Raw genomic sequence first — 70,841 nt, 5'->3', positions numbered from 1 at the left:
AAAATCTTTTGAAATTCATGCATAGTTTTTTTCATAATATGCATTTTCTATGAAATTTTTGACAACCTTTCATGTATGTGGACACTGAAAATTATCATTGTGAAGACAATGTAAACATAGGGAAATATGAAGGCTATAATATTAGCTGAAAAAAATCACAGTAAATGTGTTTGTTACCATGAGTTTGCCAAAGTGCTAGAGTACATGTGTAATTTTTGTGGACAAAGACTAGAAAATATGCGAATATAAAATAGAGTCATTAGGGGTGGGCTTTTGGCTTGGTGGTGAAGAGGCCACTTGGGCTGCCTGCTCCCACATCACAGTGCCTGGGTTCCAGGCCTGGCTCTGCTCTAGGTTCCAGCTCTCTGATAATGTGCACCCTGGGAGGCAGCAGTTCAGGGCCTAAGTATTTGAGTTCCTGCCACCTACATGGGAAACCCAGACTGAGTTACAGGCTCCTGGCTTCAGCCTGGCCCAGCCCTGCCTGTTGCAGGCATGTGAGGGGACGAATCAGCAGATGGAAGACCTCTCCTTTTCTACCTCTCGCTCACCCTCTCTCTCTCTGCTTTTCAAATGAATAAATACATATACATATTTTTAATGCTGTGATCAAATTAGAACAGCAGCATAATTGTTTTCAAAAATTTTTGGTGTCTTTTTTTTTTAAAGATTTATTTATTTATTTGAAAGTCAGAGTTACACAGAGAGAGGAGAGGCAGAGAGAGAGAGAGGTGTTCCATCCAATGGTTTGCCCCCCAGTTGGCCGCAACAACCAGAGCTGTGCTGATCCGAAGCCAGGAGCCAGGAGCTTCCCCCGGGTCCCCCACACAGGTGCTTTCCCAGGTCATAGCAGAGAGCTGGATCAGAAGAGGAGCAGCCGGGCCTTGAACCGGCACCCATATGGGATGCAGGCGCTTCAGGCCAGGGCGTTAACCTGCTGCGCCACAGCATCGGGCCCCTAGTGTCCTTTTTGTATCCGTCTTCCGCAGTTTAGAAAATCTTTGAAGCTTAGCGACCTCAAAAAATGGAGACATCCTTCCCATTATTGACCAAAAGGAAGAAGATGGAAAGGAGCTGTTCTCCCTGTTAAAGACCCACCACGGCTGGTGCCATGGCTCACTAGGCTAATTCTCCGCCTGCGGCGCCAGCACACCAGGTTCTAGTCCCGGTTGCCCCTCTTCCAAGCCAGCTCTCTGCTATGGCCCGGGAAGGCAGTGAAGGATGGCACAAGTCCTTGGGCCCTGCACCCGCATGGGAGACCAGGAGAAGCACCTGGCTCCTGGATTCGGATCAGTGCGGTGTGCTGGCCACAGTGGCCATTGGAGGGTGAATCAACGGCAAAAGGAAGACCTTTCTCTCTGTCTCTCTCTCTCACTGTCCACTCTGCCTGTCAAAAAAAAAAAAAAAAAAAAAAAAAAAAAAAAAGACCCACCAGTAGTACTGACTGCCTTAACATGACAGAGGGGTGCTAAACAGCAAATTCTCACATTTGCTAATGAATAGCCACTGGGTGGGGGTGGGGCAACTGCTGGAGGTGTGGAACAGAGGTCACTTGGGGAACCCAGAAGTGAGTTATTTGCTTGCAATAGAAGCTGTGAAAAACAGACACTAAAGAGGTCCTTAGGCCATTTGCCTGAAATTCTGCTCACCCACTTTACCAGCCAAGGTCATGGCTCACTGGGGACATGGTGGTCTCACCAGGTTTCCTCATTTCTCAGACAAGAATTGAGCTTGGCATTGCAATACTAAGCCCAATCATTTCACTCAGACTTATCTGCCCAGATATTTTTTTCCTAAAACTTAACACCATAGGTAAAAGTTAAAAAGGCTTATTCAGGGAGCTCAGCTGAAACAGGAAAGCCCAGTACAATAAAAATAGCCCTTTAAAGGGTAGCTTTGCCAAGGGCCAGCGCTGTGGCATATTGGGTAAAGTCATCGCCTGCAGTGCTGGGATCCCAGGTGAGTGTCAGTTCGAGTCCCGGCTGCTCCTCTTCCAATCCAGCTCTCTGCTATGGCCTGGGAGAGCAGTAGAAGATGGCCCTAGTCCTTGGGTCCCTGGACCCACATGGGAGACCTGGAAGAAGCTCCTGGCTCCTGGCTTCAGATCAGCGCAGCTCCAGCCATTGTGGCCATTTGGGGAGTGAACCAGTGCATGGAAGACCCCTTTTTCTCTGCATGTAACTCTACCTCTCAAATAACTAAACAAATAAATCTTTTTAGAAAATAAATAAAAGAAGAGTCGCTTTGCCGTAGTGATTTCTTGCCTGATGCTAAACCCTGGGGAAAGTGCTGACGATGGATAGGTCCCAGAAGTGCAAACACAGAGTTAATGTTCTCCCTCTGGGGCTAACAAGTGAAGCATCACCTGTTCGGCCGCCCCAGCCAGGGCTGAAACAGCACAGGTGAGACACCAGGGCAGAGAAGGCCAAGTCCTTGAGGGAGCACCCTGGAGACTTGGTGTGACGGCCGCCAGCTGTGTGACCTCAAGCAAGTCACTTCACTCCTTGCAGCTGTTTCTGCCTGCCTCACACTGCTACCCACCCATCATTGAGAATCCAGTGAGATAACAGGAATCAAAAGTAACGCATATGTATAGATGTGTATGTGCATACACACACGTAAATACATACATACGTTCACATGATTGCAAACAATAATAATCGTAAACCCACAAAATACAGAATCAGGCGCAATAACGGGCCCTGCTACTGACAGCCAGGACACAGAGCCGCTGTAAACCAATGTCCTGGGACCGCCCAGACTGTGAGAGAGCCACCAGTGGTCACGGCCATCCACACAGGGACAAAGGGACCACACAACCCAGAAACCCGAGGGTCTGCAGGTGAGCACTGCCGCGGCCAGAGGCTCTGCCACCCGGTGCCCAGGCCATGGAGCCCCGCACTCCTGCCGGTTCCAGCCCCGCCCGCTCACCGTCAGCAGCACTGGCAGCTTGAGTCACCCACATGTCAACACCTTGGGTTTCCCTTGGCTGTCTCTCCCACAGGTGCTTCCAAATGATGAGCTCATAGCACTTGACAAAACCCTCTCTTTCAAAGGCGCCTTTTATCCAAATGATACAAACGGAATCTCACGGGCGTTATCTGAGCGGCCGAGCCATCTCCGGAAAGGCCCGGAGCTCACACGTTCAGTTTTGAGCAGACTTTCTCTTCCAGAGTGGCTTTCAGGTCACAGCAAAACTGGGCAGCAAGTCCGAGAGTCCTCACCCCCCGCCCAGGCACAGCCGCCCCCACTGACCGCAGTCTCACTTCCCCACCCGGAGGGACCTGCACCTCTGTAGACACGTCATTCTCACCCAAAGTCCAGAGTCTACATTAGGGCTCTCGCTCGCTGTCCCACGTTCTATGACACATTCTGCCTTCAAGGAAGGGAACAGGCAGCAGAGGGATCAGAAATTCACAAAGAGTGAGGACTTTACCGCCCCACCGCGCACGTCCCTCTTTCTGTCCCTGATGTGACACTTCTTCAGCCACCAAGCAAGCCATGCATGCTAGGTTTTACCACGTGGACACGTTAAATCAACAGAGTTATCTGAACCCGTGCATGAATGGGAGTCCCTTGAGAGCGCTGTGAAGTCCAGATTTGGCTGTGATAGGTCTGGGGTGGACCCCGAGGGGCTCCAATACGCTCCTAGGCGCTGCTGGCACGGCCGGGCCTCAGACCACACCTTGACAAACAGGGCTGTGTTTCAAAGATGCAGCCACAAGAACAGAAGTTCTCAAGGAAGTGGATTTGGATCCCACCATAGCTCTGCAGGGAGTGGATCTGAAAAACGAGATGATCAAAGTCGCCTTCCAGATGATTCCACAGGACCACATCGGCAACGTTCAATCAGGGCTGGCGCTCAGCGACCTGGGCCGTGACAACTCCTGTTGTTCTGTGTTGCTGCCATGCTCACTGTTGTTATATCTGATTTTGATCACTTTCTCCTTTGCCCAATTTTGTATAAGAAGTGCATGATCTACTTTTGGATGAAAGCCATACATTTTTGCAAAAATTTCACATTCAATCTCCCTCAGAACACCTCATAAAACCAGGCTAGCCTACGAGTGCCATGAGTCATACAGCCCAGAACTTTAAATACTGCACATTCCAAAGATGTTTCCTTCGTTCTAGCTTTTGGGACTCATCAAGAGACAGGGTTCTCTGCCCTTGGCCGTCTCGCTCAAAGCCCTTGTCTGCACTTGGGCCGTTCCGTCTGGCCTCACATGTGTGCCCTTCAATTACACAAAGATGGACAGAACCTGCGGCGGTCTCAGCCCAACTCCCCAGTCTTAATGAGAAAAGGAAGACCCAGGAAGATGAGGTGATTTGCCCCAAGTGACACTTATGTTTTCCAGGAGCCTGGGGAAGTTGGGTTTACATCACGAACTTTAAGAGCGCTCACAGCACATAATAAAAGACAACTCTGGCCTGCAGGACAGTGGGGGGAGGGACGAGGCACAACAGCACCCTCCTAAGTCCAGACTCAAACCTTCTGCACGAGTGGGGTTCAGAGTCTGCGGAGAAGACGGAAACCGTCATTGGAGGCGCTTCCAGCTTCTGATTTGTCAGCAAAGGGCCCTGGTCCGTAATTACTGTCTGTAGCATAGTCATCCCAGAAAAGGAAAGACTATTTTAATACAAAAAAAAATAAAATAGAAAGGACATAACCCCGAAATAAAGGGCATTCCTACAACCTTCGGTTTATGAAAAACTCCTTATTTTAGTCATTTTATTACAAGCCAGCATTCAGAAGCAATCCTTGGGTCTTAATCTACTTTGGGTCGTAAGTGCCTTTGAGAATCTGACAAAAGCAGTGGGCCTTTGCCCAGAAAAATGCAAGGAACTCCATCCATACGCACTTTCTCAAGTAAGTCCAGAGACTCGCAGGCCCTGGGTCAAGGTCGCCTGCTGTGAGTGGATGTCTGTGCCTCCCTGATGGTGACTTCACCCCCAAGTCATCCCCCACGGCTCTGAGCTCCTCTACCAGACGTCGGAGACGCAGGAGCAGGTCCCACGGCCATGCTCAGGGCGCTCGGGACTCAGTCTGCAGAGAGGCTGCAATGTCATGAAAATATCGGTGAGCTGCTTCTCCTTCTGCCCCAGCCCTGGCTGCCATCAGTGACACTGCCAGATCCCAAAAGATACGAAAACAGCCCCAAGCCCAGAAGTTCGTCTGGGCCAGTATGAAAAGGCCCCATATGGCGGTATCGGAGCACAGAGATTCTGGGGGAAAGACTGGGAGGAGGGGAGACCAAGGAAAGCGGTTCTTCTCCATCTCACACTGTCACTCTCTTAAGGCCCAGCTGAAGAAGCAGCAAGAACAGGAGAGCAGCAAGCAGGCCCAGGTTCAGCCAGCTTCGCAGTGACAAACAAGGGTAAGCGCTTCTGATTGCCAGCTACAGGTAGACGTGCGGACTGCTCCGAAAGGCTTCTCACAGCACCTGTCCTAAGGTGGCCCTGATGGACCCAACCTGCACCACCTGACCAGCTGGTGGATCCCAAGGTCATCCACGGAGGACATACAAAATCATTCCTCAGCATCCCTTGGGAAGAGGCCAGATGGGGAAAAAGAAAGATCTTTATTGCAACGTCATTGCCTGACTATAAAAGAGGAAAATTGTACTTGGGACCGCCCTGTCCCTTCCCCATCCCATCCTTAAAATATGGACTAACTTATCTGTACTGCAAATAGAGGCAGTTGGTACTTCCTTAAGTATAGAAAGATTCCTGGCTCTAACATACGCAAAATTCAAAAAGACATTATTAATAGCTAAAGGTCAGAGGTCTCCTTGTGTGGATTACCAACAGGTTGTGTTTTTTTTTTTTTTTCCAGATGAAAGTTGGGGGAAAGGATAAGCGTTGTAGCACAGCGCAGTAAACTTCTGTTTAACCATGTCGGCATACCAGGTCCAGTCCCAGCTTCCCAGCTGTTCTGCTCTGCTTCTGATACAGCTTCCCGTTATGCACCGGGGAAGGCAGCGGGTGACAGCCCAAGTACTTGGGTCCCTGCCACCCATGTGCAGAGACCCAGATGGGGTTCCAGCCATTTGGGCAGTGAGACAGCGGACAGATGATCTCTCTCTCTCTCTCCTCCCCCTACCATACACCCCAACGTTCTGCCTTTAAAATAAATAGGCAAAATGAATCTTTTTTTTTTAATGTTGAGAGAAATCCTTAAAGGTGACTGGGGTAGAAGCAGCTAATGAAAAGGCTTTGTGGAAGGAAGAAGCCCTGCAGATCCCTGAAAAAGATGTGAGAATCTGACAGCTCTCAAAGCAAATTCTGGTGGGTTCAGCCACTTGGCAGTGGATTAAATAGGCATGGGTACCTAAGAACCATCCCACAGCTCCACAATGAGTTTCGAGGCTCTCCTGCTTTAGCTGGGTGCTGAGGACCTGCGTATTCACATTATTATTATTTTTCCCTAAATTATACATAAGAAGGGACCTTCAGAAAGTTCACGGAAAATGGAATTAAAGACAAGTTTATTTGGATGTAAAAATGGTTGCAATCCATGCATGGGTTTCTCATAATACGTAGCCTTTTCATGAACTTTTCAGACTTGTCATATACCTGGATTTTCTTTCTTTCTTTCTTTCTTTCTTTCTTTCTTTCTTTCTTTCTTTCTTTCTTCTTTCTTTCTTTCTTTCTTTCTTTCTTTCTTTCTTTCTTTCTTTCTTACAGGCAGAGTGGACAGTGAGAGAGAGAGAGTCAGAAAGGTCTTCCTTTTGCCGTTGGTTCACCCTCCAATGGCCACCGCGGCCAGCGTACCACGCTGATGTGAATCCAGGAGCCAGGTGCTTCTCCTGGTCTCCCATGCGGGTGCAGGGCCCAAGCACTTGGGCCATCCTCCACTGCCTTCCCGGGCCATAGCAGAGAGCTGGCCTGGAAGAGGGGCAACCGGGATAGAATCCGGTGCCCCAACCGGGACTAGAACCCAGTGTGCCGGCGCCGCAAGGCAGAGGATTAGCCTGTTAAGCCACGGCACCGGCCCATATAACCTGGATTTCAAAAGTCTTTGCCCCAGAATGAATTTATCTTTTAATTCCATTTTCCACTAACTTTTTGACATGCATGTGAATGTAAGACATATATATGAATAAAAATGTAAGGGGCAGGTGTTTGGCCCAGCAGTTAAGATACCACTTAGGATGACCACATCTCATATCTGGAGTGCCTGGTTCGAGCCCTGGCTCCTCCACCTTTGACCCAACTCCTTGCTAATGCACACCCTTTAAGGCAGGAGATGGTGGTTCAAGCACTTGGGTCCTTGCCACCCACATGGGAGACTCAGGTTGAGTTTCAGGCTCCTAGCTTTGGCTTGGTCCAGCCCTGGCTATTTGGAAGACTTGGGAAGTGAACTATGGATTAAAGATCTCTCTCTCTCTCTCTTTCTCTGCCCCCCCCCCCCCGCCTTTCAAATAAAAGGAAGATAAATAAGTAAAAAAGTAACATTTGAAAGTCTCCTGGTTCCTGTTATCTGTGCCACTCACAGTCGGGAGGATGAGCCTCCTCCATCAGATCTAAGTGTCTTCCCTGGCCCCTGCCTCTGTGCCTCTTCCCTTTGTTTGGCTCCCTGTTTCCGGGCCCAGCAGGAATGCGAGCAGCAAGGCTCCAAGAGGGGAATGTGTTAAGAGCTCCGGTCTGCCACGGAAGGTGCCTGTTCAGGAGCCAGGCTGGCCACAGAGGCTGCCTTTCCACAGCCCCTTGGAAGGAGGGCGGACCCGAGGTGCAGAACAGAGCCATCCCCCTGGGGCCTCACTCCAGCAGCCTCAGCCCCAGCCCGGAGACGAGAAGGTGTCTTGCTAGGTTTAAAGAATCCAGGGGCAGGAAACAAATTGGCCCTCCACGTCTGCAGGTTCCACAAAACGGATTCAACTAACCCCAAGTCGAAACTAGCTGGCGAAAACCGTGTCTACACTGCACGCGTGCAAAAGTTTTCCTTGTTACTATTCCCAAACCAGCACAGTGTGACCCTCTACACAGCATTTTCATTGCATTGGGTACTATAAATCACAGATGACTTAGGTATCCAGGAGGATATGCGTAGTACACAGACAAGTACTACGCCGTTTCATACAAGGGACTTGAGCAGATGGCGTTCCTAGGACCTATCCCCCAGAAATACAGGGGATAGCTGGGCGGCAGGGAGGGGGGCCGCTCAGGCTTCAGGGAAGGGAGGAGTCCCGTGGCATAGCAGATAATGCCACCGCCTTAGTGCCGGCATCCCATATGGGTGCCAGTTCAAGTCCTGGCTGCTGCACTTCTGATCCAGCTCCCTGCTATGGCCTGGGAAAACAGTGGAGGATGGCACAAGTCCTTGGGCCCCTGTACCCATGGGGGAGACCTGGGAGAAGCTCCTAGCTCCTGGCTTTGGATCAGCCCAGCTCTGGCCATTGCGGCCATTTGTGGAGTGAACCAGCGGATTGAAGACCGCTCTCTCTGCCTCTCTTTCTCTCTCTGTGTAACTCTGACTTTCAAATAAATAAATAAATCTTTAAAAAAGGAAGGAAGGAAGGAAGGAAGGAAGGAAGGAAGGAAGGACAGACATCCGGGGCTTGAACAAGTGCCCATATGGGATGCTGATACTACAGGCAGCAGCTTTACTCATTACGCCGCAGTGCCAGCCCCTCTGATATGTTTTTTTTTTAAATAGGCAGAACAGGAATGCGTATTTGGCACAATGATAAAGTCATTGCTCAGGATGCCCGCATCCCACATCTGAGTACCTAGTTCCAATCCTGGCTCCGCCACTACCCAGGTTCTTGCTAATGAACACTCTGAGAGGAAGCAGGTGATGGCTCAAGTACTTGAGTCCCTGCCACCCATGTGAGAGACTCTGAGAGTCAGGCTCCTGACATTGGCCTGGCCCAGTACTGTCTGTTGTGGGTGCTTGAGAAGTAAACCAGCAGATGGAGGATATCTCTGTGTGTCTCTGTTTCTTTGTCTCTTTACCTTTCAAATGAACAACAACAAAAAAAAAGAAAATGAAAATAATTTTAAAAGGATGATAAACTCTTTACCCCCTGCCTCAAACTTCCTAGTGGTGCTACAGGGCTCCTGAAACAATGAAAGGAAGAAAATGGAACCCATTTTTCTTTCAGGTTCACTCTGGGCCATGCACTAGGCTTGGCAGTCCTCATTGAGCATTTCCTTTAGGTTCACAATTACCCTGTGAGATATCCCATCACTCTCATGTTACAGATGAGTGAGCTGAGGCTCAGAGGAATTAACTATTCCCACCAAGGCCAAGTCAAAACTGTAATACATGGAAAAGCCTAGATGCAAGTCCAGCTCTGTCTTATTGCAAAGCCTGGGCTGAGAGGTCCTGGAGTAGAACTCTCAAAGTCCCTGAATGAAACCATGAGCAACAGCTTGTGTCTTGGCAGAAGCTGGCAACTTACTCTTGTGAGCAAGGCTTCATCAATCGGTTTAGGCATTAACAAGATGCAGAGGCTTGGGCCAGCACGGTTCTACAGAGATTGTATATGTCTCCAAACACAGCCCTGAGTTACCTCCAGGGAGTGAAACGTCCGCCGCTCTCCAGTGAGTCACCAGGCTGCATTTGCTGGAATAAATGAAAGCATTGTGAAAGCAGGAAATCAAGACAAACACCTACACTTGCTAAATCAAACAGCTTCCCTTTCGGAGTCCCTGGAGGTCAGTTCTCACCAAACGGACAGACACACTCTGCAAAGTCTCTAAAGGCTTCCCAGCTTGTAAATGGGAGGCCACATTCTTCACGCTCCCCTCTCACTAAATCTGGCATGGGGAAGACCTCTGGCTCCCATCCGCTGCGTGATGACCAGTAGCCTGGTTGGCTGGGAGAGACAGATGATTCCATTTGAATGAACTTTGTAAACCCACTATACTTAATTCAGAGCACTCCATATAACGAAAATATCTTATTCACAGAAAAGCATGTTGGGAGCATTTTTTACATGTAAGCTATCATTTATAGAGCCACACCAAATACAAATTGTCTCTGTGGAATACACTAGCATAGAGTACACAATATTTAATGCCTTCACTACATCTATTTATTTATTTGAAAGAGAGAGAGAGAGAGAAAGCGAAACACACACACACACACAGAGAGAGAGAGAGAGAGAGAGAGAGAGAGGTCTTCCACCCACTGGTTCATTTTCTAAATGCTGGCAACAGCCAGGGCTGGGCCAGGCCAAACCCAGGAGTCCAGAACTCAATCCGGGTTTCCCACATGGGTGGTAAGGGCCCAAGTACTTGAGCCATCATCTGCTACCCGAGCACTGTGGCATGGCAGGTAAAGCTGCCACCTGCAGTGCCAGCATCCCATATGGGCACCAGTTTGAGTCCCAGCTGCTCCACTTTCAATCCAGCTCTCTGCTATGGCCTGGGAAAGCAGTAGAAGATGGCCCAAGTCCTTGGGCCCCTGCACTCATGTGGGAGACCCAGAAGAAGCTCCTGGTTCCTGGCTTTGGATCAGCACAGCTCTGGCCATTGCAGCCATCTAGGGAGTGAACCAGGGGATGGAAGACTTCCTCACCACCGGGCCAAACATCACATCTATGCTTGGCTGTTCTCTTTACTCACCAGGACTTCCTTTGGTGACTGTGTAGTCTTCTCTTCCATTTGCACATCGTCAATTGCTTGAAGTCTACAATAAAAAGCTCTGACTCTGATTCCACTGGATCCAGTAGTAGAATTTCCAGTTGAGTCCTCCCAGGAGAAATTCCAGAAGGTGCCTCCTTTCCTCCATGAATGGATTCGAGGTGCTTTTATTCTGAAACTGACCAAGCCTCTGGGTGGTGTTTATCTCTGCGGCGGGGGCAGCAGGCAGGGCTCTCCTCCGATTCCACCTTCTTCCCTTGGCCTCTCTGAATTCCAGCTCCCAATTCCAGCTTTTGCAAATCCGACACCGTGGCCCACTCCATCTTCCCCAAAAACTCTCTCCTCTCCTGACCTCCCAGACATTAGAAATAAATCAAGGATGTGTTCATTAAATAAAAGTTTAAAAAAAAAAAGAAAGAAAGAAATCAAGGATGTGGTGAAGTGGAAAGACAGCGACTTTGGAGTCAGACAAATGTGACTTTGTGTCTTGGCTCCAGACACCAGCTCTGAGGCTTGAACCAGTGATCTAACGTGCCTCCTCAGGTCGCAGTGTTCTTACCTCAAAAAGAAGAGCAACATGACCCACTCCACCGCCTTCAACCTTGAAAGCTTACTCAGCTGCATTTGTAACCCTGGGCATGAAGCTAGCACAATGCCTTCCAGGAGACAGACACTAAGCTGCTTTCTGCTTCCCGTGTGCATCCTACAATGACATCATTATCCAGGGCTCTCCATAGAAACAGAGCCACTAGGATACACACACACACACACACACAATAAACATATGTGTATTATATATGTGCATATATACATATAAATAGATAACAGGTAGAAGATGATTGATAGATAGATAGCAGACAGATAATGCTAAAGACTTGGCTTAGGTGATTGTGGGGGTGGCGACTGTGAAACCAGCAGGGCAGGCCAGCAGCCTGGCAGCTCGGCTAAGGCTTGAGGTTGGAGTCTTGGGTCTGAATCTGCAGAGCAGCAGGCTGGAAACTCGGGGAGTGGTGAGGAGAATTCCTTCACGGAGAACCCTCAACCTTTACTCCAAAGGCTTTCCATTGACTGGATGAGGCCCACTCACACTCACACAGGCAATCAATCTTCTTGACTCAAAGGCTACTATGTAAATGCTATTCTCATATTATCAAAAATAAAATACCTTCACAGCCATGTCCACATGGCTGCTTCATCAAACACCTGGAGGCCATGGCCTAGCCTGGCCGACATAAAACAAAGCACCCCACTCCACAGGACTGGTCACTCTTCCCAGCAACTGGGCCTCAGTTCAATGTAGGAGGGCTTAGCAGAAGACCCTAGAAAGACACAGCCTACCTCAGAAGTCTGTCAAGCCCACTCAGGGCCAGAACCCTGGGCTATTCCCTGAGGCCTCTCTTAGGGCTCTTCCATTAGGAAAGCTATGTTAAAGCTGCCCGCTCCCATCAGCTCAAGTGTGGAGGACCTTGGCCCTCACTTGGCTCCTCTGGGCCCAGTGTAATGTCTATAAGGGGAACATGTAGACTTGATGCACCTGAAGTGCCCTTCTTCTTAACTACTGCGATCCTCTGCTTGTTTTAGAACTAGATTTGCAGAAACTTGTTAGGAATTTCCAGTTTGTGATTGCTTCACATTTTTGGAAATGGCTCTACATTTTCAAACAGCCTTAAGAGTGACTTTAGAGGCTGGCATTTAGCACAGTAGTTAAGACACACTTGGGATGCCTGGGTTCAAATCTCAGCTCTGCTCCCAATTCCAGCTTCTGCAAATACACACTCTGGGAGGCAGCGGTGATGGCTCTGGTATTTGGATCTGCACCACACCTATGGAGACCTGCATTGAGTTCTGGGCTCCTGGCTCAGCCTCCAGCTGTTGCAGGCAGATGGAAGATCTCTCTCTCTCTCTCTCTCTCTCTCTCTTTCAAATAAATTATTTAAAAAAAAGAATCAACATCAGGAAAGTTCTCCAGAATTGAGTGGCCAGAAGAGCCATCTCCCGGTGCTGGATCAAGACGACAGCCTCTGCAAATCGCCCAGACTTCATGACAGAGCTCGTGAGAGAAGCCAGTGGGGAGCCTGGCCAGGACTGGTGAGGTCCTGGGCAAGATGCTGGAGGAGAGGGCCTTTGACAAGGTCTGTGTGCTCCCTGGCCCGTTCTGGTGCAATCCAAAGAGGAAGCTGTCATCCGGGAGTGGCCGAAGGAGGCCCGTGGCACTGTGGTGCCTCTGGGAGTGACGACTTCCTGTGATGCTCCAGAGCCTGCAGCCGTGTGGGGCCACTGCCCTGTCCCCTGCAGAGGCAAAGGCTGCTGGGGTGGGACACACCTCCCAGGCACGCCAGAATCCCATGGGAGCTCGCTGCTCTTGCGACGCTTGCTCTTGGCCATGCTGTACTTCCTTCAAGCTCCGTGACCAGCTCCATGGTAACAGTTACCAGCTTTGCTGAGTGCAGCCCTGACCCTTTCCTCCACCCCATCCCCACCTTGGGTCTGATTGATGCCATTTAGCTTCCTTTTTAGCAAGACAGTCACTGTCCTTGTATAGTTTTTTTAAGATTTTTATTTAGAGCCGGCGCCGCGGCTCACTAGGCTAATCCTCCGCCTTGCGGCGCCGGCACACCGGGTTCTAGTCCCGGTCAGGGCACTGATCCTGTCCCGGTTGCCCCCCTTCCAGGCCAGCTCTCTGCTGTGGCCAGGGAGTGCAGTGGAGGATGGCCCAAAACCTTGGACCCTGCATCCCATGGGAGACCAGGAGAAGCACCTGGCTCCTGCCCTCGGATCAGCGCGGTGCGCCGGCCGCAGCGCGCCTACTGCAGCAGCCATTGGAGGGTGAACCAACAGCAAAAAAAGGAAGACCTTTCTCTCTATCTCTCTCTCTCACTGTCCACTCTGCCTGTCAAAAAAAAAAAAAAAAAGATTTAAGATTTTTATTTATTTATTTGAGAGCCAGAACTACAGATAGAGAGAAAGACAGAGAGAAAGGTCTTCCTTCCATTAGTTCACTCCCCAAATGATCACAGCAGCCAGAGCTGGGCCAATCCAAAGCCAGGAGCCAGGAGCTTCTTCCAGGTCTCCCACACAGGTGCAGAGGCTCAAGGACTTGGGTCATCTTCTGCTTTCCCAGGCCATAGCAGAGAGCTGGATCGGAAGTAGAGCAATGGGGACTTGAACCAGTGCCCATATGGGATGCCAGTACTACAGGTGGAGACTTAGCCTACTGCACCACAGTGCCGGCCTTCCTTGTGTAGTTTTTTGGATCAATAAACTCAGTGACCTACCAACAAAGGGAGAGAATTGATGCTGTTTGTGAATCAGAATGCTGATCTCTTCATCACCATGATGTGACGTCATTCATCTAGTGAGTGCTCCATTCATTTTTATTGATTAAAAAACAGTTCAAGAAGGTGATATTTTATTTAAGGTTTTTTTGTTTTGTTTTTAAATTTGAAAAGCAGAGCTACAGAGAGAGAGATCTTCCATTCCCTGGTTCACTACCCAAATGGCTGCAATGGCTGGGGCTGGGCCAGGCTGAAGCCAGGAGCCAGGAACTTCTTTCGGATCTCCCACGTGGGTGCAGGGGCCCAAGCACCTGGACCATCTTCTGCTTTCCCAGGCACATTAGCAGAGCTGGACCAGAAGTGGAGCAGCCTATATGGGATATGGGCGCCCATATGGGATGCCAACAGGTGTCGTAGGTGGCGGCTTAACCTGCCATACCACAGTGCCCTTTTAGGTTTGTCTTATTTAAAAGAAACACACACTGTGGGCATTTAAGACACTCACATCTCAGAGTACCTGGCTGATCCCTTGCTCCACTCCTGACTTGTTTCTTGCTAATTAATGCAGATCCTGGGAGGCAGCAACAATGATGGCTCAAGTAATTGGGTTGCTGCCACCCATGTTGGGGACCAGGATTGAGTTCCCTGCTCCTGACTTTGGGCCTAGTTAGGAGCTGTTATGGGCATTTGGGGAGTGAGCCAATGGGCAGGAGTGCTCTCTCTTTTATAGTGTCTGTCTGCCTTTCAAATGAATAAATAAATAAATTTTTAATGAATTTTTTAAAGACACAGATACAAGGTGGGGGGAGGACAGTGGCATTAGGGCATGCAGGGTAAAGTCACTGCCTTTGGCGCCAGCAACCCCTATGGGCACCCATTCATGTCCTAGCTGCTTCACTTCCAATCCAGTTCCCTGCTAATAGTCTGAGAAAGCAGCAGAAGGTGGCCCAAGTGCTTGGGCTCCTGCCATACACACACACACAGGAGACCCCGATGAAGCTCCTGGCCTGGCCCAGTCCTGGCCATTGCAGCCATCTGATGAGTGAGCTAGCAGATAGAAGGTCTCGATCTCTCTCTCTCTCTCTTCTCTCCCCCCCCCCGCCCATAACTCTTTCAATAAATAAATAAATCTTTAAAAAAAATTCCTCACTTCAAAAAAAAAAAGACACAGATAACAGAAACCCCAAATAATGAGAGACAGACCCATATTCTGCCTGCACCATCTTGTAGTTTAGGGAACTTCTCAGTGTATTGGGAAGAGTCAGGGCTCAAGTTTCACGGGGGATCTCTTGGCCTAGCCCAGAGCCAAGGTCGTCAAGCCAGCCATCTGGAAATCAAGTTCCATGGGGACCAGTCGGGACATCACCGCTGAGACCCAGGTTCGCCAGCTGGACGCAGCAAGCTCCCTTCCACCTCCCAGGTCACCTGAAGCCGTAATTTACCTGAATAAGCACATTATGAGGAATACATATTCCCCTGACCTGACACCACCCAGAGCAGGGCTTCCATCAACACCTCAGCCACCAGCAGTGCGAACAGAAACTGCATATTCCTTTAGAAAACACTTGGAAAAAAAGACATGCAAACTCACAATGATTCTGGGAACGAAACTTAATACACTCCTAATAAACAATGACAACCAATTAAGGTTTAACATCGGAAAGTACTGAACACTTACAAATAAGCTTAATGACATGCATGCACAAGATTTATATGATAAAAATGTTTAAATTCTAACAAGGGACACAGAAAATATTTTTAAATAAAGACTACTTCATCCTGGACAATAAGATTTAACAAAAATAAATATATTAATTCCCCTTATACTAATCTAAAATTTTATTATTAAACCAATAAATAAAACTAACAGGATTTTTTTTTTAAACCAAACAAGCTAATGCTAGCATTTGTATGGAAAATCTGGCATGGTAGTACAATGGTTAAGTCACCGCCTGCAGCACCAACATCCCATCTGAGGGTCAGTTCGAGTTCTGGCTGCTCCACTTCCAATCCAGCGCCCTGCTAATGTGCCTGGAAAAGCAGCAGAGGATGCTCCAAGTGCTTGGGTCCCTGCACCCACATGGGAGACCTGGATGGCCTGGTCTGGTCCTGGCCATTGTGGCTGCTTGGGGAATGAACCAACAAATGGAAGATCTCTTTCACTGTCTCCCTCTCTTTCTGTCATTATGCCTTTCACATAAATAAAATAAACCTTTTTTAAAAACTAAAATTTGTACAGAAAATAAGAACAGTGATCAGGGCCAGCGCTGTGGCACAACAGGTTAAAGCCTGGCCTGAAACGCCGGCATCCCATATGGGCTCCGGTTCGAGTCCCAGCTGCTCCACTTCTGATCCAGCTCTCTGCTATGGCTTGGGAAAGCAGTAGAAGATGGCCCAAGTCCTTGGGCCCCTGCACCCATGTTGGAGACCTGGAAGAAGCTCCTGGCTCCTAGCTCCTGGCTTCAGATAGGAACAGCTCCAGCCGTTGCAGCCAACTAGGGAATGAACCAGCAGATGGAAGACCTCTCTCTCTCTCTCTCTGCCTCTCCTCTCTCTGTGTAACTCTTTCAAATAAATAATCTTTTTCTTTTAATTTGACAGGTAGAATTACAGACAGTGAGAGAAAGAGAGAAAGAAAGGTCTTCGTTCCGTTGGATCACCCCCCAAATGGCTGCTCCGGCCGGCACTGCACCGGTCTGAAGCCAGGAGCCAGGTGCTTCCTCCTGGTCTCCCACGCGGGTGCAGGGGCCCAAGCACTTGGGCCATCCTCCACTGCCCTCCCGGGCCACAACAAAGAGTTGGGCTGGAAGAGGAGCAACCGAGACTAGAACCTGGTACCCATATGGGATGCTGGCACAGCAGGTGGAGGATTAACCTAGTGAGCCACGGCGCAGGCCAAATAAATAAATTTGTTTAAAAAAAAAAAAAGAAGAAAAATCAGAAAGAAATAGTAAATGAATATTTAAAAAAAAAACAGTGATCAAATTCTTTCAAAATAAGATCAATGAAATATAGTTAACTCTCCAAATACGGAAATATATTGTAGGGGCTGGCACTGTGGCATAGCAGGTAAAGCCACCTCTTGCAGTGCTGGCATCCCATATGGGCACTGGTTCTAGCCCTGGCTGCTTCACTTCTGATCCAGCTCTCTGCTATGGCCTGGGAAAGCAGTAGAAGATGGCCCAAGTCCTTGGGTTTCTGCGCCAGCATGGGAGACCCAGATGAAGCTCCTGCCTCCTGGCTTCAGATCGGCTCAGCTCCAGCAGTTGTGGCCATCTGGGGAGTGAACCAGTGGATGGAAAGACCTCTCTCTGCCTCTGCCTCTCTGTAACTCTGCCTTTCAAATAAACAAATCTTTAAACAAAAGAAAAGAAAATACATTGCAAAGCATAATAAAGCAATATAGTATTGAAGCATAAACACATCACTGGTACAGAAGAGACTCAAATATATATAAATAAATGTATATTAAACAGACATCCACATAGGGATTATACAAGAACACATATACATAAGCAAATTGCTACCTTTTTTTAATTCTCATTTTGAATCAGTATGAGGGAATGGATTGTTCAGAAAATGATGCTGGGACAATTAGGTTGCCATTAGGGAAAATATAAGTCTGAATATATACCCAATATGTGACAATGATCAATCACAAAAATTCCAGATTAAAAAAAAAAAATTCAAGCCTCAAAAAAACAGAAAAAAAAAGTAGGATAAAACATGCGATTTTTTTCAATATTAAATGAAACGCCAAAGGCATAACAGAAAAGATTAATAAAAGGAACTGCCTTAAGAAAAAGAAAAGATCACAATTTAAAAAATACAAAGAAAGTCAAATAATATACATATCATTTTCAAGATATATATGTATATGTATGTATCTTTAAAGTACATATAAAACAAAGGGTTACTTTCCTTGGTATGCAAATCAATGAGACCAACAAGCCAATAGAAAACAACCTGTAAAGACTGTGAACAGAAACGGGCGAAGAGTTCAAAGAACAACCCATGACTCTCCATCACGGGGGAGACACGAGCCTGAGAAATCAGATCTGACAGCAGACTCATCCGACCAGGAGAAAAGCAACTCTGGAACGCCAGCAGTGGGAGCACTAATTAGGGCGACGCTGTGAGAGCAGTTTGGCAGTACTTCTCGAAATGAAGAGTAGACACCTGCGACTCAATGACGGATGCCCTTCTAGCCACTGGCTTTAGAGGGACATTTGCGTAGGTGTGAAATGACACGAGACGGGACCCTGACAGCAGCATTACTTGAATAGCCACAGACTGGAAAGAAGCACCCTGCAACAGGGCACCGATTCGATTCTGAACCCGGATATGTGAAGGGAAAAAAGCAAAATGCAGGCAGGGCGATGTAGCGTGCTACCCCTGTGAAAGATAAACAGCACACAGATAATGTTTCTGAGCTTGTGTGCACCTCGCCGCCTGAGGCACGCCGTCCATGCAAGAAACTAGAAATTGCATCCGGGAGAGGAGCTGAATGACTGGGGCACAGGGCAGAAGGACCCTGGTGAATAACAGTCCAGTTCATGACTTTGGGATTTCATACGAGTCAAGAAAGTTTCCCTCCTTCTGCTAAGCCTTTGTCAGCCTCAGGAGCTGCAGAGCCAGGTTCCCTGCAGACGGGCAGGCCTCTGCTGTTGCAGCGAGGGTGGGTGTGACTCCCGGGCACATAGGAGCTGTAGGATCCCTGACACAGGCCAGCACTGCTAATGCACACTTATCAAAATAATAATAGCAACAGTGATGTCAGCAGCAACGCACACGTACTGAAGAAGATAGAGTCCAAGGCATCACTGCCAAACTTGCGCAAGCTCTTTTCACCAAAAATTCCTTGGCAACCAAAGCAGAGAGATTGTACGCTGCACGAGGCATTCTTCTTTCTCTCTGCTGCGCAGTTGTAGCCTCTATGAATAATTTCACCAGCATATTTTGCAAAATGCTTTCCCCTGATCTTGTGGCCTAGGTAAGGGGATAAGAAGCCTGAATTTGGAGTTATGGGAAAAGAAGAGAATTGCTGCGAAAAAGAGTTCAATACCTCCAAACTCACCACCCTCCGTCTCACAGCCAGGCAGCAGCTGTCCTAAAGAAAGCACATGCATGCCCACGTTCCTTCAATCTGGGTGCATCGGTGTTACAAGCCACAGCTGCATCTCCGGACCACTAGGAGAGGGAGAGCAGAGCCTCCAGCGTCAGACAGTGCCGGCTTCCCTTCTGTATTCTTCGATTTCCTCCCTTTAAGTCAAGATGAGAAGACAATACGGCATCGTGAATAAGAGCACGCGTCAGGAGCCTGAGTGTGGGGACCCAAGTCCCCACTCTGCCACCACGGGACCTTGGCCGAGTGATCTCACTCCTCTGCACCGCATCAGGTGCAGCTATAAAACAGGGCAGAGTATCACCTCACTCCCATGGGATAAGGATGCGATAAATAGGCGTATGTGAAACATCTGGTGTAGAAACTGGCAGATAGGAAGTGCTACGCAACCAGTTTTTACTGCCATGATCTCAGACCAGCCCTAGAGTGTTGAAGGAATAGAATACACAGAAATCCAGGTAAAATCCTGGGACGTAGGCAGAGAGACAGAGAGGAAACTCCATGGTGGCTAAAAAGGCTCAGAGGACAAACAGTAACGAAAGTGGCTTCTTTCCAAGATAAGAAAAAAGCCACTCAAGACAGTGAGCCAAGGGGCCCAGCAAAGCAGTTTCTTCCTTGTTCTGTAGACTGCTCAGCCGCCAGTTGCCACCTTCCGGTCTGGGTGCGTGTCTCTGCAGAGGTATTATATCAGGGGTGCCAGGCTGAGCCGGTTCTGTGTTAGGAAATGGTGACACCACTTACCAAGCCCCAGGGTTCAAGAGTCTCACTGTCTGTGGCCTAGGGTTACGGGGAGACTTGACCTCCTAGACCAACTCCTGAGGAAGTGAGGCTGCCGGAAGAGGGATGGAAGGAGGCTTCAGGTCCAGCCTCTCTCACTGTAGGGCTCCTGCACACCCAGGGAACACAGAACAGGCCACGACCCACCGCCAGCTCACACAGGTTCTGCCACTGAATGGAGAGGCAAACGCAGACAGAAGGGGCCTTCCAGAACACACGGGAGGATTTTTCTGTCTTATGGTAATCGAGATGCAGGGAGAAGAAACAATTTTCCCCCAAAATTGTAGGGTGTATTCAAAATGATCTTAACAAACAGGATTGCTGATAACTGAATATAAGCACTTCTACTAAGTAAACATTATTGCATTTTTAATTGCTATATTTTAGCCATTTTAAAAATGGTCCTTCTTTAACTGAAAAAAAAAAAAAAATCTCCCAGCAAAATAAGTATCTCTGTAACTAAAATGGTGACAACCGTTGAACAGTCACTTTGCAGTGCCGGATACAGAACAAGATGAACAGGGACACACCAGAATTTGTCACCCAAGTTCCCCAGTGCAGACTTGGAGGACGTCATGGGACACTTAGGAGAGGCTCATTTGGACACGGGTCTAGGAGGGGCTGCACACACCTGCAACTTCCCACCTTGGCTGAGAACAGTTTGCAACGATCACCCACAATTTATCCAAAGTCCCTAGGAAACTGCTCCGGCTCTCAGCCTGCCTCTACCTTGCAGTTGTACTGGAACCCTTTGCTTTCCTCTCCTCTGCACGCCGTGTGGCATCTGTCACCCTCTTGCGCCTGGCCTCCCCACACCCCAGCCCACAGGTCTCAAGCAAAGCAACTTACTCAGACTCCAGCTGCTGAGGGTGCAGCCACACAGAATCCATCCCAAGGCCTTGAGTGGCCAGAACTGTAGGGAACAAATTTTTATCCACAGATCTTGTTCCAAAAGATTTGTTCTACAGATTCATTGATATTTTTTCCCATTTAAAATAATTAAACTCTCATCTGACAGCCAATCAGAGCTTCCGTGCAGCAGCAGATAACTAGTATTGCAAAGTGACTTACTATTATTTCAACAACATGCATTTTAGTTAGCCAGAGCTACTGATTCTGAATCAATGTTTGCTCTCTGCCTCGTCTATTCCCTGACCACACATTTATTATTTCCTTCCCAGAGTCACAGGGGCCACAGAACCCATGGACAACGCCAGGACACAGCTTAAAGCCCCAAAGCCAGCACACTTGCCAAGACGGGGTCTGGCGCAGCCACCAGTGATGGGCTCTGTGTCCCTCCCCCACCCTACCCCAGCAGCTACTTTCTGAAGTCTCGCCACATTTCCAAGGACCAGTGAAAAACATTTCCTATGAGCAAGAAGTTAATTTATTTGCAGGGGGAAATGAACGGCTCCTTTTGCTTTCCTGATCCTCCCCTGGGCACCAGAAACAATACTGAGTGACCCCGAAGAGAGCCCAGACAGAGCCTTTGCTTATGTAAGGCGGCCTGGAGTCAGCAGAGGGTGATGGAGGACGCAAACCCCATACATCTTGCGGTAGTGGGTGCGAGGATGGGTTCTTTAAGCTAAGGCGCATGATCTAACTGAATGCACTCCTTGTTGAGAAATGACTTGGTGGTTTCTGTCTCTGTGCATCACACTTTAGAGCAAGAGTGCTGAGACGGGCGCACTTGGAACAAATTATCAGGCTCTGCACCGCACAAAGCCAGGTAAGAGAGGACTCGCTGACAGGGCCAGGATTAGTGGGGTTGGTGGTTAAGACAGGCTACAAAAGGCCCTCCTCTCCTTCTGTCTCCAGTACTTTAATCCCCAAACACTAAAATTCTTTCCCCTTTGTATTAAAAAAAAAAAAATAGAAGAGGGAGGCTTTAGCCACTTAGGGCATCTTAGGACTGAAAGGAACAATATCTGAGACCATGCTCCAAAAATAGGCCATCTGGAGGCCCCAGCAAGAACCCATAACCCAGGGCCAGCACCATGGAGTAGCGGATAAAGCCGCAGTCTAGGACGCCAGCATCCCACATAGGCGCTGATCGGAGTCCCAGCTGCTCCACGTCCCATCCAGCTCCCTACTAATGGCCTGGGAGAAGCAGCAGAAGATGGCCCAAGTGTCTGGGCCCCTGCCACCCATGTGGGAGACCTGGAAGAATCTCCTGGCTCCTGGTTTCAATCTGGCTCAGCCCTGGTCATGGTGGCCATCTGGGGAGTGAACCAGTGGACAGAAGATCTCTCTCTGTCTCTTTGACTCTCCCCTTTTCTCTCTGTCACTCTTTCAAATAAATAAATAATCTTTAAAAAAAAAAAAAAAGGCAGTTTGCAAGCACCACATGCACCTGTTTTATCCAAATAGACAGCCACATAAGCACCAAAATGCTGCCGGAAGGGAAGGAACTCACCGTACAGAAGACAAAACAAGACCCTTTTATTTTTAAAACTCTGGTGAAATAGGTTTCCATATGACATCCCATTTTTAAAAAAATTAATGTAAACCAACCTGTGGGTTAGTCACACTATACAGACTTCATCAGGGTGTGTACAGATGCCTAGAGTATTTACAAATGCTATTTGCTAGGTAGTAAAGTTTTCTTGCCATTTTTCCAGCACTTATTCCACAGTAAAAGAAGGGGGAGACATTTCGGTGTTTTCGTATAAAAATTCTTAACAAATGGAGAAAGGCAATTTTCCTGAGAGAAGATTTGTTCTTGAAATATTCTTTCTTTAACAATTGGGAATATAGAAATGGGATATAGTTGTCAAAGAAGCATAAGAATGTCTAAGTTAACATTTTTCTTTTAAATTATTTTAAGTACCATTAAGTTAAAATGTTTACATTCATTATAAAAAATGCTGTTAAATCTTATGCAAGTGATTTAACACTGATTGCTGCAACGCAAATTGCACTTTTTAAAAAAATTATTGTATACATGGAAGAAAAATATCTTGTTTGCTACCCTGTTTACAAATGCCGACTGACTTCCGGCCAGTCACACGATATGAAGTTTGAGAAACGTCAGTCACAGTGTACGTTACAGTTCGAATGTGGTCTTGCAAAACGAGTGACATTTCTGACGAGACCCCAGGAACCGCCTCGGCCCGCGGAGAAGTGTACCAAACGGCCTCCTGCGCTCCTCCCCGGGAACGCGAGTGGAATCTGCACGTGGACAAGCGATGAAGAAATTCTGGAACAACCAAAATCGGTCAGAAGAAGCACATGATTCGGGGCAATACACACAAAGTCTGTTTTCTGAAACTCTCTCCGCCCCCTCGGCAGGCAAGGCCCGGTCCTGAGGCCTGGCTTCCGGCAGCGGTGCGGGGGCCCGGCCAGGGGCTGACCAGGGGCCAGGCCGGCCCCGTCGTCTCCGCCCCTCCAGCCAGCCCCTCGGCAAGTCCATCTCTTTCGAAATAAAGGCACAGAAATCACGCGGCGGAGGAATGTCTGCCAGCAGAGCGGCCACCGTCCTGACTGCTGGACAAGATGGGACACGGGGCGGTGCGGCTCAGGCCAGGGCCAGCGCGCACCAGGAATCCTGTCGCACAGAAGAGGTGACCTCCGCCGACGAGGCCAGGTTGACGCCCATGTAGAGCCCGTCTTGACCTGAATACTTGAGCTCGCTGTTCTCCGGGTTGCTGCTCTCTCCCGCGCCGGACATCACCGGGGCTCCCGCCTGGGGGTTGCAGACAGAGGAGAAGACGGTTATCCACCATGCCACCAGCCGTCCCAAGCCCGCCACTCAAATGCTATGCTTGCAGCAGGAGGGCCAGAGCCACTCCCCAGAGAGCCACACGGGAAAGAACAAGACAGGCACTGCTCTTCACCGCCTCCGCCAGCGAGCGGGAGCTGCTCACGGTGCCGCAAAGTGCACTGGCCCGCCGCAGTCTCAGAAGCACCACCCGGGTAACTTCACAGCTTGTGACAGCAACCACCCAGCAAGATGCAAGGCAGAGGAGGCAGCACTGCAGACGGGGGCTGGCACTGTGGCACAGATTAAGCCCTGGGCATCCCATTATCGGAGTGCAGTTCAAGTCCTGGCTGCTCTGCTTCCCATCTGCTCCCTGCTGATGTGCCTGGGAGAACAACACAAGGTGGCACAAGTGCTTAGGACCCTGCACCCACTGGGAGACCCAGAAGAAGCTCCTGGCTCCTGCCTCTGGCCTGGTCCAGTCCTGGTTGTTTTGGCCATTTGGGGAATGAATCAGCAGATGGAAGATCTCTCTCTACCTGCCTCTCTGTCTCTCTGTGTGTCTGTCACTCTGTCTGGCAGATTAATAATCTTTTTTAAGTACCAACATGTAAGATCTCTGACAGTAAAACACATCACATAGGTAAATAAGACTTGCATAAGCTAGTCATCACAAAACAGAAAATGCACACAGTGGGCTCGGCCGCCACTTGGGATGCCCACATGCCATGTCAGAAGGCCTGGTTCACATCCTGGCTACTCCGCATTTCCCATCAAGTTTCCTGCTACTGTGCACCCTGACAGGCAGCGGGTAATGGTCCAAGTATTTGGGTCCCTGCTACCTATGTGGGTGACCCCGGTGGAGTTCTTGCCTCAGCTTTGAGCTGGCCTTGTCCTGGCTGTTGTGGGTTGGTATTTAGGGAAAGAACCAATGGATGGAAGGTTTCCCTTTCTCTCTTTTATTAAAGACTTATTTGAAAGGCAGGATTATAAAGAGAGAAACATATACATCCACTGGTTCACTCCCCAAATAGCCGCAATGGCTAGAGCTGGGTGGATCCCGAGCCAGGTGCTTCTTCCTGGTCTCCCACGTGAGTGCAGGGGCCCAAGCACTCTGGCCATCCTCCACTGCTTTCCCAGGCACATTAGCAGAGAGTTGGGTTGGAAGTAAAACAGGTGCCTATATAGGATGCCAGTGTTACAGAAGGTGGCTTAACCTGCTGCACCATTACACCAACCCCGTTTTCCTCTCTTAATCACTCCCCCTTCCAAATATAAATAAATCATATTTTTTAAAAGGAGAGAGAAAATGCAATCTCTACACACACATGACCCGCATGGCCATAAAGCCCAGTAGTCAGGTTGAAGTCTAAAGTGAAAGATACCCAGTTCAACACTCCTGATGCAATGAAATTAGAGGACTGACTTCACAGAGAATAAATCCAGGCATACACAAGCATCCACCTCATTTAGATCTGTACAAGACTGAGCCAGGCTTGAAGGCCACCACATTAGAAAGAATAAGGCTACACTGTTACGATTTTTTTAATTTTAGCAGCAGAGAGCCAGAAAGAGACAGCCAGAACTCCCATCTGTTGGCTCACCTCACAAATGCCCGTCAACAGCCAGGACTGGGCCAGACTGGGCCAGAAACTCAATCCAGGTCTCCCACATGGATAGCAGTGACCCAACTACTCGAACCATCAGTGCTGCCTCCCACGGCCCACACAGCAGGAAGCTGGAGTCAGGAGCCAGTGCCAGGCATCAAACCCAGGCTCTCCGATGTGGGACCTGAGTGTCTTAACTGCTTCACCAAAGCTCCACCCTCCACCCGAGTAGCAATCATTTCTCCCAACAAAAGTTCACTACTCCATTTCCTCCTTTCATCCAAATAGAAAACATGACTTAGGGGACTCAAACCAAAATAACTAAAATCTGTTTAGACTACAGTTGGAGAAAACAGCTGCATTTCAAAGACTTAAAAAAAAAATCTAGCCATAATCATGTACTTCAAATCCTACTTTTTTCCTTCTAATTTCTTACAAGCTTTCAGGCTTCCTCACCACAAATTACTGAATACTTGTTGTTCAACACAGATAGAATAAATTGTACTGCTCAGAGAATTTTTTTTAACATACACAATTCCAACAGGTCCTTAACCAGCCATTTATTCTGGCCATATTGACGCTAGACCGACATGGGTAAAACCCAGGGTACCAGCCATGGGCTGAACTGAACAGAAGTGTGCTGAGCCTCCAGGGTCTGCGTGAGATCCACTCTGCTTCTTTTTCCAAACAAGATCTGGTTTGCTCTCTAATCTTCACAGAAACTCCAAGAAGCTGGGAGATAGGGCTTCAGACAGTGAGTCCACCAGATCTGGTGACTTGCTGTCTGCCTATCCAAACTTCCTCCCCAAACAGACACACACACACACACACCACTCCAGAGGGCACAGATCCTTCCCTCTTCCAGGAAAAATATGGGTCAGAAAATCCTGTAGCAACATCAGAACTTTTCTCTTAAATAACACACATGTAAAGACTTAAGAGCTTGGAATGCATTTTAAAATGCAAATTGCAGTCACTGAGGTGTCTAAAATATACAATGGATTCCTGTGAAAGTTTTGAAATAATCTGAAATTATCTTGTCAAACAAACAATGTGGCGGGTGTGGTCCCAACTTGTCAATACAGCGGATTCACTTTAGCCCTTACTTCTGGAAGGGCCACTATGCACAAATCCAATATGAACTCTGATTTAGCCTCCAGTAAGTAAGGGTGACAATCAACCACAAAAGTACTGTTTGTTTTAGAAAGGGATGATCGTACAATGAGAAGCCAGAGTTCCCTCACCAACAACTTGTGTCACTCACAGCACATGCTGTTGGCTGAAACGCTGAGGATGCCTGTGCCCAAAGGCAGCACCTCTCCAACAACCAGGAAGCACTAACGCAGCAGATCTATTGTCACCACCAGAATCAGCAACAAGAAACAAACAAACAAAAAAATACCCAGTGACAGAGCCCAACACAAGCAGCTCCCAGGCATCATGGCACAGTGGATTGAGCCTCTGCCTGAAATACCCACATCCCATACTGAACACCTGGGAGGTGAATCCCACCTCCATTTCTTTTTTTTTTTTTTTTTTTTTTAAATTTTTGACAGGCAGAGTGGACAGTGAGAGAGAGACAGAGAGAAAGGTCTTCCTTTTGCCGTTGGTTCACCCTCCAATGGCTGCCGCGGTAGCGCACTGCGGCCGGCGCACCGCGCTGTTCCGATGGCAGGAGCCAGGTGCTTCTCCTGGTCTCCCCTGGGGTGCAGAGCCCAAACACTTGGGCCATCCTCCACTGCACTCCCTGGCCACAGCAGAGAGCTGGCCTGGAAGAGGGGCAACCGGGACAGGATCTGTGCCCCGACCGGGACTAGAACCCGGTGTGCCGGCGCCGCAAGGCGGAGGATTAGCCTGTTGAGCCACGGCGCCGGCCTCCACCTCCATTTCTGATCCAGCTTCTTGCTATGTGCCTGGGAGGCAGCAGATGATGGCTCAAGGACTGAGACCCTGCCAACCACATGGGAGACCTGGATGGAGTTCCTGGCTCCTGGCTTCTGCCTGGCCCAGCCTCGGTTCTTAGGGACATTCAGGGAGTGAATCAGCAGATGGAAGAGGGAAGATTTTCTCTCTCCTTCCCTGTTTCTGTCGCTCTGCCTTTCAAATACATAAATAACAATGAATAAAAATACTTTTTTTATTAAAGGAAAGTGAGATGTTCAGTTACCTATCGTGAGTGATGAGTGATCAAGGAGGTAGAGCAGCAATCATAGCAGGAATCACAAGGCAAGGGCCCATGGCAGTCTGCTTGATGGAAATGAGCTTGGGTTCCAAAGTCGTCTTCTGACTCAGTCACCTGCCGAGGGCAGCCACCTCCCTGGTCCTAGCACTGCCTGTCTCAGCTATGGTTGTTGTCAATTAAATGAGATCACATTTGTTAAGAATGTCAGCATAACACTGCCCTGTTAAACATTCCATAAAAGGAAGCAATTCAAGAAAAGAAGGTTCCAGAGAGGACATGCGATGAGACAGCACCTTGGCCTGCTCAAAAGCGAAAGCAGCAAAGGCTGGCAGGAGAGGAAGACCAGAGGGCTGGGCCTCAGACTTACTGGGCCTCTGTCTTCTCGCCTACATGACGGAAATAAGAGGCACCTACATTACCAGGCGTAGTTAACGTAGGTAAAGGCCTTGCGACACTGGCTGGCAATAGTGCAGATGATGAAAGTTTGAGCTGTCATTTTTCTGACTGTTATTAAGGTTAAGGAGCCCAATTATTTATCCCCCCAATTCTACCCCTCAGCCCAGGTGAGCTACTTGCCACCAGCGGCCGGGAACCGGGCAGGGGCAGTCGTGCAGGGCCGGCTGACCACCACCTCCAGGATGATCCTCTTCTAAGTGCTACTGACAGAAACTGGGGCACTCTGCTGTCACTCAAAAGGCTCACCAGCCCTTTTCCAAAGAAGCCACATCAGAGAAATCTCAATGCCTTGAATGTTGTTCTTATACCTAAGCAATAACCCGAAAGGCTACCTGTTGGAATAATTACTGCCTGCTTCAGACAATGCATTCATCTCCGCAGCAAGCCAAGGGGCGGGCTGGCAAAGGGTCAGCAAATCCCAAATTGCTTGAGGGATGAGTGCCTGTAAAAACATCAGCTCATTCGAAATCAAACGCAACAGCTGAATCCAGCAGAGAAAAAGGGCCCACGGAGCTCGAGAGCATTATTTTTAAGTGGAGATGATATTTAAACATGAAATACTGCAAAGAAAATTTTTACAATACTGCAGGAGGCTGATGCTCCATGATGGACACCAGCTCCTTCCACAGGGATGGTGGGGCTGCACCTGCTGCAGGCCCTACAGGAGGCTGCTCGCAGCAGTGTCGAGCGCCATCCAGAAGTTTATGCTCTGCCCTGTGATTTCACTGCTGTAAATGTACTTAAGGAAACCATTTAAAAGAAGGGGAAGGCTCCACACAGGAAGCCATCCATTGCAGTGTTCCTTGTAATAGTGGAAACCATGGAAACAATCTGATGGCTCAATAATGTAGGAATGGTCTGGAAAAGCAGGACATATTCACTCAATGAACTATTACGCAAGTATTAAAATAAAAAGGTCAATGAGCACAATGGAAAAAAATCCCAGAATGTGATGTTAAGTGAAGAACGACAGGATGTGAGTTCTTTGTCATAATTACAACTTATCCATCCACATGGACAAGTCCCACAGGGGGACTCACAGAGCCATCTGTGAGGGCCACACCTTTTAGCCCTCCATACCACTCTGAATATTTTAATTGAATGGCGTAGTAGAACCTAACCTTAAGAAAGAACAGAAGACATTTTCAGTATAGGAAACAACAAAGCCCAAGCACTTGAGAGAAGTCAGCCTGGATGAGGTCATAAAACAACTTGAAAATTCAGAGAATCTGAGTGAGGGCACCAGCAGAGGCAAGGGAAGATCAAGGGGACCCCTGTGTTCCCAGAATCTTTCCATGCCTGGGCAGCCACACACATGCGAAACACGCAGCTGCACACACATACTACAGCCATGCGTCCCGCTCTCAAAACTGGCATCGAGGGGGTGGGCACTGTGGCATAGTAGGTGAAGCCTCCACCTGTGGCACCAGCATCCCATATGGGTACCAGTTCAATTCTGGCCGCTCCACTTCCAATCCAGCTCTTTGCTAATGGCCTGGGAATGCAGCAGAAGATGCTCCCAAGAGTTTGGGCCCCTACACCCACGTGGGAGACCCAAGAGGTCTTGGTTCCTGGCTTCAGATTGGCCCAACTCTGGCATTGCAGCCATTTGGGGGAGTGAACCAGAGGATGGAAGATTTTCTCTCTGTGTGTTTGTAACTCTGTTTGTAACTCTGTAATTATTTCAATAATTTAAATTAAAAAAAAAAAAAGTATCAATTGCAGGAAGAGCCTGGAAACGGTGCAACAACTCTCCTGGGGACACCTGGCTGCTAGTCAAGCCACCTTTCCTCTTAAGTCCCTTTCCCCCAAGATATCAAGAGGTACAATTTGATGGTGGCAGAAGGGTGAATCAGAGAAACTTATGAAGATCCTGGGCCTACCAAACACACACGTAAACATCCAAGTACAAATTTCAGCCGGTCAAAACACTTCCTAATACCTCATTAAACCCTGCATTCACTCACCTACATCAACTCGGCACATGTTTCCTGAGCAAAAGCAGAGAGCAGCGCTTCGGGAATGCGGGAATGTGGGAATGCGCACTGGCGTCACCCTCCTGGCTCCTCCCTCCGGCAGCCCAGGCCAGGCCCAGCATGGAGGCCCTGCTCTCTGGGATCAAAGTGCAATAGGAGGGTGGAGCAGAAATCTGTTCTGTGTTTCCATTCACAGCTTATCTGCCCTCCGCCCTCCCACAGACAGCTGAAAATGGAGGCACTTCCTGTTGAAAGAATGTGTTATCAGCACCAGACCCGGCCTGGGCCGAGCACTGAACGCAGGCCAGCTTAGGTGGGAGACAGGCAGGGCAGCAGGGCTGGAAAACTCCCTCCGAAAGGAAGAAATGACTTCAGGGAGAACTTGGGACACGGAAAACATAAACCAGCCTGGGAGGTAGGCACAGTTCATCTTTATTATTATTATTATTGTTTTAAGATTTACTTTATTTGAAAGGCAGAGCAACAGAGAGAGGAAAGGACAGAGATCATCCAACCCCTGGTTCACTCCCCAAATGGCCACAGCAGTCCAGGTGGGGTGAGGCGAAAGCCAGGAGCCAGGAACTCCATCCGGGTCTCCCAAATGGGTGGCAGGGACTCAAATATTTGGGCCATCTTCTGTCGCCTCCCCCGGTGCATCAGCAGGAGCCGGGTTGGAAGTGGAGCAGCCGGGTGCTGAATGCAGTGCATCAGTGCTGGCCCCAGCACAGTTCATCTTTAGATCACCAGATTTTTTTTTCCCTGTGAGAATGAGACTTCACTATTTTTGGACATTTAGCTGAAAAGTCAAGGATGTCTTGATTTGATAAAGTTGTGTAACCAAATGCCCTGCAGAGCGTCGGGCTCCCAGTAACATTCTCTCCCCTCTCCTTTGCCTCACATAAAGCTGAGGCTGGGGACCACCTCTGATCAGGATGCTCACATGCCATAGCCCTTGGTCTGGCTTGAGACTTAGTTGAAATTTCATGGAAACAAAAGAATTAAAAACTAAGTTCATCTTTGGTGCAAAAAACATTGAAATCCATACATACAAGGGGTCTTCCAAAAGGCCATGGAAACGCATGAGACGAAACCCTACGTTTGTACCTACAACTCATTCTTGAGGCAGAAAACTAGGGTGTGCTCCATCCTCTGTGCTGTAAGCTCTCCGGGCAGTCGAGCTGGCAAAGCAAACAGGCACTGCAGGCAGCAGTAAGCGTGGTCACTGCCAGGGCAGGAGACGCGGATGGCGCTCTGAGGCCGGCTCCGGGCTGTCCGTCCACACAGCGCAGTGAGCCTGCGACCACAGCTTGTCCTCCTGTGAGGGGAAGCCAGCTCCTCCTCCCTGCCCAAGCCTCTGTCTGCTTTCCTAACCTCTAGGTTACACGCCCACGCTGCTTTCTAGCTGCCTTCCTCAAAAGGAAAGCCTCAAACTGCGTATAAATTCCAACAAAAGGGAAACCCTTCCGTGCAAATCTTAACTTCACTATAAAATCAACTCTGGAGGTAACACAAAACCAGATGCCAAAGTGACTTGGTTTAGGTAGGGACACGTGGACGACAGATGAACACATAAAGATTCTGTCTCTCCCAGCACAAAGGAAAACTGTCCATCATAGAAAATCCTCGATTTCTCCTAAGAGCTTAGTAAGCGAGTGAACACAAACACCTTCTCTCCCAAAGGAAAGTTGTGCTCACCTTACCTGGTGACCTAACTCAGTTTTTGTGTTTTTTTGGTTTTTTTTTTTTTTTTTTTTTTTTTTTTTAGAGATTTTTTACTTATTTATTTGACAGGTAGAGTTACAGACAGTGAGAGGGAGAGAGAGAAAGGTCTTCCATCTACTGGTTCACTCCCCAAATGGCTGCAATGGCCAGAGCTAGGCCTACCTGAAGACAGGAGCCAGGAGTTCTTCTGGGTCTCCCAGGCAGGTGCAGGGACCCAAGGACTTGGGCCATCTTCCACTGCTTTCCCAGGCCATAGCAGAGAGCTGGATCAGAAGTGGAGCAGCTGGGTCTCAAACTGGCACCCATATGGGATGCCGGCATTGCATTTGGCAGCTTTACCTGCTAACCTACATAGTCCCCTCAGTTTTTTTTGTTTTTGTTTTTGTTTTTTTGTTTTTTTTTTTTTTTTTTAGTTTTCTTGAAAGGCAGAATTACAGAGAGGCACAAACAGAAAGAGAGTGATCTTCTATCCACTAGTTTACTCCCCAGAGTGAAATAGCCAAGCCCAAGCACTTGGGCCATCTTCTGCTGCTTTTCCCACTCCATTAGCAGGGAGAGCTGGATCAGAAGTGGAACATCCAGGACTCCTATGGGATGCCAGCATCACAGGCAGCACCTTACCCGCTGCGCCACAACACCGGCCCTGGGAGATTTGTTCCGGGGAATTTCACTGACTGCCCCTCGGCCCTGGGGCCAGCTTACATCCGCACTGAAGGGTACTGCCCTTCGCAAGGAGGAGAGCGCACTTCTCTTCCGGGCACAGAGCACAGCGCTGCATGCCACCCCTGCACTCTAACAGCAAACCTGGGACGGGGAGGAAAGGCAGCAGCCCAGGCTCACAAGTGCTCCAGGATTACTCGTAAAACATGACGGTACTTCAAATGTTGGTGGAAATGGGATTTAGCTTATTTTGGCACACACAAGAAAAATACTTGGAAATCTGTTCATATGCTGGGTATTTAAAAAGTTCAAGGCAAATATGTCTCCTGAAACTATGCATAGATTTCATTTTTTTGTAGAAAATAAATCTTACGTTTTCATTATTCCACTAACTTCTTGGAGAACCTGATTGATGTACAAATATAAATTACAAGGCGAAGACTCTGTCCCACAACTTGAAGGCAACGAGTGTACGAAAGGAAAACCTTTGAAAATGAGTCAAAATGGGTTCCGAGAAGCCAGTAGTCTGCTCTCGTGTTAAAATAGCACAAGATCCTGGGGCAAAATTTGAAACTCAGGGGGTTATCACCTTCACTGAGTGACAAGACAGGACTTCCATCCATCGTTCACTCCCCAAACGGCCACAGCAGCGGGGGCCGGGCCAGGCTGAAGTCAGGAGCCTGGGACTCTCTCCACGTCTCCCTCCTGGGCCACCTTCTGCCACCTTCCCAGGCACTTCAGGGAGCTGGGTGGGAAGTGGAGCAGCCGGGACTGGAACGGTGCTCACATGGGAAGACGGAGTCACCGCAGCAACTTAACCTGCTGCAACACACCACGGGCCCCAGTTTATCACCTTAACTCTGATATCAGAACCTAGCATCTCAACGTCAAAGAGCACGCTGCGGTCAGGGATCCCAGGAGCATTCACGACGCGTGTAAACCTCAGAGAAGCTACTGAGCATCAGAAGGAACGGGAAACAGTTGCCTACCAGACAAACAAAAAGCTTCGAAACGTCACTGCTTCCTTCACACAGTAACTCCACGTCTCTAAATTGCCCGCTTAGGGATGTCAGGGTTTAGTCCTACTATCTTGGGATTAAAACCCAACAGTGTCGTATAAAGAAAGCACACCACTACCCACTTCCAAGACTGTGTTTAAGCAGAGCCCTTTTTCTTGAACTTCAAAGAGGCCTACAGGCATCTCCCGCTTAGGCCACACAGCACCCGCAAGGCCCGAGAGCAGGAATTGCTTTTTCTCTTCATTAGAAGGGCAACAGAGGCTCCGCGAAGCCCGGGCGGGGTGCTCCAGTCACTGGGACTGGAGCTGCGAGCCGTTTCCTTCCAGCAGCCGATCTGTGAACGCCCAGAACACAGCGAGGCTTCACCACAAACCACGCAACTCAACCGAGCAATTCTGGGGCACGTGCCCCAGGCCTGGTCAAAGCCCACCACGCCACCACGGCGGCCAGCATTCAGCACAGCAGTGACCTGGAGCTGTCTACTCCTAAGACCCCCAACAGCCAATGGGATCAAGGCCTTGCTGTTTATTTGTTCAAACCTTTCTTAAAATCTGCAGCCAAGAAAACAAGCTTTGTTCTCAGTCTCCCAAATCCTGAGTGCGGGGCCTTTTAGAAAGACTTAGTATGATAGGCAGCCAGAATTATGAATTGCCACCTTGCTAACATCTGTCTTCGAGGATGTCTTTTTTAAAATTATTGAAATTTTCAGAGAAAATGAACAAGCAGGCCTAAACCTGCACAGAGCTAACAGACTGTGTTTAATTCATCTCTACTAGGTCTGCATACTGCTAGGAACTCTTCTGGCAGACGCCCATGAAATGCATAATAAATTACTTTTGTTCCAGTAAAGGAATTCATTTTCTTCGAAGATTCATTTAGCAATAACATTTCAGAGCATTCTAAGCCAGACTTCTTAAATTTGACCATGTTTTCCCATAACCTTATTTCATGTTTTGTGACAATTTTGTATATTTAATAGAGGCAGGACAACACGGCAAAGAATCAGTAAGCTGCAAAGAAAAAGTTGTGTTCTAACATGAGGCCACCGGACAAAGCGAGAAACTTCTGCCTACCCTTTTTCTTTCTCCATTATTCTGGCTTTCAGATGGTAATGAGTCACTTATTAAATAAACCACAGTTCTGTGACACATTGAGTGAACATACGAATTCCAGACTACTTAAAAACCAATACAACTGTACTGTTTCCTAATAGATATACAAGCCACTGGGTACTAACAGTGCGAAATACTACTGCTTACCGTCCTCCCCATCTCTCTCTCTCATACACACACACACACACACACACACGGGGGGGGGGGGGGGAGTCTAGAAAAAAAGCCTTCAGAGCAAAATGAAAGAATGCAAAGCCCACTCGCTGAGCAGCTCCCCGCTGGGGTGACGTGTGACTTTCACTGGGAGGCCGTTGTGGTCAGACAGGAACGTGAGTTATTAGAAGGGGCTGTGAGCGAAGAAGAAAAAAAAAGGGGAGCCTGGCACACAGGGAGCATGAAGATAAAATGCCAACAAAATATTTATGTCCGTGGCTTGTAGCAAGTGGCAAGTGGGATATTAATAACCGTGATGATTGGTCAACTCCCTGGGAGTGGTAAGAGGCCTGGGCTGGGAGGCAGGAGACGCCGGTTCCAGTCCCGGCTTCAACGCGGGCTTGCTTTGTGACCTTACGGAGTCACTCGGGATCCTGGTTTATAAATGAGGCAATAATAATCCCTAACCACACTCTCTCACAGACCCTTGTGGGAGATTAATGGTATTTTAACTCTTTTTTTTTTTTAAATTCATTTAGAAAAGAATGCCTTGGACAATAAGCTCTGAAAAAAAAAAAAAAAGGAAGACTTGTCTGAAGAAAGGCTTTTTTAATGATTTCATAAAAATTAACTGAAGACAATTTAAATATTTTGAGAAGTTACAAAACAGCACTCACCGTACATGGAATTAAATCACACCATTAAGATTTTTACGACTGCAATCTTCTCTGATATTTTGATTTAAGAACCTTGTTATAACCACATTAAGCACATCAGCCACAGTAATTTTCTGTTCAATAATACCAACAATTTTACTACTAATAACATCATGTTTCTACCTGATATTATCCAACTTCCAGTCTTTGTACCATAATACATTTTACTGCTAAGTATAATATTCATAGAAAAATCACAGGAAGTACCTTTTACCCAAGTGGCCACAAGTAAATCACTCCTTAGACTGCAGTCCCTGCTTCAGTGGGAAGATGATCTGATGCTGAAATTAATCGAAATTAGCCCCATTTCTCTCTGATGAGTTCAAAGAGATAGACTCATAATCACACAGCGACCTGGCACGCTGTAGCGGCAGCAGACTGGGTCCAAGCCGAAGCCCTGCTTCTTAATCTGACACACGGCCTTGGGCCTGTTCCCTACCTCCTGAGGCTCGCTCAGAAAGAGGATTAAAGGGAAGGCGCCCCTTAAGCACCTGGCACAGAACGGGTACTCGAGAGAAGCTCCTCTCCTGCCTGCCTGCGCCCACTCTCCCCTAAGTGAGAAAGGACAGGGAAGGGAAACGAACTTCCCAAACACAAGCACTCCGAGACAAGATCCAGCACTAGCCCATGACTGCGTGGCTCTCAGGTATCCGAAAGGCTCTCGTGGAATATTTAGGAACGAAGTGCTCACTTTCTGCCCAGGCCCCAGAGCCTCTTTCCTGCATGGAGACTACCTCCACCCACCCCGCCCCTTCACAAATAACACGCCGGTAAGCACAAGCTTTGCGAAAGCCCCTGCCAGCTCCTCAACAGGAACTACGATCCAAGGTGATTCCATCACAGAGAGGAAGAGCGGGGTAAGATCTGCGGGCGGGGAACTCCCCCTCCAACTGACAACTGCAGAGTCAGCGACGGGACTACGGGGGCCTTCTCCAAGGGCACAGGACACAAACGTCCACACAGAAAACAGAATCCCCTGAAGAATGGTAAATACTCATCAGCACAGTGGCTCGGCTTTCTTGAGGCCTCACCCCAACAAGGCCACTCCCAAGCGCTATGGCTGCGCACCTGCAACCTCCCCGTGGCCCAGGGGACGGAAGTCGAGCTAAGCACACACACACGGCACCCCAGGAGCCACGTGGGAAGGACTGATGCCACGGATTCAACACCAAGAAGCCGAGGGCACAGAATCAGGGATGGGTCGGAGACGAAGTCTCTGCAAATGTCCGCCTCTTTCTGTGACAGCTGTACATCGCCAGCCACGAGCCACCAGAAGCAGGGAAAGTTACTTCCTGTTACTTCCAGCTCAGCATGCCCATCGTGTTTCCATGGGCGGGGGTAACCAGGCAGCCACCCAGCACCCCTGGAGACAGAGACGGAGACATTCTGTGAACCGGACAAGCAGGGGCATGCCAGCATCTGTTTACATCAATTCTCAAAATGCTCCCAACAAAAAGGCTTTAATTCTTAGACTCCGACATAGAGAAAACACATTTGCCATCAGAGTGGGGGCAGGATGACGGGCAGCGTTTAGCAGGGGCCACAGTCAGGCCCCGCTGAAGGCTGGCCCGAGGCTGGGCTGACACACTGTCAAACATCTACTTCGCCTGGCTTTTGCCAGTCTCGCTTCCTGCCCTTGGCTGTGACATTCCACGCTCCAACCACACTGAACTCACGGCTTCTTCCCTTCAATACCACAGATTCCCATTCTTTCCAGGATGCCTCCCTTGAACCCAATAGCTCCCTGAAAAAGCCCTACCCAACCAGGTGGGGGTGGGCATTTGGCCGAGCAAGTAAGATGGCCACACTCCCCACTGGAGAGCCTGGGATTGTCCACCTGCCCTGGCTGCTCACTCCAGCTTCCTGGGGAGTCAGCAGTGATGGCATAACTAATTAGCTCCCTGTCCCCGATGCGGGGGCCCTGGATTGAGTTCCCAGCTTCCAGCTTAGGTCCAGCCTAGTTCCCAGCCATTGTGGGCATCTGGGTGTGAACCCATGGGTGGGAGTCCTCACTCACTCTTTCTCTCTGCCTCTCAAACAGCTGGGGGAAAAAAATCCTACCCAACTAATTCCATTGTCCTCCCCTCTTAGAAGCAATTTCTGAGTCTCCAGAGTTCCTTGATTTGATTCCCAAAACTGTCCCTCTCTGGTAAAGCACTCCCCAATCTGGCCGGCAGCGCCAGACCCATCTGTGGGCCCAAGCTCAGGCCACCAGCAGTGAATAATGCCGGGGCTGGGACCCTGTTTCACTCAACTGTGCAGAGCGCCTCCCACAGAGCAACCTGCTCAGGTAGAAAAACCAGGGTAGAACAGTCTTCTCCAGTGACTGCCCTGGTCCGCCCCACTTGAATACGTTCATGGCACATGGCACTAAAGGAAGTTTATGTTGGTGCAGAACTTCTGAAATCCATGCAGTTACTTCATAATGTGCATTTTTTTCTATGAACTTCTTGAAGACCCTACGTTTAATGATGTCGAGACTAACTTCAGTTTTAATATCAACTTCAGTAGGTTTTAGCTTTAAGTTTTTTTTTGTTTTTTTTTGTTTTTTTTTTTTTTTTTTTTTTTTTTTTTTTTTTTTGACAGGCAGAGTGGACAGTGAGAGAGGGAGACAGAGAGAAAGGTCTTCCTTTTTCCATTGGTTCACCCCCCAGTGGCCACTGCAGCCAGTGCGCTGCGCTGATCCGAAGCCAGGAGCCAGGTGCTTCTCCTGGTCTCCCATGGGGTGCAGGGCCCAAGCACTTGGGCCATCCTCCACTGCACTCCCTGGCCACAGCAGAGAGCTGGCCTGGAAGAGGGGCAACCGGGACAGGATCGGTGCCCCGACCGGGACTAGAACCTGGTGTGCCGGCGCCGCAAGGCGGAGGATTAGCCTATTGAGCCGCGGCGCCGGCCAGCTTTAAGTATTTATAGAAACTTCTTAGACAGGCAAAATAAATTCAGTGATTCCTTATCCTCAGGCTTTTAAGTCTTATTGCTAATTTCATCACCAAATTAATCCCTGTTATTCCAAAGAAAGTTAAAAAGGAAAAACTACATTTTGTCTATGAGTTTGGGGGCTGGGCTATACAAATTTTATATAAAATGCCCTCGAGTTTTTCAAATATTGAATAGTAACTCATGGGAAGATGAGAACATGTATGGGCGATTATTAAATCTTAGGAGAACTGCCTGGAACAATATGTCACTGTGTTTTTCTCCTAAATCGCTTTGAAAAGAACCTCTATAAAACATAGCTCGGTTAACAAATGAAATTTAAGGGAACAGATTTTAACATCATTATAATGCCAAATAAAGTCTGACATTTCTATGGATCAACTAAATACAAGTTTCCCAGTAAATCTATGTGTATAGGAACATTTCTAACCAGAACAGAAGCCTATTTTTGTCATCTATCGAAAATTAAGTTTAACAATTCTTTTTAAAAGCACAAAGAAGCCGGCGCCGCGGCTCAATAGGCTAATCTTCCGCCTGTGGCACTGGCACCCCAGGTTCTAGTCCCAGTCCAGCTCTCTGCTATGGCCCAGGAAGGCAGTGGAGGATGGCCCAAGTCCTTGGGCCCTGCACCTGCATGGGAGACCAGGAGAAGCACCTGGCTCCTGGCTTCAGATCAGCGCAGCGCACCGGCTGCAGTGGCCACTGGGGGGTGAACCAATGGAAAAAGGAAGACCTTTCTCTCTGTCTCCCTCTCTCACTGTCCACTCTGCCTGTCAAAAAAAAATAATAATAATAATAATTCAAAGGCACAAAGAAATCCAAAGGAACACACCAGGCACTAAGTAATACAAGGTCACCGGGCATGAGTCTTCCCAGACTCAGCACGCTGCCCGGCCCTCTGCCTGCACCATGCACGCACAGCTGACAGAGAAACTGAGTCATGAGGTGGCCAGGTCATAACCCGATGACTCGGATCAGTAAGAATGTCTACTTGTAGCAAGTAAGTCAACAAAGCTGGCTTCAGAGCGGCACAGAAATGGCGCACACGGACTTCTACACTGGCCTTGGAGGGCGCGTGTGCTGGGAATCCTGCCCGCCCGCCGTGGCCCCCGAGGAGGGGCGACCTGAAACGCCAGCTCACAGCCCCAGACAATGAGGACAGCCCCCAGGCTCCCTGCAAAAGAGCCAAGAGAGCTCGGGAGCCTGGCGCCACCTTGTAAATGGCCCACCCCACCAGCAAGGCAGGTCAGGGGCGCTGTAGGAAGCCTGCTGGGAATGCGACCTCTCAGTGATTTCTAAAGATGTCACTGTGGGCCCCAGGATCAGTTTGGGACTCCCTTGCAGAAACTGGCAATCATTAAAGAAACCCAATTAAGTTGCCCTTTCCATCTATAAATGTAGGGGTGTCGGCCCCTCCACCTCCCTGCCTTCCACCAGAGAGTGCCCGAAAACACCCCAGGGCTCTCATCTCCACCTCATCCCAGAGAGCACTCCAATTTTAGGGGACTTAAATTTGACCAGCCAAGGATAGACACACTTGTAACACAAACAAAACATCAAACACATCAACTATGACCTCGCTCTGCAGATCCAGTATCTCCTTCCCCTACAGCACTTCGCACAGTCATTGACGAAGCCAGCGCCCTCCATCAGTCCACGTTGGGGCCAGAATGGGGAAATGACACAGCTCTGTCAACACGCCACCTTTTAAAGACACGTCTGCCAGCAGCCGCACACGACTCCCCCAGCCTGCTCTGCACAGCTCCTGGGCAGCCACACCGGCCCTGCGAAGGGACGCAGGCTTAGCCCATCCAGGAGAGGCCCCGGGAGGTGCTTAGGGGCCCAGGGCACGCAGGAGCCTTCCTCGGTAACAAGCTGAGGGGACCACTCCGGCCTCCTGAAGTTACTCTCCAAGAGACTTTTCCAAAGGCAGCCAGCACATGGGCTTCGGCCACACCGGCCTGCTTGCCACACCAGCCACATGAGGTAGGGTAGGGCCTTAGAGAAAACAGAGACCTGAGAGCCCGGTGCCGGCCCCCTGCCCTCCAGCCTGGGAGGGGTCGGTCCCTGGTTGGGGAGGGGAGGGCAGGCCGATGGTGTGCCCACACACACACCTTGCCCCGGGGAAATTCCTGTGACCCACACCAGCCACCCCTGGCTTCCCAGCTCCTGTGAGGGCTACCTGGGCTACAGGAGGGAGAGGGGCTCCCAGCAGAAGACCTGGGGTCCCAGCACCACGGCTGCCTTGCCTCTAGGCCTCTGGCAGGAAGCTGACCTTTTCCTGGAAAGTCATGGCCAAGAAGGCATGTCCACCTGCATAGCCCCAGGGGAGAGGGCCTCAGCCCATCCCAGGCCCCTGGGCCAGGCAAATCTGGGCTCTTCCCAAGGTGGAACAGCCTACTTTGAAACTTGACATCACAAAGCCACAAAAGCAAAACCCACTGCACCCACAAGGGCTCAAAGCCCAGGGTGGGGCGGCAGCCCCGTTTATCAATCAGATCAGGCTTTTACCACCCTTCGGCTGGCAGCGAGCGAGAGCCCACAGCCGGAGAGCCGGCTGCTCCCTCGGAGCCTCGGAAAGCCAACGCATTGCCTCCTCCGGCTGCTCTGGTGACCTAGAGACTAGCAGTATTTTTAAATAATTTCAGTCTTTTCGTTTCTGCACAATTCACCTGTGCTAGTCACTGCTTTGAGCCTTGAAGTTACATCTATCTAACTCTCCTGGGAGGGGCGGTGGGGACAAAACACCGCACGCCAGAGCCCTTTTACAAAGGCTAAACACACTGCTCAGCCTGCATCTGTAACCAACCAACCAGCGGCCAACGGGAGGCTTTTTCCCGTGGAAGAATCCGAATGGACGCCTTGTTTGATTAAAAAAAGCAGCTCAAAAGAATGAGTCCGTGAGCAAAGAAGTATCAAACATAAACAGAAGCACTGTGCAAATACTTTAAATATTTTGTTTTTGTTTCTTAAAAGTCAGTAAAAATACTGCGGAGACACCCATCAGCCAGGTCGTTGGTTCCCAAACACCTCCCAGGCAACAGTTTCAGTTTCACCTGGGGTACTTGTTAAAAAAAAAAAAAAAAGCACCAATTTCCCAGCCCCACCTCCAGCAGCAGAGGACTTAACTCAGGGTGGGGCCAGGAAATCTGCAGTATTTAAGTACCCTAAATTAAAAATAAAGTATAAATAAACCCGTGGTGAAACTGTAGAAAACAATTGCCATGCAAATAGGAATTCAAATACTGTTGGTTACTTCAAAACATCTTAGCATAACCCTAAAAATCATTGTAAAATTCTGATTGCTTGGCCCGGTTATTTTCTTTGTTTAGGTTTTTTTTTTTTTTCTTTAAGAGTATTCCAGCTAAGCATTAAGGTGGGACAACGATCTTAACTGAGTTTCGATCGTTTTCGATCAAACTCACTTTGTGACCTTCACAAAGCCCCAGGCAGCGACTCCCCTACCCGGGAAATCGGGAAGTCGGGTAAGAAGCCTCGGCAGTTGCCTCTGGAGGTACGCTGCCTGCCCCTGGAGGGGAGAAAGACCGAACACGTGGCGAGGAGTAGGCAACAGCTGGAACTGCTGTCACAAGCAAAAGCGGCTTTAAATGCTGGGGGTCCCAGGGTCCCATGAGACCCAGTAGTTTTTCCAATCTACCGTAGAAATGTTCAGATATAGCAACTCTGCTAAAAGCCCCAAAATAAAGCAATTTAAAGCTCTTCAAACCAAAACTTCTCACTTTAACTTGGGTTAATTTAACCATAAAAAAGTGATTTAGATCTTAATTCAGAGGTTTGTCATGTACTTAGGTTTGTCATTTTGTTGACATTCAAATGTGATTTCTTCTAAAAACTATTCTTAGGTATCAACTAACTCAGCTGAACTGTTGGTTTAGATTATTGAACTACCAGTTAAGATAAAATGTTAAGATAATTTACTACAGAGTAACCCACTCACTCACTCCCACTCTCTGGCCACGCGGTTTGTAGCACTTACCCCTGAGGCTGTGGATTGTGTTGTAGGGGAAGCGTTTTTGCTGCAGTCATCCGAGTTGGAAGAGGTGGACGTTGGAGTCATAGGAACGGAATTATTGCTATTACCTGCAACAGTCAAAATAAGCATTATAAACATACGCATACTCCACGGTTAAGAGTGGCAAATACTTTGCAACCAAATGACAATTTGTTATATTTACCAGAGCAAGTCTTTGACTTATTTATGTTCTTAGGTTTTCGTTTCCTGGTCTGAATTCCCTCTTTTTTCATAGCAAGTGGTCGAGGCACCTAAAAATTTTTCATAGGCCATAAGCTTAATAAATATTATTTTGAAGGAAAACCCAACAAAGGAGCCAACATTGGTACTGAAAGCCCTCATTTAAAAGTATCTGGCATACATTTCAATCCAATTTTTAGACACACTCAATAGATTCCAAGTGCACAAAGACTACACTTTTCCCATCAAAAGCAGAAATTCCTTCAGAAAAAAAAAATGGGGTGATTTGCAAAGGAAATTCTGAGTCCTTCATCTTAATGCATATTGTTTGAAATAACTTTAATTACAGAGTAGGTATTTTATTGGGTAAAGATTTTATTTAATTACAGAGTAGATATTTATCAGGTAAAGATTTATTTCAATATTTAAAATTTAACTTTAAAAAGCTATCATATGCCCTCTTCCCCTGAGAGGTTCAGAGTTTTCTTTCTTGGTCTCACTTTGCACAATCCTTTTGAAGTATAGAATGTTTCTAACCAACACTGTCAAACTGTTACTCCTTGTACAAATGTGTTTCATTGCCTTCAAAATTTCTAAAGAGTTAAGATGTACCAACTAACTAGCTATTGTGCATTTCTCCTTGGTTTCTTTAAAAGTACACAGTTTTTTAAAATGATTGCTACCATGTTAGCAACTCTAAAATGTACAGTTTCCACATTTCCACAATTCTAAACCTGGAATGAGATTTCCAGTGGGTGTCTGGGATGGTTTAACTGGCAGCTTTTTAAATTGCTTTTGGTACAGAACAGTTCTCGGCGTAACTAGCACCATCTTAGATTCAATAAAGTGTTAGTCCATCCAGATTTCACTCTCACCCTTGCATTTGCTGATTCTGTTTAAAACTGAAACCATGTACAACAAGCCAGATACCCAACGTGTACACATGAGAGCAGAACACAAGGCGCACCCCATGTAGTTTCATGTAGAGTCCACAAGCATTGCACACGGGTTCCCCCTCGGCATTTCTGCGCCACAAGGTGGTGGTTGTGGTGTGACAGTTGGCACAGGACAATCCAAGCCGCCGTGAGGAAGGCTGGAAAACAGCACAAAGATGTCAGCGGAGAAAACAGCCATGTTTGTGTAACTGCTATAGACATTAAGATATCACGTCCCTGTCGTCCACAAGCATGTACCTGGTTTAATGTAAGTGAACTATCTCTGGGGAAAAAAAAAAATTGCCGGGGGGGTGGGGGGACGACGAGGGTAATTAGGTTGACCTCCCTGGACCAAGAACCATGAAGCTTGCAGTGAGCTCAATCCCATGCATTTGATTGGCTCCTCCAGCATATATGTGTCATGGACTAACTGGGAAACATCGCATGCATGTTGGCCAGTATCATTAGGCAAAGCTTTCACCAGCATTGTAACATGGAGAGTTTCACCAGTAGTTTCTTTTCCAAGAACTTAAAGAGTTTCTCAATTACTGTTACTTTCTAGAGGAAATTAAAAGATTTCCTTGAAGAGTTATATTCCAAGACACACCAGAAGTAATAATGCAACCAGACATTAATAATATGAGAGTCCTTTCCCTTATCCCGAATTCCCACTTATGGACTGCACTCAGTCAGGCATTGCTGGCACAGGTCTGAGCCAGGAGCCATGAAATATGATTGCAAACCACCTGTCAGTGTGCTAGGTGGCTTCGGGCAGTCTCCACTTCACCAGAAAACCAGAGATAATCAGATTTTCGAGAGGAATAAACCAGCGCTTTGGAAGGGACTATATGCATTCACACAAAAGCAGCTTAGAAAATCTACAAACTTTTTGTAAAGAAATGTATTTTAATATATTCCATAATTACCATCATGATTGTCTGCAACCTGAATTTTTATTTCGTCCATTTTGCAAATAGTACAAAAGGAAATTTTATGGGATTATTTTAATGCTGGTCTTGTCACATATACAGAGACCCTAATGCGTTTTGTTGACCTACCAGTATCTTTACTGGACTTTTCTTCACACAAAGCATTAATAGGTATGACCAGGATGGCAGTCTGGCACTGTCACTCACAATTCCACATTCTCTTTTTGCTCTTAACACCCTTAAAGCAAATTTGTTTCCTCTAAATGACTACCTGTGATTATGTAGAATGCAAGCTAGTTTAATTTCCTCCCCAGAGTGACAAAATACACATTTGTTTTATAATTATCGAATTGAAAGTTGTTTTAAATTACTATGCAATAAAAACCCTATGGGGAAAATCCAGGGACCAAATCAAGTTACAAGTTAAGATTTGGAAAGTTAGCTAGACTGATGAAGAAAAACATCATTATTAAGAATGAGCAACAAAAACGTAAACTGAGCAGGAACTGGATATTCACAGGTTAAGTTGACAGACTTCCCAATCTCTGCCGGCAAATTCACAGGAAGAAATGGAATCTCGCCCTTACAGCTCACACCCTGTCCAAGTGCTTCAGCATCTCTCATTACAGACAAGTTCTAAAACAGAGACACTGGTAAGCCTTTTAGCACTGCAGTGTTGCTAAGAAGTCAGCGCCAAGCCGATTTTTACCAGGGGCACTGCTTTGCTGAACTGATGAAAATACATTAACAACTGCTTAAACACCAGTGCCTCTTTTCGCTTGTGGTGAACAGAAAATCGTTTTCTAAGCAAGCACTCCCTTCTCTTCATAAATGTGAAATCAGTACAGGACGGACAGGGAGGTTCATTTTACAAACAGGCCATTTATGACAGTTTTCAGTGGAATCTGCAGCCAATGTGAAGCAAACTTGTTATCAGAATCTGCCAATATAACCAAGAACTTTATGACTGTCAACTGCACATCATAAGTGAAGCCAGTCCCCATAAACATGTGAAAAGAAGGTGAATGGGTTATAAAAGTTCCTTGTAACAAGGGATCTCAGTTATATTCCTCACTGACAAGGAATTCGGGTTACACCATAAATCTCTTGTTTTGCAATGTATTGCAAGTTCAAATTCACACTGATTGGTTCTGTACTGCTAGCTAAACAAACTTGGGTTCAACACTCTGTTTCTGTGAACTAAGCCAGACCCATCAAAACCATAAATAAGAAGCCCACAAGGAGAACTAATTGATGGTGACACACCCTACAATTGGTATCATTTATAACCCATTTACAAAGCATATTGGCTGACCTTGGTCACTGCCAAGACACCTGCCACACAGAAAGGAAACTAACCCCTTCAGAAATGTTCAAAACGGTTTTCTTTCTGCTAAAAGGTATTTCCACTGGGAAGGGAACAAGACAAATGGCACTACCACAATATGAACGTCACTAGATCAAATTCATAATGCAACTAGAATTAGACAGCTTTCTGCTGTCTGGAGAACATGGTACCTTCCAGAGCTCAGCCACTTCATGTGCCTTTCCCAAATCCTAAGAATAGGTTTCATTGTCTATGCACTAACACATGAAAGCAAGGAACTTCCGTGGAATATTTTCCAGTGACTGCTACTACTTTTCCTTTTTAAACAGGAGGCAACATAAGAAAAATGAAAATCTTGGAGCCAGGTACCGAAGTTAAGGAACGTTAAGTTAAAGAAAAAGCGAAGCTGCCAGAGGCTGGAACAAGTTTAAGGCGCATCGATCGCCTCATTAGCCTTGGCCACTTTATTTTAAATGCATTAAAAACAAAAACAACCATAAAACTAATTGCTTCTCTTTAAGGTGTCAGACTTAACATTGTGATGCAATTTCACTCTAATCTATTTAACACAAACAACACGGGTAGCGTTTGTTTCTGCTAATTAGAGTGTAACAATTAAATAAATTACCTGGATACTGAAGACGTCTGGCATCTAACTGTAAAATATTTTACTTTAAAAGGTTTGACTAAACAAATGTTCGCCCTGCAATGGAGTTTGGGAGTGCTTTCTGTCCTCCAATCGCTAGTCTCACTAACAAAGACACAACAGCAACAATACCTCGCTAATCCTAGAAGAAAATCAGAATCATCATTTTGAAACACGGTGAAATGTGTCCTAACAGATAAATTCAGAATTTGAGAACACAACGACCACACATTTTGTCAACTTCTACGCAGCTCTCCAAAGAGCCAGATTTCAAAGTACCCAAGGTTAGAGTAAATAAATTTTCAGGCTCAAGGCCAATGAAAGAGACAAGGACCTGGGGGCCAGCTTGTCTGTGGGAGCATGATGGAAAGGGCCCGTGTGATCCTGTGCTACTCTGCTTGGGGGAAGGCTTGTGAATTAAATGCGAGCTGGACCGGGGAGTGAACAGTGAGAGAGCTCTCCTTCCGCATCCGACCTCCATCCGTCCCCCTGGAGGACACCACCACCTCCAATGTCTGCCAATGCAGAAGTATTCGGTGCCCTGACTGGGACGTCTACAGGTACATGGATATAGGATGGCGCGCTTTTAAACACAGCAGCACCGGACCCCTTTGTTGTGTGCGTGTGCATGCGTGCCGTGAGCTCGGGTGGTCCTTTCCTACACGAAGACACCGGTGGAAAAGGAGGTGCTGGCTTCCCCGACGCGGCTGGGAGCCAGCGGGCGCTGGCGCCGAGGGCCCGCGCCTACTGGGCGGCTGTATCCGCACCTGCCCCGCGGGGAGCGCTGGGATCCGGCCGCGGAGTGGGGCGGGGGTCACACACTCACCACGCGCTTCTGCGGCTTGATGAGAGGCCGGCTGAGGCCGTTCATCTTGCTGTAGATGCCGCAGGCGTTGCACAGGTAGTGACCAGTGCCGTCCCGCCGCCACAGCGGCGTCTGGATGGAGCCGCAGTTCACGCACTCGCGGCTCTCCGGCATGTCTTCCAGCAGATCTGCGGTAGAGAGTGGAGATGAGAGGCCGGTGAGGCAGCGCCGGGCGCGCCCGGCTTCCCTGCCCGCCCTTCTCCCCAGCTGCGCGGCTAGGGACGTGCTGCCCGAGCGTCCCGCGCGCCTGCACCCCGCCCCCGCACACCACCGGGAGAACCCACGAAAGCTGGAGCCAGGGCTGGCTGCAGAGCGCGTGAGTCTGAAATGGCTGTGGGGAAGTCGCCGTGAATCCCCTGTCCCTAAGCTTTTTAAAAACTGAAATCCATCAAGCCAGTGTGGCGCTTGCCAAACCCAAACCCGAGCAAGCCACGCAAGACTAACGCGCCAGGCCGCTGGTTCCCCCTGCAACCCACAAACACCCCGGGACGCGGTGAGGCCGCCTGATCTGCTTTTCTCTCAAGTGACTCAGAGAATTTTCTAGATCTGCTACCCTTTCCCCGCTTTCGCTCCTGTAGAAAGCAGGCACAAGAGACCAGAAGCAGGGTTGCTGGACATTGGCGTTACTTCCTTGGGAATGAGAAAATGACGGCACGTCTTGCGGGGTGGGGGACCAGACCGTCACTAAGGACGGGGACTGCGCTTTTTATTTGCTTCAAGGACCAAACAGTGAAGCAGCCTGACTTCGAAGTGGATCTCGCTGTTTCTATCCACCAATTTTTTCCAAAAGATTTCGCTGCATACTTCGCGGATGAGAAAATTACCAAGACATTCCCGGCGATAAAACTGTCTTTTATTTTCCTACGCTAAATTTTCAATGTATGCAATCTGTTTAAAGCGCGTTTCGTTTTGCATCTCGTTACTTGGTTAGTTTTCAGAATTCACAACTAACCTAAACCTGCTAATAAAAACAAATCTTAATGGTTGTAACATTTATTACTTCCCCTCAAGGTTATATATGAGAATAAATATCTAGTCTCTAAAATCAGACAGATATTTATTTATTTATTAAATATAGGCTTTTGAAAAAATAAATGCCTCCTACTGTGTACGGTCCTTTTAATCTGGCATTCTGAATCACTTTTTAAAGTAAATACACACTAAACGCTAGGGTTTTACCAGAAGATAATTTATGCTAGCAAGCCTCTCTATTCTTTCTCATTCCCTTGCAGTTTATGGCTTGGATGTACCCTCTATTGCATAATAAAGCTTTTTAAATGACTTCAGCATTAAAACACTTAATTTCAATTTCAGGAATATTCTATGTCCCTAGGAAACAAATCTCCTTCATTTTTCTTATTTATTACATTTAAAAAAAAAAAACTAGCATCCTACACAACCCGAGTTCAAAGTTGTCACGGGGATGCTGCAACTCACAACACATCACAAAGATTTATTCTTCTCCGCCCTAAAAGCCTCTATTGACTGCGGTCATCAGTAAAACGCTTGGGACTTCAAGGACACTAAAGTTAAACAAGGTATTTGTCTTTGTTGTTGACTTTAAAATGTTACCTATCAGAGCCCCTCTCCAAGAAGTGGGCCAGTCCCTGAAATCGCCAGCCCTGAGCCTGGCCTCCTCCCCTCTCGTGGGAAAACAAAGACGCCCACAAGAAAGTAGTGTCAGCTCTGAGGTCCTCTGAAAAGCTAGGCATAGATTGCACTTAAAGTTCTCCATGAAGAAATAGGTAAAATCCAGGAAGTTTGCTCATTTTCAATTAAAATCAGTATCTATCTTTCCTCTTTCATTTTCTCCCTGCCCCTCCCCTACACCCTCCAGGCAACTAAAATCCCATTAACTGACTAAAATGGAAATAAAAAATGAGGCTCTTTGAAAAACTACAAAATCTCATTATGCAGGTAGCTTCCTCACCAAGTTTCTCCTCTGCTTGCTAACGCGGCTGCTCTGGGTGCCCTGCAATGTGGTCCCGGGTCCCAGGGAATGGAGCTTAGGAAGGAAGGGCGTAGGGCTGGGGCGCGCAGGGCTCCCAGGACCCTGAGCTCGCCCCAGGGTGAGCCTGTCACACCCATCATGTCAGGAAGAGGTGTAGGAAGTGGGTCCCCAGAAAACTCTACATGGTGCAGGTAGATAAAGCTGCACACTCAGGTATCAGCCCTGGTGTTTGCTCAAATAGATTCACGAGTCAGCCTCCAAAATTAGTTGGTTTTAAAAAAATCAAAGTGAAGAAACAGTAAATCTAGCTAGCAAGCCGGTACCTGGAACACCTGTGAGGACAAGCAAAGCAAGTGTCACGTGCTTCCCACCACTCCTAACCCTAGCTTCATCCCAGTGCTTCTTGCTTTCTTAACAGACTGTATAAACTGTGTTTCCAGATCCCTAATCATACTTTAAAAAAAAAAAAATCTTGGGTGTAAGAATTTTCTAACTAACTTTGCAGTGCCATGTCCAAAAGGGAAAGGATGAGCTAAGTTTCCAAAAAGAAACTTCTAACTTGCCGACAACTGCACCATCCGCCAAGACTTTCTCTGAAGACCCCGGTACTGTCAACACCTAAAGACTCAGTGGAACCCCTGGGCAGGTTCTCTTGCAGTCACGTGAAGTGCTGGAACAAAGACCAGGGGAAATGCAACTGGACATCAAGCCAAGGTGTGTGGAGACTCCCACCCCAACGGGGAGCACTCTCCCAGGTTCCCTGCAGGACGTCCTGGCTCAGCAAAGCAACCTCACGCCCCAGTCACCACCACCTGCCCAGCCTTTGATTTCTCATGCAGTCTCTCAGTTCCTAGGAGCCAAACATGGGTCCCTATGCTGCCGGAAGGGTGACAGCTCTCTGCTCTCCCGAGTCCCACCCATCCCAACAGGGCACATCTCAACCGGAACCCCTACCCCTGCTCCTCGCGGCCATGTTCAATTAGGCTCCCTACTCTCAAGCTACACACAGCTGATAAAGAGCCATCACCAGGACCAGCTTTGTAAAACAAGAGGGAACTTTGAGACCAAATCTGGGCTCCTTGTTAGAAGCCTGGGGAGACATGTCCCCGAGAAGCCCTCCCAATGTTACTTAGGAGGCAGCTGTCCAAATCTCTGCCCAACATCTGCGGCACGGAAAGAGTGGCGAAGCTGCTACCCTACCTAAGTAAAGACCCCTGACAGGGCTCCCACAGAGGCTCCCAAAATAGCCCAGGTCCGAGGGACCCCGGAGGCCCAGGTGGCACCATATGCACTCACGTGCCTGCCTCCTTCCAGCTCCCTCCAGCCAACAGCAACAACAGGGGTTTGAGTTTGCCTTGGAAGAGAAGTTATCTAACAAGGGAAACACCAAGCAAGAAAGACCTCGGACGCACCCACAGGACTGCTGCCTGTTGCCCCGCAAAGGAGCCAAGGAGCCGAGCAACGCGGTCACACCCTCCCTGCTGGGGCAGAGCAAAACATTCTTCCAAAGGAGGCACTTCCAGGTATTTTAAAGCTGTTTTCCCAATTTACCCCTGAATGGCCCTCAGGCACAGGAATGAATGGAACTGGAAACTGAACATTTGATGAACTCAACTCTGAAGGAAAAATAGGTGTCCCTGCTCCCGAATCCCAAGCCTGGCCCCCCCTTCTGCAGGGACCAAGAGCTGAGCAACCCCGCTGGTGCCCAGCCTGCAGGCCTGTCCACCAGGCATAAGCTGGCAGGGCTCCCCCAGTCCAGGTGTCCTCTTATCTATTCTTCCCCTCATTCGGGCCGGAGGCAATGACCACTCCCTACATAACCTTTCTCCAGGGAAACATCTCCTCCTTACCTGGGGGCCTCACCTCTGGAGTTACCCCCCACACACACACACACACGTGCACATGCGTCTACCTAGGGACGGGGACCGAGTGTCCCATACTCCAAACTCAGTCCCGCCAAGGAATTCCACTCATCCAAACTGAATCTGTAAGGCGCTGTCACTTCCCACCCAGCTGCCCACCCACCCAACTCACCCCCCTCCCAGGCCCCAGCCTCTCCAAGACACTGAGGTACACACGTTCACCGAGTCTCTTCTCGTGGAGAGAGACGGAGGGCATCAGATTCCCATCAGCACCACCACACTCGGGCCACGCTGCCGCAAGCCTGCAAGCGCTTTCTCTGCGGCGCAGACAGGCAAGCCCTGAATACCGGGCCTGAATCCCGCGGCTGCTCCCGCCACCCTTGCGCACCTGCACTCGGCGGCGCGCCCTTACCTGCGCTGGGGCCGCGCGGCACGGGGAGCGGGGCTCCGGCGCGGCTCTGCAGGCTGTGAAGCACCGGGTTCTCGAAGGGTCCGGCGGGCCAGGCGGGAGTCAGCGGCGCGCCCATGTAAGGCGAGTAAGGGCTCGGGTGGTGGTGGTGATGGTGGTGGTACGTCCCGTTCAGCTGCCGCGCCGCCGACAGCGAGCTGTACTGGTGCTCGCGGCCGCCCATAGCTGCCAGGCTGCCGCCGCCGCCGCTCACGCCGCCCGCGCCCCCGCTGCCGGCCGTCGCGTAGCCTCCCGGCTCCCGCGCCGCGCCGTTGGCCATGGGCGGGCTGGGCGAGTAGGGGAAGCGCGCCGAGGCGTGCGCCGCGGCCGAGCCCGCGCCGCCAGGCCCCGCGGCCCCGCCGCCCACCGCGGCGCCTCCGCTGCCATACGGCGGACTGTCGGCTGAGGTCTGGGGCCAGCCAGGGTGCGCGCCCGCGCCGCCCGCGTGGTTGGCGGGCCCGCTGCCGGCGCCCTGCAGGTACGGCAGGCCAGGCAGCATGGAGCCCACGCGCGTGGTGGGCACGTAGACCGGGGAGCTGGCGGCCGCCGCTGCCGCCGCGGCGGCGGCTGCAGAGTGCACGAAGCCGCCGGGCGCGCCGTCGTAAGCGGCCGGCCCCTGGCTGGAGAGAGCGGCGAGGGTCTGGTACATCTCCTCAGGCTGCTCGGACGCGAAGGGGCTCAGCTTGGCGCCGCGGCTGGACCACAGCAGCTTGCTGGCGGTGGCGGCCTGGTCGAGGTCAGTGAAAAGCAGCAGGTCCTCCCAGCTCGACAGGGCGCCCCCGGGGCCGGCGACCCCGGGCGCCGCAGGTCCGTGGGGAGCCCCGAAGGGGTGCGAGGCGTAGGGGCTGAGCAGCAGCGAGCGCGCAGGGGGCCCCGCCGCCGCCTCCGTGTCGAGCTGAGGTGTCCTGCAGTTGCTGGCGCCACTGGGGCCGCGCTCCCCGCCCCGGGAGCAGCAGGAGGAGGACGAGGAAGAGATGGGGGAAGGCGGCGTGGAGGGCTCCCGCCCCGGAAAGGCCCCGGAGTCGCCGGCGTCCGCAGCCGCGGCCCCGAAGCGCTTCGGCAGGCACCAGCCGGCGTCAGTCAAGGCCATCCACGGTCCGGCGCCGCTGCTAGCTGACTTCTAGCTTCTGGAGCTGAGGGCAGGAAGTGGGGAGAAACGGAGAGGGTTTACCAAAACCTCTGGCTGTTCGCATGCCCTTACCTCCACTCTCTCTCACTCCCAGCTCACGAGACTGACTCCTGCCCAAAGATCCCATCGCTGCCCAGGGCGCCGGCGGCCGCTGGGCCGGGAGAGGGCAAGGGAGCCTGCGCAGCCGCCACAGGGCCCTCGAAAGTCCGGGACCCCTTCGCCCTTCCTCGCCCGCACCTCTCGGGATCCCCGGGCCTCCCCGCCCACCCCTGGGCAGCATCCTTCCCCGGCTTGAGCGCCGCACCCCAGGGACGCCTGCTAAGCTGCCCGAGGTCTTCCTCCCACCCCCAACGTGCTCCCTCCGGGCCCACTAAAGAAACGCAGCGGCCCGTGCGGGTCGCCGCTGGCCGATCCCGACTCCCTGCACGCCCCCTCCGTGGGGGGACGACTCCCCAAAGTGAGCGCGAGGAAGGCAACCTGTCCTCGAAAACGAAACCGCTGCGTTCTCCCCAACCGGCTCCTCCAGAGCGTCCCGGGCTGCGCCGATCAGACCCAAGCGCGATCCCCCAGAAACCGCAACTCAGCCAGGGGCCGTGGGGCAGCCGGAGGGAGACCACAGCTCCGAGCCTTCGAGGCAGGGGGCAGTTCGGGAAGCCGGCGACTCGATGGCCCTGCGGCGCCGCGCACCTCCGACATGGCCCGCGCCTGCCGGCAGCAACGCGCTCACGCCGGCGGGGCCACCCAGGCCCACCCGCGGTCACCCGCGGCCACGGAGCAGCCGGGCCGTTCCGGGATCGGACGTAGCGGGGTGGAGCGCGGCGCGGAGAAAAGGAGGGGGAACGCAGGAGGGGGCGTGAGACCGCCCCGGAGCCGAGGCCACCCCAAAGCCGAGAGCAGGAAGAATGACAGGGAGGCTCGGCGGGGGCGGGGGCGGGAGGCAAGATGCGGCCGGGCCGCCCTCCTCCCGGCTGCTTCCCCAAGCTGTCCCGGCTCTTCGGAGATGACCGCATTGAAATCAATGCCCCCCCCCCCCCCCCAACACACAGACACACACCGGGCAAGCAGCGAGCAAGAAGTTTCTCTGCCCGTCAGACTACCGGCCCCCGCCCCTTCGCGCCGAGATAACTCGCAGATAAGGCTGCGCGCAGATAAGCACTTCGGAGAGAGGAAAAGGCACCAGAAGCCGGTTGCGCTGCGTCCCGGGGACGTGGGAGCGGCTCCAGCCCGGCCGCAGGGGAGGAGGGAGACACCCGCGGAGCCGGCTGCGGCCCGGGGAGGGCGGGAGAGGCGGAGGTCCCGGGGCCTGCCGCCGGTGGGGGGTCGGGAGGGAAGGAAACAGGGAGAGCGAGCGAGGCGGGGAGAGCGGTCGAACCTCGGGCGGGCGCTGCGCATGGAGAACCGCCGCGGCGAAGGGTGCTCCCAGGCGCGGAGAGAGGTGGCGGGCGCCGGCGGGCGAGCGCGAGTCCGGGGTCTGCGCGGCGCTGCGGAGAATAAAAAGGAGAGAGGAGGCGCCTCTTACTGCTCTGCCGGAAAACTGCAGCCTGCGCTCCTGATTGGATTCGCCGAGCCCTAAACAAACAGCGCTCGCCGAAGGGTGCCAGGCTGTGGGTCGGAACTGCGCTCTGCGAGCAGCTGGGCGCTGGAGGTGAAGAGGAGGAGGAGGAGGAGGAGGAGGAGGAGGAGGAGGAGGGATCGAGGGGAGGAGAGAAAAGAGGGTGGGGAGGGACGGCGGGGGGAGGGGTGAGCGCCGCCCGGGCAGACAATGAGCGCGGCTTAGCCTGCGGGCGTGGGCTGAAAGGCTAGCACGGTCCGCGCCGTGGGGGCGAGTCCACTCCGGGGGCGTCAGGCCCAGGGACATGGGGGGGGGGGCGGAGGCAACAGCACGCCAGGCCTGGCTGGCGACGCACTCCCATCCAACCGCGGGGCACCCCCAGTTACACATACATACACACACACACTCACGCTCGCCCACGCGGGGCAACGGAGGGAGCCTTGGCACCGGGAGAGATGGCTGCGCTCAGCCCGGCGCCGGGAGGGGAGCGTCCACTCCCGGGTCAGCGCGCCCTCCGATGGGATGGGGAGCACAAGGGTTTGCCCCACTGGCCCTCTCTGCCCCTCCCTCCGCGCTAAATGAACTTTGTGGCCCGCAGTTGTGTGTGACCGACCGACCTTGGGATGCTAGGGGCTCCGGTAGTGGTGGCTGTCGGGGATCGGGGGCTCCTGCGGTCTGGGAGAGGAGCTGGGGAGCCTTTAAAATATATACCAAATTCCTGGGAGGTTTTGGGAAGCTCAGGACATTCCCCAGCTAACCTTTGGGGTCGTGGTGTAAGGAAAGGTTAGTCCCTGTGGTGCGCCGGAGAAGGGGCTTCCTCACCAGGCGCACCCGGGACACGCTCTCCGAGTTTTGTCTCGTTTGCTCTGAGCTTTTCCTGGAGAACTCCAGGTAAGTGGCAGATAAGCCAACGGAGAGAGGGGCCAGGAGGTCACCTTCTCTGGACCCAGCGCGAATTGCGGCTTCCCCACCCCCACCCTGGCAGGCGCCCGCGGGCGCACACACACACACACACACCCTTTCTTCGCTCCCTGCGCGGGGTTATCGCGGCGGTGCGCAGACCGCGGCGGTCCGTCGCTCGCGGGCCGGCCACGGGGAACGAACGCCGCGAGGTTATCAGCGCCGCTGTGTCGCTGTGTCTGCCACGGGAGCCCTGATCGGCGTCTCTCTCCCCTCCGCTCTCTGAAAGGGCTTCTTCCGACAGGCGTGACCCCAGAAGGCTGCCCAGAGAGAGCTTAACTAGGGCGGGAGGAGTGGTTTTGTTGGGAATGGATTTTTACTTTTTTTTTTTTTTTCTCTTCTCCCCAGGTAAATCAAAGTAAATGATTTTCTAAAGGTCAGTCTCCCTGAAAGCGGTTGGGCTCTGGGTTTGGGTTTTGTTGTTGTTGTTATTTTTAGTTGGTGTTTTCCAGCAGGAGAAGGGAGAAGAGCCTCGAAGGGCTGGCAGCACAGGGCTCTGTAGGTGCGAGCCCTGGTGACGGTGGCGCAGGGGCGCGAATCCGTGGCCGCTGCGAGGAGCTGGGGACAGGACTGCACAGAGTGGGGGTGGAGGGAGCCGGAATCCAGGAAGCTGTGGGGAATTCTTGACTCGTCCTTCGTTGTCAGTTGCTGCTAAAGGCTTCTGAATTTTTAACTTGCTACTGAGAAAAGAAGGTCCCTAAACTGCCCTCGTCCCATGTGACCATTTTTATTACCTTCCCCTGGGGGCCCCACAATCACGGCGCCTGCCCCCGCGTCCTGCGTGGCTGCCTTTCCGAAAGGCACTAGGGAGGAAACGAACAGAGCGAGAATCGCTGAGCCGGCCTTTAAAGGTTAACCTGCGTTCGATCGATCGCATGCGACTCCCCGAGGAACCGGCCCGGCCTCGGCTACCCGCTCCGCGCCCGCCCGCCCGGGCACCGAAGGTCCCACTCGTTCGGTTCCCTCTCGAATCCCGACCGGGTTCCTAAGCCAGATGGGCTCGGCAGCAGTCCGTTTGTAAGCAGTGTCGGAGCTGCGAGCTGCGGTGGGTATGTGACTTCCTACAGTTTTGAAATAATGTTTCTCAGGTTTGCTCTTCAAAGTAATTTTTGTTAAAGTTCTTATCGTATTTGTTAAAAATAAATGTCTTGGCTAAGTTGGCGTCCAGGCTGTGAATGGCCTTCAAGCTGGAGCCCCAAAGAGAAGATGGAGCCCCAGGAACAGCCTGACGAGTGTCCAGCGCACTTCCTCTTCTCTGGGAAGGGTGTCAGCCAGGGTTTCCGGGACAGTCCTCACCGCTGACCTCCAGGGTAGAGTTTTCCCGCAGCCGCGTGCGGAGGGCCCGCGGGCCCTGACGCCGCTGGGCAGCGGGGAGCAGCGGATGGACGTTGACCGATTCGACTTAGAAGGGGCCCGGCATCTTACTCTCCAGATTCCTAATCTGTAAATATATAAATATAAATTATATATATTATCCATGTATATATATATATATATATATAGAGAGAGAGAGAGAGAGGGAGAGAGAGAGAAGACCCAAACGAAGGAGAAAATAGGTAATGGCTCCTTCCCAAACTGTTTTGTTTTGTGAGATGCGTTTTCTAGCCCAACGAAGGGTTGGAGAGCACAATGCTTTTCGTGTCAGTTAATTTAAAAATAACAAAACTAGTTAACCCGTAAGATTGGTGCAGACAGAAAACGGGCTGTCTGATCTCTGCAGTTAGGTTTTCCCAGCGTGCTGGCTTTGGCGCTGGGGACAACACCTCGGGGACAGGCCTGTTTCCAGAGCCGCCCCCAAGGAACCCAGGCCCCGCGCGCCGAGCTCCCTCTGCGGCGTGCGCCCGCTGGTCCCGCGGCGCGGGGGAGGAGGTGCACCCCAAACTGCAGGAGACTCCCAGAATGCCCTAGGTAGACGTGTATTTAGAAATCCTTGTTTTCTTCCGGGGCGATTTTTTTTCTCCCCTCTTTTTTTTTTTTTTTAATTTATTTTATTTCCTTTCCTTTTCTTTCATCCCCGCCTGTCTCCTCTTTCGGAATTTCTTAGTTTTGAACGAAACCGTTTCTCTAGGGATCATTTATACCCTTGGAGCTGACCCTGCGGATTGAGCCGTGCCCCGCACCCTCGCACGGGGCCGGCCCCCGGGCGCGGCCTGTCCCCAGGGCTGATTTATTTGGGCCGCGCGCACGGCGACTCTCGATTCGAATCCAGCCGGAGCTCGGCAGCCAATGGGCCGGGGGGCGGGGGCTGTGCGGCCAGCACGGAAGGGCTGTCTGGGGACACCGCCGCGCGCTGCTTCCGGGGGGTGGGGGGTGGCGAGGACCCGCGTGGTGGGGACGCGGACCCCAGCGAACCCAGGCTTCTGGTGGCGTCCCTTCTCAGGACTCCTGGCCGCCGGAGCGGCGTTCCGGACAGAGAAGGGACACCGATTCTGAGTCGCATGTTTTAACATTTAGATTTTTTTTGAAAACCAAATCTGTGGGGCCTTCTCGCTTAGACCACATTTCCCTCTCGTCCTGGGGACGCTCGCGCCCAAGGACACCGGGGTCACCTGGGCGTCCCCACCCTCTCCTCTCCAGGGTTCAGGGGCCGGGCCTGGGGGGCGTCCCCCACGCGGCGGCTGTCAGTCCGACCGCAGCCACGGACCGAGTTCTAACGGGGTTTCCTCCGTTCTTTCTACATTTTCCCTTCTTCCTCTCCCTCCCTCCCTCCGTCTGTCGTTCGTTCACTCCTTTCTTCCTTCCCCTTCCCTTCCCCCCTCCTCTTTCCTTTCCATGTATATTTTTTAATTCTCTCCAAACAAAAAATAGCCCAGAAATGTCAGATGGCGGCGGCGGAAGAGCCGCAGGTCGCCCCAAGGCCCTGCCCCGGCCCGCCGCGTACCCCCTCAGGGTCGGGAAGGCGCAGCGCGCACCCTGGGCGCCGGGCGTCGGGTCCCTTCGCGTCGCCGGCGGCCGCCAGCCCGGCGCGGCAGGGGCCGGGCTGCGGCGGCGGCGACGCGCGCGAGGTCACCGCGGTGGCCTTGCTGCGCGCGCTGCGGCCGGCCCTAATGCGCTCGGTGCGCCGCGGGGAAGTCCGCGCGGCGATAAGGGGAGGCCGGGCAGGGTCGGCGTAAAAGCCCCACGCCGGGCGCCTGCGGCCCTCCCCTGGTCCATTAACCTTTTTACTTTCTTCTCCCCTCTGTCTTCGGGCTTGTTATCTTGGCCACCCAATGACCGACGAAAGATCTCCCCTCCCGGCTTCTCCCCTGGCCGCTTTAAACCAAATACATTTAGCTATTAAGGGCCAAGATGTCTGACAAAAGATCGAAAGGTGTCTTTCTGGGACCGCTTCTAGAAGCGGAGAAGAAGCTTGCCGCTCCCCAAGCCCGATAAAGAAATTCCACAGCGGCGCCGGCCTCCCTGCCCGCGGCCTGCTCGCGCCCCGAGACCCTAGGGTCCCGACTTCGGGGGCCGCAAAGCCCCCGAGGGGCCGCGGAGGGGGCGGGGATGCGGGGAGGCTCCCCGACCGCGGGGCCTGGGACCGGCGGGTCCAGGGGGCGAGGCGGACGCTACCCCCCCCCCCGAATCTGCGGGGCTCCAGGTGGGAGCTGGGAACCCTCAAAGCCCTCCCCTCCCCTGCGCTTTGCTGGAAAATTAAACTGAGCTCGGTGGAGCCTAGAAGGTCCCATTTTTTATCATTTCTTGTTACTAAATAAAGAAAACAAAACCGAACCACCTCTACCTGCCCGGCCCTGTGGTTATGCTGGGGGCCCTGGGGAGCAGAACCCCGGGCAGAGTAGTGGGTGGATCCCCCGCCGCCAGCTGAGCCGAGGGTGTGGGAGACAGGCGTGCAGGTGGGAGGCAGAGGCCCCATCATTCCGTCATCCTCAGGTTGGGTTTGGTTATGAAGCGCGGTGTTTATTGTCATTATTAATTGCTACTGGCATCGCTACACAAGACCTAGGGCTGCCAGCTGGCCCGAGGCCCTGGCCCTGGCATGATCCCTTTCCCCAAAGGGTGTAGCAGGGACTATTTGGTTTCCTGATCAGGACTCCACAGTGGGTTTGGGGAGTCAGATGTGCATGGCTTTGATGTTTCCCGTTCCCCATAAGGAGCTGAAATGTTCCCTTGGCCTGCAGACCAGCAGAGAGGCCTTTTCCACCACTTTGAGACCCGACAGGGTAAGAAGCTTGGGATGGGGTGCCTCCTCTGCCCCCCACCCCCACCCCTTCCCCGCAGGGGGGCCATTTCCCACTTCTTTTGCCTCCCCTTGTCTGTTCTCTAGCAGATGTTAGAGACAGGACTCTCAGTTCCAAAAGGCAACCTGGGATCCTCTGTCTGTCACCTCTCCCTGGGTGGGAAGCTAAAGATGCCTTTTTCAAGCCTTCCCCTCCAAGGAAGGTGAACTCCGAAATCACCCGTCTTATCTAGGCCTTACCCCTGACCTGTGCTTGGAATCAAAGCCTTGGAAGACAAAATGTGAATGACACAGAAATTTCTAAACAGGCAGGACCTTGGCTCTCCCTGGATTTCTCTGGGCTCACCAGGCTGGCAGGCCATGCCCGCCCGGTGCAGGGTCAGGGGCCAGGCACCACTGCCTCAGCCCAGAGACATTCCTGGCTGCTGTTTCTTCAGAGAGGAGGGGCAGGAGCTGCTAAGCGGAGACAAAAGATTTCCAAGTCCCGTCAAGGACGAATAAAGGGAAGAAGTGCCCAAGCAATTTAAAAACAAAGCACAAACCCTTCATTTGCCACCCAGAAATACAACCTCTCCATTTAGCTAGGCTGCAAATATGCGGAGAATTAGGACCCAAGAGTCACCTGCCAATACGCAGTCGTCCAGTTTCCTGCTCCTTGCCCAGCAGCTCCTAAGCGTGCACTGCATAGAAAAGCAGCAGCAGAGTTAGCTCCTAGTCTTCGAGGGACTGCGGTCTGGAAGGTTGGCAGCTCTGTGAGGTCTGTTAGGCAGACAACTTCCAAGATGGATGGAGTTCAGAATGTCCCCTAGGCACACCAACGGGTAGAAAAGAAGGAAGTCACTCTAGCTGCACACAGAGACTGTCTAGGAGCCGCTGGGCCAGCCTGCTTGGGTTTGAATCCTAATACCACCAGTTACTAGCTGTGGGACCAGGACATCCCTCTGTGCCAGTTTCCTTGTCTATAAAATGGGACTAGGACGGGCATTTGGCACACAGAGGTTAAGTCGCCACTTGGGACTCCCACATCTCTTACTGGAGTGCCTGGTTCAGCCTCTTTGCTTCCGATCCAGTTTGCTGCTAATGCACACTCTGAGAGGCAGCAGATGATGGCCCAAGTACCTGAAGCCTTGCTGACCGCGTGGGAGACCCAGACGGAGGTCCTGGCTCCTGGCTTTGGCCTGGCCCACCCTTGACTGTGGCTGGCATTTGGAAAGTGAACCAGAACATGAAAAATTTCTCTCTCTTCCTCTTCCTCCTCCTCCTCCTCCTCCTCCTTCTTCTTCTTCTTCTTCTTCTTCTTCTTCTTCTTTTCTCTCTCTCTCTCTCTCTCTCCCTCTCTGCCTTTGAAATTAAATGGAAGTGGGGGCTGATACTGTGGCATAGCAGGTAAAACTTTACCCGCTGCCTGGAGCACCGGCATCCCATGTGGGCGCCGGTTCAAGACCCGACTGCTCTATTTCCAATCCAGCTCTCTGCTGTGACCTGGGAAAGCAGTAGAAGATGGCCCAAGTCCTTGGGCCCCTGCACCCGCGTGGGAGACCTGGAAGAAGCTCCTGGCTCCCAGCTTTGGATCGGCACAGCTCCGGCTATGCGCCCAACTGGGGAGTGAACCAGTGGATGGAAGATCTCTGTCTCTCTGCCCCTCCTTTCCCTATGTAACTCTGACTTTCAAATAAAATAAACAAATCTTAAAAAAAAAAATTAACTGGAAGTGAATTTTAAAAATGTGACGGGAATAATAAAGGTACCTCCTCCCGGGATTGTTGAGAGGAAGTCAGCAGTGTGAACTGGCATCACTACTGCGGTAATGGGCTGGCACACACTACACCAGAGTTCAGCTTTCTGCATCTCACCATGCTCTAGAGCTAAATCCATTCCCTGGAAAGAACTCTGAGCCCCATTCCACCCTGCAACCCTCCGTTCACAAGGGGCTCCACGCCTTTCCTGTGCACCAGCAGGGAGGACATTATTTATTGCCTTACGTTAGGCAAGGGGGTGGGGGGGGGGGAGGTGACCATGGGTCCTTTCCTTGCTTTTGAGCCCCCCCCCCCCGACAGCCTCTGTCTGGCAAGAGACAGGAGGGGGCTCACGGACCGCCACTAAGGCAGGCGACCTCCAGGGCTGGTGCTGGCTAGGTCTGAGGGGGGAATTGACTGTGCCTTCTGACTTCATGCCTCTCCCAGGCGCCTCAGCCTTCTGTTTTCATGTGGCTATTTAAGCAGGAGACTTATTCTACTTCGATAACTTTCATTGAAAGAAGGAAAAAATTTTAGAGAAGCTTTGGAACCTCTTTTTTATTACTATTCAAAAGGCAGAGTGATGGGGTACACACACACACACACAGATATTGCATCCTCTGTTTCACTACCCAAATGGCTGCGACGGCTGGGACTTGGCCAGGTTGAAGCCAGGAACCTGGAACTCCATCTGGGTCTCCCACATGAGTGGTAGGGGACCAAGTCCTCGGGCCATCATCTGCTGCCTCCCAGCAGCATTCATACAGGGCTGGATCAGAAGTGGAGCAGCCAGGACTGGAACTGTCACTCTGACATGGGATGCCGGCGTCACGGGTGGTGGCTTAACCTGCTGTGCCACAGCACCGGTCCTGGAACACATTTTTGATAGGAAGCCATCGGAAATGCCTAGGCCACTTCAGACCTTTTCCAACTGGTTTTCTTCCTGGTTTTGTGTGTGTGTGTCTGTGTGTCTGTGTGTTTTCCTTTTTCTTCTTTTTATAGCAGCCTGTCTTCTAAAACAAGATCTAAACCTCAATCACGAAAACTTAAAAAAATAAAGAATTCTGTGGGCCATAGGAAAGGATACTGTTCTCTGCACAAAATGACAGGGCAAGAGATTTGTTTTGCAAAGGTAAAGTCTGGAGAGAACATAAAAGTCTTCCTCTGCCTACAGGTTTCGGGCCGGGTTTGTGCCCAGAGCCTGTTTTTCTCTGGTCTCTGACAGCCCTGATCTTCTCCACGTTTGATTTACTGAGTGCTGTCATTTCTCTGCTCTTTACTTTCACAATCACACATTCAAACCTGATAAAGTTCAAGACCCCGAATACTTGCAGCCCTTCCAGACTCCCAGTCCTCTGCCCGGCCAGCCGCCCCAGGCTGATTGAATCCTCATGGACAGAAGCCCGGAGGATCAGCAGAGAGCCAGCCGGTCGCCGAGGGCCGACCCCGGGAGCGCTGGCAGTTCCGTTAGGGACAGCCATCCTCGGGAACCCCCTTCCCCTGGGAAGTGCCTGTCACCATCCTCTTGCTTTAACCCTGACTTTCGTCTGTAACCTGCCCACCTGTGGGCAAGAACCGGTAGGAACCAGCAGCAGGATCGTGCGAGCCCTCCTGCGTGTTGGGTTTTCCTGGATGTGCTAAGCAGCCTCGCGCTCAAGAGCCAGGCACTTAACCTCCTGTGCCTCAGTTGCTCCATCCATAAAATGGTAGAAATATTACTTTCTAGCAGCATTAATCATAACTAATGACTCGGGCCCCCCTTCCCGCGCATCCCCTGCCGGGGCTCCAGGAGGAGCCTGTGCATCTGTCTGACCTGGCTCTTTGGTTTCTGTCAGCTGAAACCCAAACTTAGACGTTAATCCAAATACTACAGCAGTGGGCTGAACGAAAGCCATGATTCATCTCCAGAGGCCGGACGGTTAACTTACACCCAGCTTCTCAGCCCCCTGAGATGCCTTCTGATGGGAGATGCTATCTAAATAATCTGTCCTTAGCCTGTAAATATCTTAAGTCCTCTAAAGCACAGAACACTGGCCAGAAGCAATCCCCCCGGCACGGACACCACTGTTTTCCTTTATCTTGAACTATCAGCATTTTCTGATCTCGGGTAGCAGCAGCTTAAGTCGGTCCTTTTAAAGGAAAAGTACAGTTCTAAGTCTCTGAACTCAAAAGGGTGTGATTCCTCCTTTGGCATCCACATCCTAAAGAAAGCTCAGTTGTCCTAGAGCCTAAGAGGAAAATTGTCCTAACCTGTTAGGGAAGGGAAGCAGGTGGGTTTCTTTTTTAAAACGGGAGACACCCACGACAGTATATGTGACAACGCTGCTTTTTCCTGATCGTGACAACAGTCACCTCCGCAGAGACTAAAGATGGCAACTTGACTCAATGGATATCAAATAACATTTGCTGGCTACTTCTGAGCCAGATTACTGCTCTGCTTCTAATAGCTATAATACCACAAATTAAAGGCATGTAATTATCCAACAAAAACAGTGTGAATATTAAACCATTTTTAAAGACTGACTACCACCTAGCCAGTGCCCAGCAAACTCGCCAAAAACCACAGTGTGGATCCACACATAAAGCTGTCAACCTCTGCATTTCCAAGACGTCTTTCCGTCAAGCGCTCGGCGTGCTCTGGGCCGCAGCGAGGGAGCCTCGCTGAGTGGAAAAGAGACAGCACCGTGGCGCAGCCATGGACCTGCGGCATCACAGAGGCCGACGGCGAGGCAGCGGGGTTCAAATCCCAGCTCTGCAGCCTGCCGCCCCTCTCCAGCTGTAATCTCCCAGCAAGCTCTTTGATATCTCAGTTTGTCATTGTCCTCTTCTGTACAGCAGGTGGTCATAACAGGAGCCATCCATAGCATTTCTAGGGAGGTTTAGGCCAGGTTTAGGGGTAACAGTTATCAAATGCCTAGAAGGATGGTTTGTTCAAGATGCAGGCTATTTTAAATGCTTGATAAATAGGCAAAAAAAGAACCCGATGTTTCTGGAACCAGCAATGTGGGGTAGTGGGTAAAGCTGCCACCTGCAACACCAGCATTCCAAATGGGCACTGGTTCGAATCCCAGCTCCTGCTAATGAATGGCTTGGGGAAAGCAGTGGAAGATGGCCCAAGTGCTTGGGCCCCTGCTACCCACATGGGACACCTGGAAGAAGCTCCTGGCTCCTGGCTTCAGCCCTGACCAGGCCTGGCCATGGTGGCCACTTGGGGTATAAGCCAGTGGATGGAAGATCTCTCTGTCTCTCCCTCTGTCTCTGTAACTCTGACTTTCAAATAAATAATTTTTTTTAAAAAGTAACAAAAAAAAAATCACATTTCAAGGCTGCTTGTTAAGGGGAAGGGAGGGACAGGGAAGAAGGATGGAACCAAGTGGTCAAAAGATTCAGATCGGAAGGTGATCAAAGGAATAAAGAAAAAAGCCTTTTAGGGATGTCAGACATTTCCTCCTGGGAATTCTTTAAGGTCATAAACTCACCCTGTCTTAGCTCGTGGTGCAATAAGCTTGCATGTGATTTTTTCTTTGGTCATTCACCAACCTTGATCGAATACCTACTGAGAGAGGCACTATGGTCAGCACTCAGGGTGCAAGATGAACACAGCCCTGTCATCTACCTGCTCATACACAAGAGGAGAGATAGACAAGGCAACAGAAAATCACCATACCTCATGGCAAGTGCTGTGACAGAACAAAGTCAGGGGACATTTGGAGAGTTGGAGAGCAAGCAGGGAGGGCTTCCAAGAGGAAGTGTCACCTGAGTATAAGGGATAAATTAGTCAGGCAAAGCTTGGGAGGCGAGAGGAAGCAAAGAGAACTAATTAGAGCCCCGATGTGAAGTGTCAGCAGGAAACTAAAGCATTTCACAGGATCGCCATGTATCCAAAGATCATTTAACTATAATATATCTGACAAAAACTGTAGATGCAAAAAAATATGGCTTTTAGAGCGAGAGATGAGAAGCTTAAATGAGGGTGGGCTTCATGGTGCAGCTGTTGCATCACCGCTTGAGACCCCCCCACCCCCCCATCCCCCATCAAAGGGCCAAGTTCATGTCCTGGCTTCTCTGCTCCAATCCAGCTTCCTGCTACTGCACGTGGTGAGAGGCAGCAGACACAGGCTAGTCCTTGGCTCCTACCACCCATGTCGGAGAGCTGCATGGGGTTCCAGGCTCCCAGCCGTCACCGGGGCCGGCCCTGGCTGTTGCAAGCACTTGGGGAATGAACCAGCAGACAGAAAAGCACATTCTCTCCTATAGCATTTTAAAGACACTATGCATAAGAGTGCAAAAGTGATTTGACCAAGTGGAAACCAAAAGAAGGAAACTAGAATGGAGCACTAGAATGCAAACTCAGTGAAGCTGGGACTTTGTCTGTTCTGTCCGCCAGTTTCCCCAGAGCCCGGAGCAGAGCCTGGGACACAGGATGTACACAAAACATTTTCACTGCTCACACAGCACACGAGATACCCAGAGCCCTCCCCATTAGCTCACCGCTCGCTTCCCTGTCACGTGGTGATGGCAGGGCCAGCCTCCCAGCCATGCCGTTGGCTGTAGCAGGGGTGTGAAACCAAGTTAAGGTGATGGCATTTAGACCGGGTGCCTTTCTTTTCCAGGTCGTTAGGAGCAGATGAGTTTATGAGGGTGGGGCCCCGTGATGGTATTACTGGCTGAGGAGAGGAGGCAAGACTCCAGCTAGCACGCCTGCTCTGCCTCTCCATGTTGGGGGCGGCTCCCAACACCCTCACTCACGGCAGTGCGCCTCCCTCTCCCCAGGCTGCCCGGTCCTCTCCCACCAGCCCCCAAGGCCATACCCCCTGAATCCTCCCCTGGCAGCTTGGCAGAGGGCCGGGAGCGCCTGCCCGGGCCCTGCGGAATCACCGCCTGTCCAGTCTTCGCCGCACACTTGGCCTCTTATGCTCCTGAGAGGAGAGCACCGAGCATTTTGGAGACTCAAGTCTTCTGCGTGATTGCCGCTGCAGATTTTATTTTTGCATTTCAGATCGTTTATCAATTTGACAATAAATTCCAGCATTTATGATATTTTTTATGGCCTAATGACTCCTTCAAGGCCCCCCCTTTTTTTTTTTTAAGATTTATTTATTTGAAAGTCAGAGTTACATAGGGAAAGGAGGGGCAGAGAGAGAGAGAGAAAGATGTCTTTCATCCACTGGTTCACTCCCCAGTTGGGCGCAATAGCCGGAGCTGTGCTGATCCAAAGCCAGGAGCCAGGAGCTTCTTCCAGGTCTCCCACGTGGGTGCAGGCGCCCAAGCACTTGGGCCACCTTCTACTGCTTTCCCAGGCCACAGCAGAGAGCTGGATGGGAAGTGGAGCAGCTAGGACTCAAACCGCGCCCATATGGGATGCCAGCGCTTCAGGCCAGGGTGTTAATCCGCTGCACCACAGCGCCAGCCCCAAGGCCCTCATTTAAACAAATACATTCACAGTTAATGTATTGGGAGGTGTAGTTTTTACCTTCAGCTCTCCAAGCTTTCTGCCCTCAGCCCATTAAGACAGAGGCTGCTCTGTGTGCCCCAATATTTGCTCTCCTTTCTTGGAGCAATAGAGATTTTAATGATGGACATTGTTGCCCAGCTAAAGACTACATTTCCCTGATTTCAGGGGAGCTAAGAGGCTCCTTTCTAGACAATGGGACATGAGATTGAAATGCAAATGCCAGTCCATGCAATTAAAAGGAACGGAAGGTGTATTCCCTTTTTCTTTTTCTCAGAGGGATGGTTGGAACTTAGATGTGATGGCAGGCACCAGAGCAGCCATATTGGATATGAGGTGGAAACTGCATGATGCACAAAGTGGCAATGTAGTCTCGTCTGGGACACCATGGGGCTTTAGAAGAGGGTCAGTTGGCCTCCAACTGTTACCTGAGAGACAAATGCCTTCTAAATTTGAGTAGCTGTTTTTCTAGTCTTTATACTTGCAGTGAAAAATACACACTAATATGTATGTGTATATACAGGAGTATATAGGACATATGTGAAATACAGTGTTCCTAAACAGAAACACACAGAGGAGTAAAGCGAGGTTCACAAAAGTGTTGGCCAGAAGCCTGAAGAAACTTCACCCAGTGTTTTCCCTAAGAGTAACGCTTCGGGATTCAGTGTTTGCAGCAATGTTACAGACCAGAGCACCAGGACTGTGTGTACTGCGTGTGCATGAGGGTCTATGTGAATGCAGACATACATGTGTGTCTGCCTCTGTGTGTATCTATGCACATATGGTCCTCGCCATCTTTAAATAACAAACAGTAGCCAAGGTGTTGGTTCAGCACTAGACAGTGACTCGGATGGTGAGCCTTCCGGGGTAAAACCCGGGAACGTTTCACCTCCCTTCCAGTGCGCCGTCTTCACAATGGTTTCAAATGTGGGAATGTTTTCCTGAATACGGCGGGACAGTAGAAGAGTGGTGATAACAGCCACTCGCAGTTCCCACGCGTGCGCGCGACCCCAGCCCTCCACATGGCTGAAGTCAACGTGGTGGTCCTACAGCACCGGGGGCAGGCACCGCCATGGCCCGGGCAGTCAGGGTTGGCCAGGAGCTCGGCCACAGGCTGCTCTCGCTGCTCCTCCAGTCCAGGCCCCCGGCTGGCCAGCCCGAGAGGCTGGAGCCTTCCCCCTTCCAGCGCACCATGTTACAGACGAGAGCACAGGATGAGGATCCCAGCCAGAAAGACGTCGGCCGCTAGCAGATAGGACCAGACTCGGAAGGAGAATCAGCTCGTCTTCCCCACACGCACTGGCTCCCCGAGGCTGAGGCTGAGGGTGCCAGCCACACCTCATCCACCTTTCGTGACGCTCACAGGAAACACAGCGCGTGCCTGCGGAATAAGTCGCTGATTCTTTAGATACTGCTCCAAGCCCACAGCACCGATTCCAGCATTATCCATGCCACACCAGTTACACCAAAGACAAAGCTCTCTATATGGCTTATTTATTTATTTTTATCTCTTAAAGATTGATTTATCTAAGAGTGACAGAGGGCGAGGGCGAGGGCGGGAGAGGGAGAGGGAGAGAGAGAGAGAGAGAGAGAGAGAGAATATCTTCCATCCACTGGTTTATTCCCCAAATACTGTCAAGAGCCAGGGCTGAGGCAGGCTGGAGCCAGGAGTAAGGAGCCCCAAGGGAGTCTCCCATGTAGGTGGCAGGAACTTAAATGCCTGGGTTCCTCAGCCACTACCGGTTGCATTAGCAGGGAGCTGGATAGGATGTATGGAGTAGCCAGACCAGCACTCCTGTATAGGATGCAGGCATCTAACCCACTACCCCACACCACTCTCCTGTGTGGCTTTGTTGTTGTTGTTGTTGTTAAGATTTATTTTATTTATTTGAAAGACAGTTACAGAGAGAGGTAGAGATGAGAGTGAGAGAGAGAGAGAGTCTTCCATCCATTGGTTCATTCCCCAAATGGTCTTAACAGCCAGAGCTGAGCCAATCCAAAGCCAGGAGCCAAGAGCTTCACCTGGGTCTCCTATGTGGGTGCAGGGGCCCAAGCTCTTGGCCCATCCTCTGCTGCTTTCCCAGGTGCATTAGCAGGGAGCTGGATTGGAATGGAGCAGCCAGGACTCAAACCGGGGCCCCTATGATATGCCGGCACAGCAGGCGGGGGCTTTACCCCGCTACACCACAGGGCCGGCCCTTTGGCTTTTTTTGATTCAATTTTTTCTTCCACATCTTTGTAAACAGAATCCCAAGCTATATTTAAGCATCATTTACTGAATAGACTTGATTATCCGATGATATCACTATGACACTTTCTGAGCCAATAATCCTAACACAAACAATCTTTACTGCAGCCTGGGGAGACGTTCTAATCCCAGACATCGGATGATGGCATTTAGGATGGCGTTTGGGATGACGTTTAGGAGGCTACTGATTGCAGCGGGCCATTGCTACTTTACTTCTAAGACAGCGACCCGCACACAGGGAAGGCGGTGGCGGGGGTGGGGGTGGGCGGGTGGGTATGAGATAAAGAACGAGAGAGCCTCCCTCTGCTGATCCAGTCCCCAAATGCCCTCGACAGCCAGGTCCGGCCAGTCCCACACCAGGACTTCAGCAGACTTGCACGGCTGGCAGAGAGCCGAGGCCGAGAGCCGCCAGCTGCCGCCTCCCAGGCGCGCTCTAGCAGGGAGCTGCGTTGGCAGTGAGGCGGGTCTCAATTCCAGGTGGTCTGGTGAGGGGTGCAGGAGCTGCAAGTGGCAGCTGAACGCCCTGTGCCGCCATGCCCGCCCCTCTCACAGCAGTCACACTACCTCAAACTGCAGGCGAGGCTCCCCGTTTTTCTCCTAATTCACCTACTTACGATTATCCTATTGTCTGTATGGAGAATTCTGCTTAATTCATTAAGCCTATAAGAACAAACAAGACGAAGCAGGGGTGGACATTTAGTTAGTCCAGCAGCTCGGACACCCGCATTCCACACTGGAGAACTCGGGCTCATCACCAGCTGTCCCCCTGGCTCCAGCCTTCTGCTGGAGACTCTGGGAAGCAGTGGTGATGGCTCAAGTCATCGGATTCCTTCCACCGCGTGGGAGAGCGAACGGTGATCCAAGCCCTTGGCTTCATTCTCAGCACAGCCCCAGCCTTGTAGGCATCCAGGGAGTGAACTGGTGGATAGGATCTTGCTCTTACTCCCACTCTCTCTCTCCTCTCAAATCAGTAAATAGGTAAGTAACTAAAATTTTTAACAGAGGAGAGTGAGTGTTTGGTGTAACTGTTAAGACACTATCTGGGGGGCCGGCACTGTGGCCTAGCAGGTGAAACTGCCGCCTGCAGCACCAGCATCCCATACGGGCGCCGGTTCAAATCCCGGCTGCTCCTCTTCCAATCCAGCTCTCTGCTATGGCCTGGGAAAGCAGTGGAAGATGGCCCAAGTCCTTGGGCCCCTTGCACTCGCATGGGAGACGTGGAAGAGGCTCCTGGCTCCTGGCTTCAGATGAGCGCAGCTCTGGCCGTTGCAGCCAATTGGGGAGTGAACCAGCAGATGGAAGATTCTCTCTTTCTTTCTCTCTCTCCTCTCTCTCTTTGCCTCTACCTCCCTGTAACTCTGCCTTTCAAATAAATAAATAAATCTTAAAAAAAAAGAAAGACACTATTTGGGACACTCATATGCCATATAAGGTGCCTGGGTACTCTGCTCCCAATTCCTGCTTCCTGCTAGTGCACACCCTGGGAGGCAGCATGTGAGAGCTCTAGGAGTTAGGTCCTGGAAACCCCCAAGTACCTGGGAAACAGCATGAGATCTGCTTACGAGAAAAAAAAAAAAAACAACTAAGTCCAAAATACAGTCTCATGTAAGACAAAACACCGAGAATAGTGGAGAAAATAAAGTTGCTGTCGTACAGAATTGTTAACAATTTAACCATAAAATAGCCCACCTAATCAAATGCATCCCAAAGAGTTCCATGGTGAGTAGCAGACGCACCTCAGTTCACCTGTTCCACAACGTCAAGGGTGAACGTCACTATCATCTTCCTCTTATTAACACTGACGCAGGGCCTGTGGGCTGGAAATGAGAGAGGTATCAAAATCGCTTCTCACCGCCTCCTCTATACACCGAACAGGGCGTCACTTCGGGGTATAACCCTCAGTAGGTCAGTAGCGGAGAGAGGTCAGGATGCAAACAGGTAGAGGGGCTGCCTCCAGGACAGCTACCAGGCAGCAGCACGGGATCAGAGGGACGCTTACTCGTGGGTCACCACACAAGGAGGACCGGCAGAGAGGGAATGGGAGTGGGAGACATATGGATTCCAGTCCCAACCCTCTGAGACCCAAGAAGGCGAATGAGATCCATTGTCCTCTTTTGAGTCAGGATATATAGGGAAAGCCCTAGGCAAATCTGTGACAGGGACTGCGCTGCCTTTGGTCCTCTGCCCGCCCCCTCCAGTGCTGAGGATTTATCCAGTGCTGCAGATCCCACAAGGATCTACTGTATCACCACTGTGCATTCAGTCTTTCCCTTCCTCCCTCTCCCAGCACCTTCCCCAACACAGGTGGCCATGGGGCTGGGCTAAGCTACTGTTGGTGGAGCTGACGGGCTAACCCCAGCCCATCAGAGGCAGCACTCCATGCTTCTGTGCCTCTCTGGGT

At 50.7% G+C, this 70,841-nt stretch overlaps 1 protein-coding gene and 1 long non-coding RNA gene across 3 annotated transcripts; one reads left to right on the top strand and one right to left on the bottom strand.

Annotated features, from left to right (window-relative positions):
* Window positions 1–22,188: 22,188 nt before the first annotated feature.
* On the bottom strand, window positions 22,189–53,954 carry GATA6 (GATA binding protein 6). Of its 2 annotated transcripts, none has more exons than XM_062201450.1 (7): window positions 53,688–53,954; window positions 51,151–52,319; window positions 46,887–47,053; window positions 43,191–43,316; window positions 42,207–42,294; window positions 42,008–42,111; window positions 22,189–23,455 (listed from the first exon to the last, which is right to left on the bottom strand). In XM_062201450.1, the coding sequence occupies exons 2-7, from the start codon at window positions 52,274–52,276 to the stop codon at window positions 23,288–23,290; spliced, it is 1,779 nt and encodes a 592-aa protein (XP_062057434.1). In that variant the 5' UTR covers window positions 52,277–52,319; window positions 53,688–53,954; the 3' UTR covers window positions 22,189–23,287. The 2 variants fall into 2 exon arrangements, with proteins under 2 accessions (XP_062057434.1, XP_062057435.1); XM_062201451.1 differs by lacking the exon at window positions 53,688–53,954 and adding an exon at window positions 52,793–52,903.
* Window positions 53,955–55,679: 1,725 nt separating this feature from the next.
* On the top strand, window positions 55,680–60,676 carry LOC133767184 (uncharacterized). Its single transcript, XR_009866821.1, has 3 exons — window positions 55,680–55,876; window positions 58,919–58,987; window positions 60,473–60,676. It is a non-coding gene; the product is annotated as an uncharacterized LOC133767184 (long non-coding RNA).
* Window positions 60,677–70,841: the final 10,165 nt, after the last annotated feature.

This window comes from Lepus europaeus, chromosome 9, assembly GCF_033115175.1.
Source record: "Lepus europaeus isolate LE1 chromosome 9, mLepTim1.pri, whole genome shotgun sequence".
Taxonomy (NCBI): Eukaryota; Metazoa; Chordata; class Mammalia; order Lagomorpha; family Leporidae; genus Lepus; species Lepus europaeus.
Note: the sequence above shows the minus strand (reverse complement) of the source record. Positions and strands in the feature narration are given on the sequence as shown.

Bases quoted from the DNA above. Each gene is read 5' to 3' on its own strand.
- GATA6 (XM_062201450.1), bottom strand. From the start codon at position 52,276: ATGGCCTTGACTGACGCCGGCTGGTGCCTGCCGAAGCGCTTCGGGGCC. The intron at 43,317-46,886 runs GTGAGTGTGTGA...GCTGTTTTCCAG, and splicing joins TCAAGCCGCAGAAGCGCGTG to CCTTCCTCACGGCGGCTTGG. The intron at 23,456-42,007 runs GTAAGTGCTACA...TGCAACCCCCAG, and splicing joins CACAATCCACAGCCTCAGGG to GCGGGAGCCCCGGTGATGTC.